General features: G+C 38.9%; 2 protein-coding genes across 2 annotated transcripts; one reads left to right on the plus strand and one right to left on the minus strand.

Moving 5' to 3' along the window:
* Positions 1-8,547: 8,547 nt before the first annotated feature.
* On the minus strand, positions 8,548-39,961 carry LOC144990248 (G-protein coupled receptor 83-like). Its single transcript, XM_078943285.1, has 4 exons — positions 39,271-39,961; positions 38,730-38,855; positions 21,582-21,715; positions 8,548-17,336 (listed from the first exon to the last, which is right to left on the minus strand). The coding sequence occupies exons 1-4, from the start codon at positions 39,697-39,699 to the stop codon at positions 16,619-16,621; spliced, it is 1,407 nt and encodes a 468-aa protein (XP_078799411.1). The 5' UTR covers positions 39,700-39,961; the 3' UTR covers positions 8,548-16,618.
* A 7,995-nt stretch (positions 39,962-47,956) lies between these two features.
* LOC101168596 (ankyrin repeat domain-containing protein 49) lies at positions 47,957-57,646 on the plus strand. Its single transcript, XM_004065751.5, has 3 exons — positions 47,957-48,152; positions 50,766-51,011; positions 56,696-57,646. The coding sequence occupies exons 2-3, from the start codon at positions 50,799-50,801 to the stop codon at positions 57,170-57,172; spliced, it is 690 nt and encodes a 229-aa protein (XP_004065799.1). The 5' UTR covers positions 47,957-48,152; positions 50,766-50,798; the 3' UTR covers positions 57,173-57,646.
* The last annotated feature ends 10,788 nt before the right edge of the window (positions 57,647-68,434 follow it).

The raw sequence follows: 68,434 nt of genomic DNA on the forward strand, positions 1-68,434 counted from the left end.
ATGACTAAATAACGTGACTAAAGCTGGACAACTGTCACTAACTAAAAGAAGTTAAACGGGATCCAGATGAGACACAGCTAGTATTAATGATACCCTTCATTAAGTGTGAAGAATAATTTATATTTGGATAGATATATTACTTTCTTGGCTGCAACAAAAGAAAAAATCAATAACGTTTTTATTTCCTACACCAATTGTGTCTGTACAATAAATGGATTATGTTCTTTCTTTCAAAGATAACAGAAGGATAATCACAAATCACCAGGGGAAAAAAACTATGAAAGTGAGCTGAAGAAAGGCTCTCTGGATGCCTTTTCCTAAAGCTGGAAGAAATGTCAAAAAAGACACGGTGTCACAGCAGTATCATTTAAAGACACTTTAAGTCTTCATACTTTTTCTCCCAAATTTAGGCTGTGGTTGACATAAATCAAACCCTTGTCATCTCTGGATTTTATTCTGTTGCCGGGTACTTTCGTTGCTTGTCTTGGAAGTTTCGAGAACGTTCTCACGTGAGACCAGTGGCAACAACACTGCCAAGTCTATAATTCTATAATCTATAATTTCCTGTGCCTATAGAGTTTAAAAGGTTTTCTGTGTTTTTTTTTACCTGTCTTTCTGTTTTTGTTTATCTGTGCCACACTGCTCAAGCCTGACCTGCACCAGTGGAGCAAACAAAAACATCATGTTGGCCTATAATTCCTAAAATGTGCCTTTACTTGCTAGGTCTTCCAAATTCACGTCATGTTCTAAAGTAACTTTTTTGCAGGATCAGAATGCATTCTGTGTCACGATCAGCAAGGCTGAGCAGACTCAGACGCTGGAACCCTAAAGGGCCACAGGAGATTGAGAAGATTTATTATTCTGGACGAGGACCAGTGGGTGAGCATGGTTGATGAATATCCAATGTCGTGATGATTCTGGCGAAGTGGCTGTGAGCAGTGGCGTGGCGTGGATTCGTGGTCGAGGCATGGAGAGGAGCAGAGACTTGAGTTGAGTTGAGTCGTGGCGTAGCTAGGAGTCGTGGCGTAGCTAGGAGTCGTGGCGTGGCTGGAGGCTCTGGATCTTTGATGTGGATCTGTCTGCTTGTGAGGAGGTAGGACCCAGGTTGACACTCGTGGCAATTTGTTTTTTTATTAGAGGGGCAACAAACTGGCGATGAATCCTGGTGAAGGATGCTCTTAAAAAGAGCAGACAGGTGATGAGGTGAGTGCCAACAGCTGGGTCCAATCTGGAAAGCAGAGCAGAGAGGGGAAGGGGGAGGAGAGACTGTACATTACTCTCACTAAAGTACCATCACCTTCAAAACTTACCATGATGCTAGTAATTCTAACCCAGTGGTGGGTAAAAGTTTTGACTTGTGAGCCATTAGATTTCTAAAATTTGATAGAAGGGCTGGACCAGGAACTGATGCATGGAGAGTTTTGGTAATCTACCTTGTGAGAGAAAGAACTAACAAGCTTTAATTGGGATTTAAAATAAATTGTAAAATATTGCATTTTAATTGCTGTTTATGGAGTTTTTACTTCAAAAATGTTATTTTTGTTTTCAATTTAGTGCCAATTGTGACAATGGGTTCAATTCAAGTTTATTTATATAGCCCAATATTACAACCACAGTCATCTCAATGGGCTTTATACCAGTAATTGTATCATAAACATAAAATCATAAAGAACATGAAGTCATAGAATTCAATAGGTAAGGAAAAACAAAAAAAAAAAAAAAAGAATTCCGGACACAAAGAAGAAACCTGAAGGAGGGATCCACGCCAGGATGGACAGGCGATGTACCAGAACTCTTAGAGAAGAATTAGCTTATCTAACCCTACAACTACATGTCTCGATGTCCCTCAGAGATAAATGCAAACTTGGAGAACTGCCACATTCATGTGGTGTTGGGATGATTGGAAAAATGACTCAGATGATGAAAATAACTCAGAAAACAAACATAAATCTCAAAAAACAACCCATCTTCCAAAATTACATGAATTCAAGATAACTGTCAACAAAGGTTGATGTATTTATAGTGCACCGTCAATGGAGAGACACAAGAAATGCAGGGAAAATTAAAAAAGACAAGAGTTGTGAGGATAATTTCTTCAAATTTGGCAGGCCAGATTAAATATCTTAACTTGACTCCCAGGTGGTAGATTGCGCGCCACTGTTCTAACCTAACTCTGAGGAACTTGAGAACCAATATAAGATATATTTTGCCAGATCATTTGGAGTAAGTTAACTGTCAGAAAGACAGATTCCTTATAAAGATCCCGACTGTCATCAAATCTTTGCATGTGTGGATGTTTAAAGATCCACACATGCAAATGTGTGGATCTTTAAACATGCTCTTATGGAGTGAGGAGCGCAAAGAAAAACCAAATTTTTATTCAGCATCAAGCACAGTTAGGATAGATCTATGTCTCTCCAGATTATGTGTCAAGTTAACATCACCACGGACCCTGAAATAAATATGATTTGACTGCTTGCATGTGCTGGTATGTATGGCTGGCTACTCTTTTTTGTTTTTTTTGAGTATATCTTTACTCTTTCAGTCCCTGTAGTGTGCACTAGAAAGGAATCCTTTCACAGTTGGACTGATTTAGGCTACTGAGCTCAAACATAAAAGGATGTAAAAAAATCCCAACGTGCTACTGATAGCATGCTAACACTCACATTAGCATTCTGAACATAGTCATCACTGCTGGCTATTTTGTAAAAAAAAAAAAAAGTTTTTTTTTTAAGTCACCCAGGAGAAGAAGCAACCATGATTCAATTGTGTTCTGATTTTGTAGAGAGCATTTTGATTTCCACTTCAAAAACCACAGCCTCAGGTGATCCATTTTGGTATGCAGCAAAGATATGTGCAAGCCTAGAGTATCTCAAATGTCTTATGATGTGATCCATTATGTGTTAATTATGGATGGCTTGGTCATCTTTTGGGTTTTGCACTACATATTTGTAATCTGTTCAGATTTAATTTTTGTTTGAGTTTCATTTTGTATTAAATTACAGCGTTCGAAATAAACGGTTATGCTGTTGTTCGAGACAACCAGATTTCACGGAGGACAACCAAAAATGAACCTGATGGTTGTCCGTGTGACAACCAGGTCTTTTATTCAAAATTTGGGAAATTTTCTAATATTTTTCAAAGTTTTTGGGAAACCCACGTCCGACCTTTTAAGATAAAACCGAGTGTACACTAACGATGTCACGTGACTTCAGAATGAACCAAGTACGCCCGAAAACATCGTAAAATGACAATATTGCACCTGCATGTCTTGTTTAAAAGATCAGGGATATTAGTCTTTACTGCTACTGCAGCGCATAATGTAAACATGGTATCACTTACACATGTGTTTATTTGAAATAGATGTTACATCATTTTATAACTTTTCATCACATATAAATATTACTTTATCTTTGGAATTCTGTACTCGTCCCAGTCCATACAAGTGTTCTAAATTTTAAAAATACTCATTAGGTTGCAGTGTTTGTTAATGTAATCAATTTTCTGATATATTACAGGGTAAGATAAAGTATTTTCATTTGACCGTAACAGTATTTGATTTACATGGCAATACTTTGTTTAACCAGATGCTTCAATATTTAGTAAAATGTTTGTTTTTAATATGTAAAGAGTTTTTTAAATGTCCATCATAAGAGGCAGTTGATATTAGATGTATAGAAGAAATAAATATGTAAGTACTGACATCTGAGTAGGTTTCATTGCTTTTGAATATTGGTATCGAAGGACAACCAAAAATGGGGAGGACAACCAAATACTACTTGCCAGGTTGTCCGGAGGACAACCATTTTTTCCCCTCATTTCTAATGCTGAATTATGAAACAATATTAGTGGAGTTGATGTTTTTCTCCGCTGCTTTCCCTTGTGTAAACATTAGAGGTATAACGATTAATTGACTTGATCAACTAATCAATTTATAATCCTAAAATCCGATCAGATTGATTCGTCTGAGCCAAACTGTTAATCAAATTGACCTTTACCCTTGTTAAATCATTTCAAAATGAAATAAATCAATTATTAGGAAATGCTTTTTGGATTAAGGTAGGTTTAATTTACTACATCAACCAAGTGCCATCAAGGTGGACATCACGCACGTGATGACATTAAAAAATAATCAAGTCATTTTTACAGTCCAGTGTGTGGAAATACTTTGAATTTTTGGAAGTCATCTGACCATACAGTGTGGTAGAATTTTCTAATAATGTTCTGTTTGTATTATTTTGATGTGTCCATTTACATGTCACAAGCAAATTAAGCAGGGGTGTAATGACCAATGAACTTGATCAATAAAGCAATTTCTATTCCTAAAATGCTACCAGATCCATCTGTCTCAGGCAAGTTGTTAAACAAATCGACCTATACCATTATAAAACCGTTTCAAAGTTAAATACATCGATCATGTCGATTTGGTTTAAGGCACAGTAGGTTTATTTTACTGTGCCATCACAGCAGACAACACACATGTGACATCAGCAAAAAATGATGAAAACATTGTTACAGTCCAATGTCTGGAAACATGTTGAATTTTCCAAAGACATGTGGCCTTACACTGTGGTATAATGTTCTAATGTTCCATAAGTTATTTTTTTTGTTTGTTTTTTTAAATAAAAAACAGTGTTCCATTTGAATTATTTGGATGTGAAAAAACTACAGTGGGCTGAACTTTAGGAAACTAAAATGTGAATGGATTTTCTCTCAATTCTTGTTTTATTTGTTTGTTCACACATTGAATTTACATTTGATTATCTTGCAAGAAAAACACAAGGAATCTGGAAAACGTCACCTGTATTGTTCAGTACCCAGGTATTTATCTCTGAGACACACTGGTTGAATTTCTGGCTGAAGACGTCCTGGATTGTTTTTTGGTCAGTGAACTGGATCGTTCAAAAGAAACCGACATCAACTACAAATCATATACTCAACCTTGAATTATATGAATCAAATCGTTGTTAAAACACTAACTAACATAGTCACCTGCATGTTTGTTGAGCCTGACGCCTCAACCTTGATTAAGCCTAGTATTTTCTGGGTGGACTGTAATGCTTTTGGGGACTTCTTACCAGCCTCTAACATGGGTTAATTTAAGATCCCAAAGCCCTATAATCAGAGAGTGTGAGTCTGGAGACATCAAGCCCTCTTTGCATCATGTTGCGTAAGATTTATTCAATGATGCAAGTTGAGCTTTTATTAAAAAAAGAAAGAAATCTTCTCCACAGAAACTAGGGTTTTGATTCATTTATCTTTAATTAGATACACCTAGACATTAGTGTCTGTGTGGAAATCAATGCACTTAATCTGCTGTGCAGGTTTCAAACCAAACCCCCTGATAGAGTGAAGCTTTGACCACAGACCACAGAGATTGCTGTGATTGATTTGGTTTAGATCTTTGCTCAGTTTTTGCCTTTGAGGGTTTTTAGGAATCCATGCAAGACAAAAATAACTCTTTAAAAATGTGTTGTTGTTGAGTGTTGTTTTACTTGTGGAATCAAAAATGTAGAAAAAAATACGCAAAAGCAGATTGCTACACTGGGTTTTGTTAAATTCATTCATAGGAGGCCATCCATGTCACACAAACAAGTTAAACGAACACAGAAGAGTGTTGAAATGTGTATTATTATTATAAATGATTAAATGTGAAGCAGTTAAAGCCTGTGTAACAATGTCTTGTTCAAAAACTCAAAAAATAAAAGAAAACAAGTAGAAGAGCTGTCAAAAGCCTGTCTTTATCCCATATGGCTTGGTGCCTTTATTTGGCCCCCTAATGTAGTTGTCTGATGACAAACTCATGCAAAAATAAATGATTTAAAAAGGCATGTTATAATAGAATGAATGAGAGTTTCAAATGTCAAAATATACTTTATAATGAACCTGATTCATCTGCTTTTCTCTGCTGACAAAAAATAGCTCATAAGGTCAACAAGATAAAAGACTACACTGCAAGAAAGAGAAAATGGAATAAAAATGTTGATATTTAAATTGCATCTTGCAGAAGCTAACTCCCATAAAGTTCCGTGAATCTGTGTCTGTGACAAGACTTGATGGAGTTTTTTTGTCCTCTTTACCCCTAATCCTTTGTGCTTTTAAAAAATGGAAATGAGCTGTCAAACTTTCTGACCAATTTCTCTGCAATGTGCTGTTATTTCACATAGATAAGACTGATAGCAGGCCAGCATTTGCTGTGAAGTCATAATGCTTTTTTTTCTTTATGTCAGAAGTCCTGCTTTGGTGTGTCTAAGCTACACATTTCTGTGTGCAGAAGTATGCGGTTGTAAAAGCCCCGGGTATTTATTGCAAAGAAGGAGTGTGTGACATCATTTGGTAGACTAGAACAAACTGTCTCTTGATTTTTTGGCAGGCCTAACACAACATTTGGTTTTAGTTATAATTTTCTGTCATTACAGTCTTGGAAAAATTGGGTAGTGCTGTACCCCAGCTATGTGTGAGTGTGGTCCACATATCAAAGATCCAGCTTTGTGAGATTTATGCCTGGCCCCAAGCTTTTTTTTTTATTTAAATAAACATTCGTCCAACATTTTATTGATTTTCAAAAATATACAGCTAAAATATCACAGTTGTAAAACAAAAAGCTCACATGTGCATTTTTTCAACATTTAGCCCTTGATGTAGTTATCACCAGTAATTGGACTTCACTGAATTACTATCTCCAACAGAGTTGGACTGCTGGTTACACATTCATCAGCCTTTTGCCCACTGTTTACCTCAAGGGGTGGGAAGTGTAAGGGGGGATTAAAAACCCACTTTGATGAAAATTGTATTTTGCATTTTTCTCATGATTTAGGACATTAAGAAAATCATCTCAAAAATGCATTTCTGTGTTTGTTTTTTATTTATGTATTTAATTCGTTATGAATTAAGAGAAGGCAAAAAAGCTGTCTAAAAAAAGAGTGTATTTGTTACATAGAAAAGACGCTGCTCTGCTTTATTCTGATGCATCCACGTGTAGACAAATAGATCCATGTAAATCTTTGTTTCCCTCGTCTGTGCTGGCATCTGGCTCTAAACTGCACAGCTCGATATCTCCAATGTTTTTTCCTTTTTTGTTTCACCACTAATGTTAGGTTGGGGGTGTAAAGAGAGATCGTGTAAAGAGAGATCTGCTATGGGTGACAGGAAGAGGAAGGGGGGCGGGGTTGCTTCATGCCAGCAGTCCCACCCACAACTCAGAAGAAAATTTCAAATGAACTACTGGTGCTACGCAGCTACTACATCCTTAGAAACAACAGGTTTTTTATTGTCATTTTTTATTTTGGCTAAAAACAGTGTAAGTATAATTAAAACACCACTGGGCATGCTTTTACAATAAATCAAAAGATGATCAGAGTGATATTTTAAGGTCTGGTTTTACAATTAATTAATTAGATTTGTTCTGTTTCTCAGAGAGCTATGGCTCACTGGCTGTAAAAAAATGAGATTACAGTTAGTCACCTTGCTTTCCCCTCAGGCCTTGCGCCTTTTTGCATTTTCTGACTAAAATGGATGTAACACTACTTAAAATTGTTCCAATATTTTATATTCTTGAAGTTGGAGCCATTGTGCAAACTTTTGGAAATAGCGGTTATTAGGATTTGTAGGAATTGATGCAAAGTGATTCACTTGACGGTGTCTGGAGGTTTGCTTTGAGAATCCTGAAGGTCAGTGGAATATTTTCGTAAAGATAAACAGTTTTGCTCCAGATTCATTGTAAGCAAAGTAGAAGGTCCTGACTAGCAAAGTAAATTCAGATTTAAATAATACGTTTGAAGGCTTTTTAAAAAAAAAATTTAAAAGGCCAAAATTAAGAGCATGAATCACAAATTTCATTGACCTTCTGCAAATAAATATGTTTTGAAAACGGACATTAATTTAATTTCCTTATAATATCATTTTCTCTCATTTTGTTTTCTTTGCAGTTAAGCCATAATATTATCAAATAATAAAATGGTCAACTTGAAATTTCAAGAGAATAATGTGAATTCTTTTAATCATAGTAGTAGGTTTAACAACCAAAAAGAAAGAAAAAGTCCAGATGACAGCCCTTAAACCTTTTACTATGATGGAATCAACCTGGATGAATGAGTATCTTCGTAGGTATAAATTATTTTAATAGTTTTGCCGAAGGCTATTTTTTTTTGTTAATACATTTTTCCTTCAAGTTGTGAAGGCTCTAACTAGTTATAGATCTGTTTTTTTTTCCGCAAAGATGAAGGCTATTCATTAGTCTGATGAGCAACAACACCAGTACAGCCTCTTTGCAGGAACACACAAAGCTGTGCAGATAAACAGCAACTTAATTAACAAACAAATAAACAAAAAGAATGAATGTCCATCCACCTATCTTCTATTTTTGCTTTCTCTATTGTAGGGCTGCAACAGCGCATTTACGGTAAGTCAACTTTAGGGCAAATGAGGGGTGTGCCTTGGACAGCTGGCCACAGGGCCCATTTTACAGGCCTTTTGTTTGCATTGGAATGTGTGACAGAATGGCCAGGGGAGAAACTCAGGAGCAGAGAGGACACAACGCAGTCCCATAATAAAGCCAAGGTTTAATATCGTGAGAGGACAAACCACAAAACCAGGTCAGGTACAAAGACGCTCAAGCACAGAGCACAGAGGAGCCACACCTGAAATAGGGACCTAATAAGGATTGCATGCAGCTGTGTCACTCACAGGAGACCTCAGAGAGGAGAAGGCCTCCAGGAGAAGCCACAGCCTGTCAGGATTTCAGACCCTTCATGACATAACCCCTCCTCCTAAGTCTGGCTACCAAAGGGACAAAGAGGTTGTCCAGGATGGTCTCGATGAAAATGGGTGACAAGGTCCCGGTCGAAGTTGTGACGGTCTGGGACACATTGACAATCCGCAGGTCCGCAACCCTCCCAGTCGACTAGGTATTAAATGCCCCGACCCACTCGCAAGCAGTGCTTTCACGGTGTAGACCGGACCACCATCCACAAAACGAGGAGCTGGTGGGGCCACTGGAGAGGGTTAAAGGGGCGAGTCTCTGGCTGGCTTTAACTTGCTGATGTGGAAAACGGGCTGGATGCGAAGGGGTGGGGCAGTTACAATCTCATGGCCACAGGATTTAGTATTCGAGTGATGGAATATGGGCCGATGTAGTGGGGAAGCAGCTTCTTGGTTCCACCCTTTAAAGGGACAGCAGCAGAGGAAAGCCACACTTTGTCTCCCACCTTGTACTCTGGAGCAGCAGTCCTCTGACGGTTAGCAACAGCCGTTAGTGTCTCATGGTTCTGCAGGAGCTCGAGTCTGTACCTGCTCCAAGTACGATGACAGCGTCTCATGAATGCAGCAAGTCCAGAGGAGGAAGCCGTCTGCTCCTGGTGAGGAAACAGAGGAGGCTGATACTCCAGAGGAGTTGCTAAGGGAGTTGTGGGAGTACTCTGCCCAGGAAACCTGAGATTACCAAGTCCTGGGGTTCTTGAGACATATGGCCTGTAGTGTCGTCTCTAGATCCTGATTTTACCGCTCTACATGGCCGTTGGTTTGAGGATGGAAACCAGAGCTTAGACTGACCGTTGATCCCAAGGAGGTTGCAGAACTCATTCCAAAAAGCAACTACGAACTGAGGACCTTGATCAGATGTGATGTTTTGGGAAAGACGAAATGGCCATGAAGACGAAACAGATGTTGTGAGAGGATCACAGCCAGTTCCTTGGCCGATGGTAGCTTAGAAACCAGCTTAGAAAATCGGTCAGTGATGGTAAGGATAACTTTTTTACCTCTAAAGTTGGGTAGTCCAGTAATAAAGTCCATAGCTACATGGGACCAAGGTCTGGACGGCACAGGTAGAGGATGTAACAAACCAGCAGGGGGGGTCCTAGGCGTCTTGACGCTGGTATAAATGCGACATTCAGCCACAAAAGCCCTTACGTCGGAAGACATGGTGGGCCACCAAAAGCGCTGAGCCACAAGGAAGCTGGTCCTGGTCACTCCTGGATGGCAAGCCAGACAGGAGGAGTGACTCCAATTTAAAACCAAGGAGCGCACAGAGGGAGGGACAAACAGACATCCAGCAGGACGTCCTGCAGGCAATGTACCCGGATCTGTAAGCCTTCACTCTGCATTCGACTGACCAGCGAGTGGTTCCTAACACTAGATGGAAAGGAACGATAGTGGTAGTAGATACTGGGGTCTCAGTGTCCTCATTTTGCTGTTGGAACTGGTGTGACAGGGCGTCAGGCTTGGTGTTCTTGTTCCCTGGACGGCAGGACAATGTGAAATTAAACCTGTCAAAAAGAGGGCCCACCTCGCTTGGTGAGGGTTTAGATGTTTAGCAGTCCGTATATATTCCAAATTTTTATGGTCAGTCCAGACCAGTAATGGCTGCTCAGCCCCCTCCAACCAGTGACGCCATTCCTCCAGAGCCAGCTTAACTGCCAGTAGCTCTCTGTTCCCAATGTCATAATTTCTCTCTGCGGTAGTGAGCTTGCAGGAGAAATATGCGCAGGGATGTACTTTGTTATAGGACAGGGATCAGGCTGAGTCAGAAAACGCCTTATCGGCCCCCTCATTCCATATAAAACATACCTTCGCCTACGTGAGATTATGGAGGGGTGCAGCAACGCCACTGAAGCCTCTGATGAAGCGCCTGTAAAAGTTGGCGAACCCAAGAAAACGCTGGAGTTGTTTACGTCCAGAAGGAACAGGCCACTCTAGAACGCCTTTGACTTTAGAGCTGTCCATCTGGACCTTCCCAGGAGACACCACATGACCAAGGAACTGAGTCTGCGTGGTGTGGAACTCTCACTTCTCTGCTTTACAGTAAAGCTGGTTCTCGAGTAGGCGCCGGAGGACGGCCGTGACGTGCTGCACATGGGTGTCAAGATCTGGAGAAAAGATCAAAATGTCATCTAGATAGACAAACACAAACTTATTAATCATGTCTTTTAATCAGACTTTGGAATACTGCTGAAGCGTTAGTGAGTCCAAAGGGCATAACCAAATACTCAAAATGACCATTTGGAGTGTTAAAGTCTGTCTTCCACTCATCCCCCTCCCGTATGCGGACCAGATGGTAAGCGCTTCTGAGGTCCTGTTTAGTGAAGATCTGGCTCCAGCTGGCGAGGACGAGGGACGTATTAGTCCAGCCTGTAAACTCTCCTGCAGATATTCCTCCATAGCCTCCCGTTCAAGTGGAGACAGAGGATAGATGTGGCCCTTGAGGGGCTGTGTTCCTGGTAAGAGGTCTATAGCACAACCATAGGGACGGTGGGGAGGCAGAGACTTCGCTCGGACCTTACAGAACACAGCATCTAGGTCATGATATACATTGGGAACATTACTGAGGTTTGGATGATAAGGAGAGTGCTGACCCCTAACTGTAGAGTGAACAGCAGCAGCAGAAAGACATTTTAATAAACAAAAGGAACTCCACGATAACATTCGTCCTGAGGACCATTCTATGTGAGGAGCATATCTACTCAACCATGGAAACCCAAATATAATTTGGGGTTTTAATTCTTCCACAACGTAGAAACTCATTAGTTCTGTGTGGTTTCCGGAAACCATCACTTTAAGGTTCACAGTGCGTGCAGAGGCCCTGCAAATGACGGAACCAGTCAAGGTGTGTATGTCCAAGACTGGAGACAAAGGCTCAACAGGATTCAAAAGTTTTTCCACCACATCTAGAGAAATTAAATCCCCATCAGATCTAGAGTCAATTAAAGTCTGAAACTCCTCCTGAAACCCAGCATGTTCTATCAAGACCTTGGTAGGTGGTCTTGAAATTGAGGAAAAAGAGGAGACACAGCTCACCAGTTCAGCCTTTCTTCTGGAGTTCCCTGGACAGTTGTGCAGACAATGCCCAGATAACCTACAACACAGACAGCGCTGCTTCTTTATGCGCCTCTTACGTTCAGCAGATGTGAGACGACCAAAATCCAGCTGTATGGGCTCCTGGGAGGAAGAGAAATCCTGACGAGGAGTACAGGTGCCAGAATGGATTGATGAATCACACACGGGATGCAGCGGGTAGAAGCCTTTGTCGCAGCGTCGCTCCTGACCCCGCTCTCTCATCCCCCGGTCAATGCGCACGGCCAGGTTGATCAGCTCCTCCAGTTCCTCTGGAACCTCCCTCGCCGCCAGCTCGTCCTTGAGTACACTGGAGAGGCCCTGAAGAAAAACATCCACCAGCGTGTGGTCCGGCCAGCGTGCGCTGGCAGCAAGCATCTGAAATTCCACAGCGTAATCAGAGACGCTGCGGGCTCCTTGCAGGAGACAGAGAAGCTCAGAAGTGGCTGCTCGGTGGGGTGTGGATCAAACACCATGAGAAGTCGGGTGGAGAATGCTCAAAACGAGCGACACTGTGCAGCTCTGCGGTCCCATTCTGCCAACCCCCATCGCTTGGCTCGACCCATAAGAAAACTCAGAGCAAAGGCAACTTTGCTCTGCTCGTAGGGAAATTCCCTTGGGTTGAAATCAAAAAGAAGGTGGCATGAAGTGAGAAACGTCCGGCAGTCCTCAGCAGTCCCATCAAAAGGCTCCAATTAGTCTTAGCCCTCCAGATCACGGGCTAAGACAGTCATCTTCTCAACGGCTGGCAGGGGTGAGTTTTCAGATCTTGATCCTTCTGCTGGGTTAGACATGACCTGAGTGCAATGTGACAGAATGGCCAGCCAGGGAAGAAACCCGGAAGCAGAGAGGACACAACGCAGTTCCACAATAGAGCTAAGGTTTAATATGTCGCGAGGACAAACCACAAAACCAGGTCAGGTACAAAGATGCTAAGGCACAGAGCACAGAAGAGCCACACCTTAAATAGGGACCTAATGAGGATTGCATGCAGCTGTGTCACTCACAGGAGACCTCAGAGAGGAGGAGGCCTCCAGGAGAAGTCAGGATTTCAGGACCTTCATGACAGAATGTGCAGCTTGAAAGAATTCGCCTACATCATTTCATTCAACAAAGCTGGACTGCAGATTTTATCTTATAACCTGCTGGGATTGCAGGTACAAAAGAAGAGCAAATTGGGTTTTTGTATATAGCTCTGTTTGTTTTTCAACTGACATTCCTTCTGTGAACCCGTTCTTACTGTTTTCTGCAGACAATGAAAGACCTGTGAGGTGCAAGCAATTTCACTGTTACACACTTAAAATAAAATGTTTGAAATGTAATTGAATTACTTCTTTCCTGTTATTTCCTGAAATAACAGACAAAACCAAAGTCTCCAAAAGCCTACCACCCTATTGAGATTCCAGTTGCTTCTGTTTTTAATTTGCAACTGTTTAAATCTATTTAAATTCATGACTGTAATAATAAAACAACTGAGTGACACATTAGATGTTAAAACAGGAAGTTTATGAGGCAAAAAAGAGCAAACATTTCCTTATATGATCACAGCTGTCATAACAGCTCGATGCATTTTATTTCTGGATTGTCAGCAATTCAAACATAGTAGTACAATCAGCATTGATGATAGCCTCTTCACAGACATATGCAGTCAGGAAACTCTGTCTGACTGTCAGGAAACATTCAATCAGTCAAACCTGACTTTTGTGGCCCTTTTTGACCACTGAAAAGTGTTTTTGCAAAGATAACTTTTTTAACCTGTACATAAAAATAAAATGGTAAAACCTAATTATCAAAATAAAAAGTGTTTAAAATTACTATATTTACATTTTAAGTTAAGAAAAAGACATTTAAAGAAAATACTAAATAAAACACAGAAACGAGATATCCTCAACACAGAAGTCATATTTGAAATATAGCTGCAATTGATGAACTTTTAAACATCTTATCTTTATTTCTGAACAACAAATGCAGGGGTTTGCGTCTGTGGTATACAAAGTCAACAAAATGTAGATACATCAAAGGGTTATGGTAATGCAGAGGATTTTTTGGAAAGAAACCAACACAAATTGTACATAGCTGTCCAGGAGTCATCAGAAATGTGAATAATATCTTTCCAATGTCTTGTTGTTTCGATTATGAAGTCTAGGCAGAAAAGAAAGGACGGATTGATAAGGAGAGAAAGGCGACACATGAGGGAGGAAGAAATGGATGAGATAGACAATAAATTTGTTCCCACATTTCTAAAAATGAAAACAGGAAATCGAGATTTGGGCATGTGTAATTTTGAACACTTAAACCCCCACAATACTTAAGGGACTTGTTTAAGCAACAGGTAAATCAGATATGTGACACGCGTTGATGCTAAACACGGGTTATTGAACGTGCATTTAGCCCGTGGCTACACCAGACAGCCAGGATTCTTATCCTTTTTTTTTTTTTTTCAATTTACTAACGCATGTCCGCCACCTACTGTAGGAAGAGGTTTGGTGTGAAATGTCAAAGGGGTGCAAATCTCAAGAATCTTGCTCCAGGCTTTTTCTCTCACAACTTTATTCCGATATATGGAAGACCTGGTGTCATATATACTGTATTAGGGTTGGGCGATGTCCCCTAAATTGGCCGTTGACGATGTTTGCTGTCAACCATCGGGATGGACGATGACATCGTCGGGGGGGGGGGGGTATTTTTGCATTTTTCGTTCTTATATAACTGCTATTCGTTATTTTGCTTTTTTCATTTTATTTCCCAACTAATGGTTAATCCGCGATGATCCAGTATAAACTGAGGGAAGTGACTTTAACAGAAAAAGTAACAAGCAAGATAGAAAGAAAGTGTAGTCCGCTCCCGCACTTAACTGGCGGAGTGGACCGGCGGAGTGCAGATTACAGCTTTGTGTTTGATGGGAAGGGGGGGGGGGGTACATGAGCGGTATGTGTGGGAGATTTAAGACTGCGATCCGTCCCGCAGCTCTAGGGGTACGAGCTATCAAACTCAGACCCGGGTCTAAAAGTGTGTCTGAGCACAGCACGGATCCTCAGCACACACAGCGGTTTGAGCATCAAAGCAGAAATGTCGCTCAGTCCTTAGAAAACATTCAAACAATCACGTGGATTTGTGTTTCCAGTCGTGTCCCGACTAAATAAAGGCTGATGTTATTCACAGCATGCAGCACCACCCAAAGCTAATGTTGTTAGCCCGTGTTAGCATACTGCTAATCCTGGCTTCGTTCAGAAAAAGCACTGACCACACGGATTAAAATTCAAATGATGAGCGAACAGGTGTTTCATAATAACCGTAACATTATTAAAAGCACGTTTAGAAGATCATCTCGTATTTTACCGAGCTGACATGTCAATGTATATAGCCGCTCGGCGCTGTTATCGTTTTGTATTGAATTGTTACATTCAATAAAGTTTGGAAAAAAAGCCGCTCGGCGGAAGTTGTATCCTCTTCCGGTTTTCAAACTGCGCATGTGCGAATACTGCACATGTGCGAATGATTTATTCCGACCGAAATTGTGACCTTAGTGAACGTTTTTATATTCTGAAAACATTTTTCTGGGCCCATGTACACGGTTGAATTCTAATCCGACCATTGATCCCATCAGGATATTTTGTACATGTAACCGCGGCTTTTGGTGTCGACGCGCAACGTGGCGGGGGCGTGGCATCACGATGGTGGTCTCTCCATCGGGATGTCAGTCACCCATCACGATGGACGATGATATCGTCCATCGGCACAACCCTATACTGTATATCCAAGTCAGAGTTCTCAATTGGTTAAATTTGACCTCGTTTAACTTGCAATTCAGTGGCGACGCGTTTTCTAACTAGAGCCCGAAAAAGGATGAAGAAACTTGCGTAGCTACGCGTGAATGAAAAAGTTTTGAATGCAGAACGTGCATTTACACACATTTAGATAGACTTATCATTAGAAGTGGCTGTGTGAAGAGCGTTTTAGAATGCCTTGTGAACATAGCTTAAGGACGCTTTAAGGGTAAAATCAGATTATGACTTCCAATGATGGATAAAATATGGATCACAATCCTCTTCATGACTTGTGTATTGGTGTCCTTAAGCATACTTGAGATGAATACCAGATAATGAAAGAAGAGCACAGCTGCAGTCTGACACATTCACATCTGCAAAGGCTGGTGAAAGTGTAATTAAACCATTTTTTCAATGCAGACACAGACTGCTTGTCATAAGCATAAAAGCCAGTTTTCAGGATCCTCTCCTGCATCATCATAATAATGATGTTGGGGGGTGGGGGGCACATTTGTGAAAAGGAGATGAAAGCTTGAAAGTGTGACTCAGATGATGAGTCAGTATCTGAAAGGCTTTATACGTTGCATTTGCTCAGCCTAAAATATTTTTAAATTAGAAAAATAAAGATATATTTTTTAAATCAATGTGAAAATGCTCAGAGAAGATATACAACCATCCAACAAACAGGTGTCAAACTTCAGGCCTCGTCATACATGTTTTCCCAATTAATCTGTCATTGTAGCTTATGATTGGCAAAACACACCTGATCCAGACAATCAGCAGCAAGTAAGGTTAGGTTTCTGCAAACCAGCGAGATGCCAGCCCTCGTGGTCTGGAGTACGACACCTCTGCTCCAACAGAGAAACACCATCAAATCAGCAAATAGTTCAGGAATATTTTTCCCCGTCATCTTGTCTTTGTCATATTTGGACCAGCCAACCATCTGTGTTGCTCACATTTTATGCTCTTCTTTTAGGACGAGTAACATTCCCAGTAGGTTGTCAAATCCTGCAAGAAGGTTTTCTTTATTTTGTGGCCACAATGGGCTCCACTGCGAGGATGTCAGTCCTGCCTGTGAGGGCCTGCCTGGCTGTGAAGAGCACACATGCGTCTTTCAGGTTGTGGGAGTGGCCGGATGAAGCGTGACTTTGCTGGCAGGAGTTCTGGCTCTGGTGGGACAAAGGTTGGCTCGGTCTGGAGGACTCTTGGTTGTCAGGCCAGGCTGCTCTGTGGCGGGGAGCACAGGCGCCCGCAGGGTGACGCTCTGGCACCAACCCTATCGCTGATCTCCGCCTCCACCTGCAGCGGTTAAGAAGGAGCCGCAGCTCCTGGCGGAACGTGGGATTCAGGCAGCAGTAGATGAAAGGGTTGTAGCAGGTGGAGCTCATGGCCAGCCAGTGAAAGCAGAAATAGAGAGCGTTGGAGGAGTGGATGGCCTGGCTCGAGAGCAGCACCACATAGCAGTTGAGAGGGAACCAGCAGATGGCAAACACAACAACAACCAGGAGCAGCATGGCCAGTGTGCGTCGCCGCTTCTTTCTCTGAGTGGCGTGCTGAGCTGTTGTCGTGTCACCAATGATGTTGTGGCGCCACAATCGTCGGGCCACCGTGGTGTAGGAGGCCGTGATGATGAGGAGAGGAAGCATGTAGAGCAGAATGAAAGTGAGAAGATCTATGTACTTCCAGTAGACGTCCGATGGCTCTGGAAAGTCTGGCACACACAAGCTACGCTCCATTTCCTTACTGGTGGAGAAGCAAAGGAAACATGAAAGGAGGGTTTAGTATGATTCCATCAAACAAAGCTGTGGATGATAAAAGAAATAGAAACTGATGAAGATATCTAAAGTAGATAATAGGGCCAATATAAATGTTGTAAGACCTATCAGTATTGTGGAGAGTACAAGTTGCATTTTTTTTTTTTTTTTGCATAGTTAGGACAGAGTTCTGGTCACTTATACCCAGGTTTGAATTATACAATTTTTAAAATATAAATATTTTAACAACCACTATAGGTGTGTGGATCAGTATTTGCTACTGACAACAACGCTCAGTAGCTCAGTCTAATGCTACATAGACACCAGGCATGTGATCCACATGCAAAAGAAGTGAACGCGGGTTCTTTAACGTGCATTTAGCATTCAGTGTTCAAACCGGACTATTGTTACGTAACACTTACAGACGCACAGTTAAAAGAGCCTTTGTGCGAAATGTCAAGGTGATGCAAATCTCTCAAATCTTGCTCCAGGCTTTTTTCTTTCACATTCAAATATATGAAAGACTTGGTATCATATAATTGCAGCCAGGTACAAACCAGAATTAACAATTTCTCCTTCATGATCAATTTTCGAACGGTTGGTACTTCTTTGTTTTGAATAACATAACAACATCACTTCCAAATCTGAGTCCCCTGTTGGCCAAAGTTCAACTGGTTTAACTTTAAACTGGCTTTTAGGGTTACATTGAGCTAAAAACGGTCATAGCTTGCACAGCAACACTTGAACACGCATTGCCAAGGGGGGTGTGAACATAGTTTCATGAAGCTGAATAAGCATCAATGTGAGTTGATGTGAAGTCTACAAATATTCAGTCTATTATTGTAGTTTTTGTGTTAATATGATTTGCCTTTCAAGATAAAATGTCTGTTCTTATTCCTGTATTTGTCAAATAAATTTCTCTCAAAAGTGTGACTTGTACTGCATTAAAACCTACATTTGATTTTTTTCTTTTCTGTATTATCCTCCTGTGGCTTGTACTTGGGAACAACATGTTGTCTCGAAAATATGGTAAATTGCATTGAATGGTTTTAATATCAAAGTAGAAACGTTATTTGGTTTAAACCATGAATGTAATCACGTAATATATCACATATTCCTGCCTGCACATTTCTCTGTATTAACGAGATTTTAATAAAGATCAAAACAGACGCTTTTTTTTTCTCTATAACTGATAACAGAAAAAGCTCTCAAGGAATCAGATCTGATGCTGATAATTTAATACCAACTCGTTTTCAGTAAGTCTATTCCGCCTGAAAATGTTGTATGTTTTAAACATTTTGTAGTATTCCTTTGTGAGTTGTATTTAAATATTTGTTTTAGAAACACTTCTTAAGTTAACCCTGAATTGAGCAGGTAGAGCAAAGGCTCCTATTTAAATAATGTTGCATAAAATCAAGAAGAATCCGCCTATACATGAACATGTTGTGTCAACTTTACCTTTCCAAGCTGCTGCACTGAACAAGCTTAAATGAAAAGCCTAATAAAAATGTCAGAGGAATTAAAATTAGATCACATAAGTAAGGAATACCTCTGAAAGAATTCATCTTCCCTCAGTTTCTGTGATTTTCTTGAGATAAAAATGAAAGAATAAACAAGTTAATTGACCTTGCATCTAATCTGAATCTTTAAATAAATCACATTGATAATTTAAAAAGCTGTCTGACAAAAAACGTGTTAATATTGTCCTCACTTTTTATAAAAGGCACGCCTAAGCGATTAAATCCAAGTAATTGTGAGAAAATAATAAATAAAGTATCTGTTTTTCATTTGTCTACAAGAGTTTTATGCAGTTGTTTGTTGATGCTGGTTAATCAAACAATTGTGATTGTACAATTCAGTGAACAAAACATAAAAACATTTTAAATATAACAAAACATAATAAAGGAGGAACGTAAATAAAAAAAAAAGATTGATAATCTAGTAAAACTAAAATGCTGCCTGGTGTCTTTTATGTCAATTTGCCTCTCATGCCAACAAAACAGAAGTTGTGATGCAATCAAATGCAAAGTCAGACATCAAAAGTTGTGCACCTTTAACCTCTGTTTAAATTAGTTTCAGCACAAACGCAGTAGGATCAAAAAAAAAAAAGGATTTCCATCACGTGATGCTTTTTCTAAACAGGAGGAACATTTTAGAGGAACACTTGGATAAGGCTTGGTTTAAAAAGTAAAAGTCTGATTGGCCAGCACATTGTACAATGTTGCCATAGTTACAGCAATCACGTGTCAATTCTGCACAGAAAAATGTGTACCTTCTTAATTTGAGCTGCTACCGTAATTCCGTGCAGCGTTTTGAAGCTATATCCCAGACAAAACAAAGCATTTACAAACAAACATGCTACTTTTGAAAGACAAAAACAATTTGCATGCAATTTTTGGATCGTGACTTACTGCATCTTTTCTGTTCTCATTATAAAAAATAAAAAAGGTCAGAATCATTTTAGTTATCAGAATCAGAATTCATATATTGTCCTTTGCACTGCTTTTACACTGACATACGATATTATTTCCAGTACAACCCAAACAAACAGTTCAGAGTTGACTGAGGCTGCAGCAAGAAATGCGCTGCCTTACTGGGTGTATGTGCGCCTTAAGGGGTTTTCACTTCACTTCCCCACTCATAAAAAAGCTGCTGAGTGGCACAGCTATAAGTTGTGTTAATGGATTTGGTCCTTTATCATTACATTATCATTACAAACTAAAATACATCTCCTTAAACAACAGCCATGTGTCACCATTAGTGAGTCTTTGTGCTTTCACCTTTTTTATGGAAGATAAAACATTTTGTCCTGGTTCAACACATTAAGTAAATGCATGAGGTAAAATGGGGCAAGAAGTAGTTTGTGTGTGTCTGTTGTGCACATTTCTTCTGTATGTACGGAGCCCCTAAAGCGACATCAAACTTAAAAAAAATTGTTCTAGTTTTTACTTGCACAAGAGAAAGAGACTCATGTTCAGCGCACCAGTTGATCAAAGCTGACGCATCCACTGTGCGGGAACAAGCACCACGACTTTAGAACTCGTTTTAGGTGACGGTCAGAAATAAAATAATGTTTACGCTGGGGAGGCAAAGCTGTGATGTCTTTATAGGTGCACTTCACAGAAGCAACCGGTTCAGGCTTTCACGGCATGCGTTAAAAAGTGATACTGCATACTTCGTCGGCCATTAACCCTTACGTAACTGAGCACAAATGACCCCTTATCTCATGCGCAGTATGTGGTTTCCTATCCACACCAGTTTGTTTCTCGTGCACAATATATACCTTCTTGTGTGCACCTGTCAATGTATTTTTTTTTTGTGCACATCAGTTTGTTTCTCATGCACACCAGACAGTTCCCTAAGTCTAGATACTTTCTCGTGCACACATGGGGCGCCATGGTTCAGTATTAGGCCGATCAACATCTGATCGGAAGATTGCAGGTTTTGATTCCCATCTTTCCCCCCCATGTGTCGAAGTGTCCTTGGGCAAGACACTGAACCCCACCTCGCCTCTGGGGGAAGGCTGGCACCAGTGTGAATGGTACAATAACTGTAAAGTGCCTTGGGCCTTTGAGGAAGGTAAAAAAGCGCTGTACAAGTATACGCCATTTACCATCATTTTGTTTCATGTGCACACCAGAGACTTTCTTGTGTACACAAATTTGTTTCTTGTGCAAATCAATGTGTTTCTTGTGTGCAAACCAGTACTAGTTTTTTACTTATTTTTTTTTTACTTCTTTGTGTTTTTAGGGACTCTGTACGTATGAGCCCACAAATTGTTAACATTGTTTTTTGTTTGTTTGTTTGTTTTTTAATTTTCAAAATAAGTCCTCAGTCCCTAGGTGGGATCCATTGGGTTGAGTACATCTAAAACATAATTACCCTAAAAGTTTTTGTTTATCCACAATAATGACAAGAAAAATGTCCTAAATCCAAACACTACTAAACAAGAAGCATCAATAAAGGCTGTCAGATTTCTTTAAAAAAAAAAAAAAGGCTTTCCTGGCTGATAACTTCCAGACCTGAAAATAAAAGGCAATTTCACTAAGTTAATTCACTGAGCTGGGAAAATAAAAGTTATAAATGAGGCCTTCAGAATAATGTCTAAACTCTTTAAATGATAAATATTCTTTTGGCAAAACAGTTGGTCAGCTTTTTTCCATCATTTCACCTGAACTAATGGTTATATTGAGAACTGTTAGTGGAATCTCGTTGTCTGTGTTTTTATTTTTACCTGTATGTGAAAGTGAGAAGTTTTTGGTAGATTGCATGTGGGAGGGAGAAGCATGAGGCCATTATCCAGATAACAGCCACCCAAAAGCCGCCTTGAACCGGAGACATGCGGGGTCTCAGAGGATGTAAAATCATCTGTAAAAACAACAACAACACAATATCATTTAAATGCAAATATGGCTTCACTGCAAACCAACAGCAACATCAGATCATTTCAACAAGGCCAGTATAAATAAGAGTGTGTAATCATGTGTGTGTGCAGATGTACATGTGTGTGTGCGCTTTAAAAGTGAATGAAGGACCTAAAGGGTAGATGCTTAAAATAAACTTCTTAGGGACCACAAGGATAGAAATGGGGGAAAAGAGAGGTTACTATCTTAATTTTCATAGAAATGAAATGATAAAACTATAACTCAGTCTTTCAACCAAATCACTGTCAGAGGTGTATATTTGTGTCTTCGCCTGCGCTGTAGGGATTATGTCATAAACAAACCCATTCCTCTTGGTTATTTAATGTTTTTTTTTTCATATTCTTTGCAGCATAGGCTGAATAGCAGCAATCTTCCAATCAGATGAAAGCAAGACTGCAATAATTAGTAACTCACATTAGAGCTGGTGGGCAAACAGGGTCTTCATTTGTTCGTAGATTTTTCACAAAAATGACATTTCCATGTTCAGGACCGGTTGTGAAAGACTTTTGATGTGTCAGATAATAAATGTATTTATGTAAAAAAAAAAAAGTTGCCATGATTTCGTAGCTGGGAAGGGCTGGGTTAACTGCAATGCCAATGAATCTGAGCTATTTTGAATGTTCAAGTCCATAAAAAAACAAAAACAAATAGGGCTTACAGCTTTGGCAGGAGGATGACCTATAAAAATGGACATCATGGATGGTAATGCAGCTGGCCAGAGCAGACAATGCACATGTACAAGTGATGTCTTTGATTTTTTTTTATGTATCTAAAGGAATAAGATTACCATCAATAATAAGGGACACTAGTAGGGAACAGCTTGTCCTGGACCACTGGTGTGCATTTGTCGTCTTATGTCTCAGATATTTCAAATGAAAAAAGGAACAAAACAAAAAAAAGAGAAGCTTTTTACAGCAAAAGCTTGAACGTTCCAGCCACAGTATACAGTGAAGCTTAAAGGAGCTGCAACCCTATGAACTTTTGATATTACAGAATATATAATTGTACAGTCTGTCCTTTACTGCTTTGGCATTCACATGTTCGCCCACACATCATGGAATGCCTGAAAATTGCTTTTCTGCATGCATGCTGCTAAACAATACCGTTTTTTCAACACAGAATGCAAATTCCCAAACAAGTTTTCTTTTGTGGAAAACAAAAATCTTTCAGAACTCTCTTTTCTCATGGAGAGTCAAAGACGCTCTGTGCAATTTTCATCAGATATTGATTTTTGTCTTGTGGTGAGCTTTCTTCTCTTTTAAAGTGCTTTATTTTGCAAAGGAACAAAAACTAAAGTTATGGGGAATTTTGTGAGAGCCGGTTTGAGGTCCAATGTGTATATAATTTTGAGCCAGAAAACACCACAATACAGCAAATTGAACTAAAACCGATGTTCCACTTAACTTTTGTCCCTCTTTCGCTTATGTCTGACATTGAGGTCTTTTCTCATTAATCCCACCCTTAGGTCTTTAAGTGAAGTAAGGAAAATTAAATAGAAAAACGTTTAAAGTTACCTTTTTTTTCACACAAAAACTTTGTCATAAATATAACAATTTAACCTTAGACAAGAGTTTGACCTTTTGTAATGTCCTGATGTTAATATTGGATTCTTTGTGATGTAGCTTCCAAAGAAATCATGAAATGGTTTTGTGTGAAAGTATGAAAATACAAAAAATCTACATTTTCTTGAATTATTCTGGTTAAGAAGAACAGCGAAGGTCATGAAAGAGCTGAATTGTGGTGAATATGTAAAGAACAAGTATGAAAAGAAGAGAGAAAGAAGGTGTTGAAAAAGTATGTCTGAGCTGTGCAGAACATCTGTGAGGTGTAAGACAGTGGCGAGAAAAGGAGAGGAATAATGGAGGTGATCAGCAATAAAGTGAGTCACAAAGATTGACATGTTGGTAGGCCGGGCATTGTAAACAATGAGAATATAAATGATAAAAAATGGGAGCTGTGATTTTAATCAACATAAATAAAATAAAATAAATAAAAGGGTTAACAAGAAAAATATATTTAACCCTTTAACTTCAGTAACGTAATTCTAGTGGATTCTGATGGAATTACAAAAAGCAGCCTGAAATGCACCACTTTTCACTAGTGAAGTTATGTAAACAACGTCAATTAGCTGATTCTTCCGAGGTGAAAAATGTTTTTTCATGTCAGCTTTAGCCGATTCATGTTAATCGCATAAACTCTTGAAATGTTACGGTATGTCAAATAGGGTGTGTTAAAAAGTAAATAGCAAGATTTGTCCAAGTCAAGTTGTCTGGTCATTAGCTTCCATTCCTTAATTTGACATAAACCAGAAGTACCAAATGTTGCAGTTCCTCAAAAGACCACTAGAGGCTCGTTGCAAAAAGGAGCAATTCTCTGGTGACTCCCATGTAAAAAGTCAAAGTTTGCACAAATGTTGGACAGGTTTTTAAACAGATTTACAGTCAAAAGTCTTTTTTTTACGTAAATTGTCTTAAATTCTATTGAAAACAACTGTTGGAGGAGGATGATTTAAAAAAAATCTAGTTATATTGTTTTTTGGTAAAGCTTAAACTTACACATATTTAGGGCAGGTGACCTAAATACTATTTTTGAACATTGTTGAGATGGACACAGTAAATGTGCCAGTCCCCATTTTGTCCCCATACAGAATTCAATGGGCACCGTAAGATATTGTCTGTCCAGTATATTTATGTGTAAAAGTACTGAGTGATAGAATTTAAATTCATCAAAGAATCTGGAAGAGACACACACTTCAGAAACCTGAGGCTTAGAGGAAGAGGAGAATTAGAAACTCAGTAAAAAAAAAGGCCATGAGTTTAGTAACTGCAAGGGTACAACGGATGGATGGAGGCAGACGGCTTGCTGAGGTGACCACTAAAGGTAGGAACTGAAAAGAAAAGGTGTGTGAAGAGTAAAAGGTTCAAATCTGTAAAGCTTTGTGAGGAAAACATCTCCAAACCTCTGACTGAGTGTTTGACTCAGAGGTGCGTCACCTTGGATGTTTTTAACCAAAACTGGACAGAGAATGTTATCAGCCAACTGAAAAATCCATCTTACTGACAGTCACAAAACAGTAGGAATTATGGATTTCTCAAAACAGTTATGAACAATAAAACAAAAGTGCTAACAGAGAGAACATATAAGGAAATACAGAATTTTGGCTGGAGCACAAAGTCTGTTATCGTCAGAGGAGGTTGATGCAGTCACATAGTTTTTGCTGCTTTTGTCAAAGTTGTGGAAAATGGAGAATAGGTCAAAGGAAACATCAGGTGTCCAGTTTAGAAAGAAAAGAAGAGAAGAGGAAGAAAAACACTCCCAAGGATAAAGGAATACAGGCCGTGTCCAAAATTAACATTCGCTAGGTGCCAAATATCACAAAATGTACTCTTTGAGTAGTGAAATTTTGAGCAACATTTGCCACATGGTTATTGAAGGTTGGCACTCATTTAGACTAGTCTTGTAAATGAACTTATTGGTGGATAGCATTTTAACTCTTCTGCCATTCTCATATACAGTCAATGCTTCAGATGCAATGTACACAATCGTTTATCTTTTTTTGTTCAGTTTTGTGTGATACTTAAGCACATTGATGTTCATTTATGGAGCCAACGGACGGAATTCCTTCATAATTGGTGTCAGGGTTGTATTCAGCTCATGAAAAAAAGAACAGAAAAATGTGGTTATTTGAAGGCCAGCCAGCCTTCACGAAGAAAACACAAACTGATACGTGTTCACTGTGAAATAATGGTGAATTCAACTATACAAATATATTTTATTTATGTGTTTAATAAAGTAAAATGAATGATATATTTTCTTCCCGTGTTTGTATGTATGCAGGCTGGGGCGGGGCTGAAATGGGGGGTGAGGGTAAGGGGGATGGTGCCGTCCAGTGTTTTGCAAAGGGCGTCAAACTAGCCAGGACGGCATCTGAGTTGTAGTATAGTCTGTCTAGCTAGTAGTACAGTGTAATGTCAGAAATAATTTTATTTTAAATCACCCCTTGGTGCTTCTTAGCCAGAGATGTGTAAATCTCGCAAACCAAAATTAAACCAGAGCTCATTGGATGACTCTTATTGTAGTTTTTTAACCATTAGACACTTAAAATCCTTGAATGTGTTCAAGAATAGAAAATCTGTTTTGTAATCTAGTGTGCCTTGATTCTGGTTGGCGCACAAAAATGTGTCAAAAGATTTTATTTTGACTTGTGATATGTACTGTCCTTCAACTGTTTGTTAATATGTGCTGAGTAAAGTTTGACTTACTTTTGTACAATTTACTACTTATTTACTTTGTAAAATTAAGACAAATTTATTTATTTTTTAACCAGAGAGTAATGGAGGGTTAAAAGATCCACATGTGGCTTTGGGACCTCATGTGGATCTTTTAAGGGGTTGCAGACCCCTGAACTAGAGTGTAACATTAGGGCACAATTCAATAGCATTACCCGCAAACGTCAGTAGTGTGTCTAACTTACATTATCCTTTCAAATACATACATTACATTTTTATAACGTCCGTTGAAGTAGCCGCATTAGCCTCAAGACACTCCTGTGCTCACCTTAAGATTCCTCTCTAAGACCCTCCCGGACAGCCCAAAAACCCGCAGCACCCCCATACGGTGCATGTAACTAACACATTACCTTTAGACTACATCTACGACATTTGAAATTCTACTGTTTGGTACCATTTTTGTGAATTTGTGCCAATACATAAAAGCTAAAATCACCTTGATGTTATTACCTGCTTTCAACATACAGTTGCAGTTGCCAGGATTAACAATTTCCGAAGCTCTGTGACATTATAAAAAGATCAAGGTAATCAACAGAATTCAAATGTCAACTATATGGATGTTTATACTTCTTCCATCTGCACAGGGGCGCACTCTCACTTTTTCGCATTACAATGAAGAACAACAATGTGACCTAAAAGAGAGAAAAAAAAGAACAAATTAAAGCTACAAGTAGCATTTAGCGGGCCCGAGCACGTGCGACCGCATGGCACGAGCGACCGCCCCGTGAGCAACGCCCTGCTCGAGCCATTCTCGTCGTTTTTTCTTGTCCATTCTGGAGCTCCAAGCTATTGTTAATACGACAGCAGCCTGGGGGGGGGGGGGGGGGGGGGGGGGGGCTGTAATCTGTTGCCTTAAGGGACAAAGACTTTTGCATATAGCATGAAAAAAATTCAAGCAATGATGATAATTGCTATCACTGTCCCTAAGGATGAGAACAATAGAACTCATTCAATTTCCACTACAATGTCTAGATGAGTGTCAGCTATGTCTGATAACTTGGCCAATTAGCTGGACCGGGATCTTGCAAAGTGCAGGTGGTTAACGTCCAGTGTGATGAGTCTGTGGACGGCAACAGTACAGCATAGCTTTTGGTTTCCACAAGAGAAGAACTCCTGACACATCTGCCCTAACAGACAATTACAAGAGGAGTTGAAATGTATAACACGGTGAAGGAGTTTTTGTGCAGAAAAAGGTACAATTAGAAAAGCTGGTAGCAGTGACTGCAGATGGGACTCCTGCTATGATCAATAGACAAACAGGTTTCATCACTCACTGTAAAGCTGACCCAGACTTTCCAAAATGTCTGCATTACTGCTGCGTCATTCACCAGCAGGCCTTATGTGCAGAAGTGATTGGCTCTGGACATATAATGACTCTTATTCTGAAAATCGTAAACAACCTCAGCTGCAAAGCAAAACAGCACAGGATTTTTAAGGTGCTATTGGAGGAGATGTCTGTTGAATATGGTGAATATGAACATTGTGAATCTGAACTTGCATTCTTGACTGACATTACTGGAAAACTAAACCACTTGATCTGCGAGCTGCAAGACAATGGCAAAACTATTTTTTTTTGACCAGCCTGCCTGAGCCAGTGTTTTTCTTGTGGGGATCTTTTCTGCCAGGGCTTGTCAGCTTGGTCAGTGGATGTTGCTGCAGTTGTCTACCTTGCTGGGACAGCTGGAGTTAAACACAGCAGCTCACGGCTCTGAAGTGGACCCCGTTGCTGTCCCAGTCTGGATGGGCACTGTGGCGATGTTCCAATGGCCAGGCTGGCTCCTGGTATAAAGAGATTCCCAAATACCATTTCCTAACCGCAGAGCCAAGGATGTGTTTACATGTTTAGGTCAAAAATGTGATGGACAGCTTCATGTTGTCTAAACATGCCACCCTGTTATTAATCCAGTTGATATGGTTCTCCATCTGTGTCTAGGTGATAGAAAAGCATTTTTTTTATATTTAGAGCTCTAAGCAAACAAACAGTTGTCTATATAAAAGAGCTTTTACAATTGTGCACTTTTAGCAGGTCTCTGAGTTCATGTGACCAATGTATGGTGGATTTTCACAGACCTTGTTTAAAACTGAAGGTGAGAGAGACTTAGAGAAATGGCTTCATTGTTCTGGAGTTCTTTGTTTCATCCACAGAAGAGTAGAATTGGTGATTGATTTTGAAAAGCTGCTGAAAAAAGTATCTTTTTCAAATTGCAATTTCTAACTTGGGTTTTACATTTTGTGTTCCATTTTTTGTGCTTTAATTGGGAAGCATTTGTTATTTGTTTGGTGTTTTTAAGGTTCTGCAAATATACACATCATTTTTTAGAGACATTTGTTATCAGTTGTGTTTGTTGATTTGTAGTTTAATTTCATTGGATGTATAGATGTCGTGTGGGGGGGAGGCTCGAGAGCAGGTAGGACCCAGGCGCAGAGACGGGAGGCAAACGGGTTCAGGGCAAGTGGGTTTATTTAACTAACAAAAAGCGCTGCAGAGCAGGATGACAAAACTAAAAACAAAAACTTACTGTGGCATGGCAAGGGACATGGACGCCAGACAAGAAGACGTGATCAACATGAGCAGAAGTTAATGGACCAGCACAGGAGGAAGGCAGAGACAAGACTTATATACAGACAGGGCAGACAAGACACAGGTGAACACGATTAGGGCAGATGGGGACCAAAGGGAGTAAAACTCAAGAAACATGACAAGACAGGAAACCTTTCAAAATAAAACAGGAAACAGAACCAAACAAGACAGAACAAGAACTAAAGCGAAAAAAAAGACAACAAACTGAAACCATGACAATAGAAAGGAAAAGAAGTTCAAACATTGATTATAAAAAAGGATATAAGAGATAAAAAAAAAAAAGAAAAAGGAAAAGAAAAAAGATAAAATATTGATTTAATTGCATTTTGAATGAATAAAAAACAATGATTAATAGAATCAGAATCAGAATCAGGAATCAGAAAAAGTTTTATTGCCAGGTTCAGTAGAGCGCACTTTACAAAACGAGGAATTTGACTTGGTGTATAGTGCAATTAAGAATAAGTTAAAAATTAAGTTAACAACAACAACACACTATATACAGTAGAGTAAGGTGAATTAAAGTGGGAGCACAGATGGGCTGGGATGGTGGGGCCTGTAAGTGGCACCGAGAGTCCTTTGGTGGGCGGGGGGGGAGGGGGGGTCACCTGGGGGAGTTGGGGTTCTGTTCAGCAGGCTGACTGCAGTGGGGAAGAAGCTGTTCTTGTGGCGCGAGGTCCTGGTCCTGATGGACCGGAGCCTCTTGCCAGAAGGGAGGGGCCGAAAGAGATTATGTCCTGGATGAGAGGGGTTGGCTACAATCCTGGCTGCCCGCCTCCAGGTCCTGGAGATGTGCAGCTCCTGGAGAGACGGGAGGTGGCAGCCGATCACCTTCTCTGCTGAGTGGATGACGCGTTGCAGCTTGGCCTTGTCTCTGGCCGTGGCCGCAGCGAACCAGACTGTGATGGAGGACGTGAGGGTGGATTCGATGATGGCGGTGTAAGAGTCTACCAGCATCTTTTCAGGGAGGTGAAACTTCTTCAGCTGCCTCAGGAAGTACATCCTCTGCTGGACCTTCTTAGTGATGGAGCTGATGTTCTGCTCCCACTTGAGGTCCTGGCTGATGATGGTTCCCAGGAAGCAGAAGGACTCCACAGAGGTCACCGGGGAGTCACAGAGGATGACAGGGGGGAGGGGGGCTGGGGCCTTCCTGAAGTCCACTGTCATCTCCACTGTCTTCAGAGCATTAAGCTCCAGGTTGTTAGCGCTGCACTATGACACCAGCCTGGCTATTTCACTCCTGTAGGCCGACTCATCTCCGTCAGAGATGAGGCCGATGAGTGTGGTGTCGTCAGCAAACTTCAGGAGTTTGACAGACAGGTGACCAGCTGTGCAGCTGTTTGTGTACAGGGAGAGTAACAGGGGTGAAAGGACACAGCCCTGGGGGGATCCGGTGCTTGTGGTCCGAGTATCTGAGACGAGCTTCCCCAGCCTCACATACTGCTGTCTGTCCGTCAGGAAGTCTGTGATCCACCTGCAGGTGGAGTCAGGCACATTCATCTTGGAGAGTTTTTAATACTAAAGATGTATGAAAGACATACCGAAAAAATATGTCTTTCAGTGTTTAACTGGCTGTCTTTGGATTATGCATGCCTGAGTAATGACCATTCTTACTCCTCATCTCTCTGTTCACTGCTTGCTAATTTACATAGCAGGGGTCCCAGCAGGAGGGGGCGGGGTTGTAACACGACTCCTTCAGCAGAGCCAGGCTGAGAGAGGCTTTGACATGTAAGATGTTAGATGTTAGAATGCCAGATGTTAGAATGACCAGTTCATTTTATATCTATGAAAATATTCAGGGAGCTATGGGACATGTTCAGCTTTAGGTCTGTGAAAATTGGTGTCGATTGTTGAAACATAAGTTACCATAAAAAAATGTTTGTTTGGAGTCTAGACATTTTTAACACAGGTTTATGGATGAAAAGGATTTTTTATAAATCATCTGTTACACTTTTAAGTCTGAAAAAAATATGGAAGGCAGCAAACACAGATCCCTACCGTTTTTAATTTTTTTGTGCTGATATTTGAAAGATAAGTTATGCAAAAAAATAGGTGTTTGCAGTTTTGCCTAAAAAGACGTTTTCGGACCTTTTTGGATGTAATGCTCTCTAAGATGTCACCTGTAACTTCAATCATTCTGAATTTTTTTAGGAAGCAGTAGCACATAAATGCCTATGAAAGTTGAATTCTTGGTGCTGATAACCTAAACAGAATTTATGCTAAAAATCTTTGTTCAGTCCAAAATTTCATTAAAAAAATCAAGTGATGAAGTTTCTCGTAGACCCTATAGTGTTACATATCAAAGCTGGAGGTTATTAAAGGCATCTAATTCTGAAATCTCAGCTTCCTGAGACAAACGGCTGATTTATAATAAATTTCTATTATTTGGGTGCACATAATCGACCACTTCCTGTTACGCAGGCACCGTCAGGGACCCTTCTGAGTATCTCCAGTTTTAATTTCATGCACATCGGACAAAGCAAAGAGAAAATACAGGGCAGAATGTGCCCAATGCAATAACTAGGTGGCGCTATAGAGCTCGTCCAAGATTGTCATATCCATGGGTTCAGAATAGAAGCTTCATCATATCCATTGAATTTCAGTGAGATTGGACAAGGAATGTGCACGTGAGAGCAACTTTTGTGTGCATGGCGAGATGCCCAACTTTGCCGCTCTGTCACGACCACACCCCCGCATTGAAAGTTATGGTTTTTTGTCAGAGTAAACTTCAATGGCTTTTCAACAGGTGGATGTCATTTTCAGGTGTGTCGGCTCATCCTACTCGGAGCAGTGATGCTCCAAGCAAAACATGTCATTTCCTCTTGCCAGCAGGTGGCGCTACACTTTTTCCAGATTTTTTCACTGCAGATGTGTTCAGAGTCAGACTACAATCATGCACATCAATTTTGGATCAGATTGGATTATGCATGGCTGAGTAATGGCCATTTTTCTTTTCATGGCGTGTTTTCGAAACGACCTCCAATTTTGACGCGCAATTACATCCATAAAAACTTAAAAGCTTTGCAATTTAACATCGGACATGTGTCTAGTTTACAAAACCAAAGTTTGGAGTCATTACTCTCAAATCTCTAGGAGGAGTTCGTTCTAGAGCGAGGCCTGCAAATGACCAAAATACAGCAAAAATGACATATTGTCATCAAAATATCAGACTTCCTGTGCGACTGACAGCTTGGTCCCAAGAGACTTTTTTGTAGGTTTCTATCCGATGAACATGCCCTGACTTTTTTGTAGGTTTCTATCCGATGAACATGCCCTGTTAAAATCAGGTTTGTACTATAAAGCATATGGAGGTGCTCGCGAAAACAAATTTTGCAGGTGGCGCTATCGAGCCATTTTTGTTTACCTATGCCGTTCTCCTATAAAATATGAAATTTTTCGCGACTCCTGATGTGTATACAAAATTTGGTGAGTTTTGGGGTATGTTAAAGGCCTCAAAAAGGCGACGGAAAAGTCGGAAGAATAATAATAATAATAATAATAATAAACCTAACAGATACAATAGGGTCCTTGCACTCCGTGCTCGGGCCCTAATTACAATAATAACCAAACCGTTCTTTGTAGCATTTGAACACTTAGGAGGGATAATAAAGCATTTATAGCTTTTTCTGATGATTGGATGTTTCATTACATGAACTAAACGTTGTTCTGATTTATGAAAGAGGGTATAAAAAACTGAAGAGACTTATGTATAGCATCTCCTACGTCAACCAATCATTCTCTTCTGACAAACGGCTTAGTAGTCTTCTCTTTTTTGGAGAGGCATTCAATAAAAAATTAGAAACTAGGAAATGGTTACTCAATGTACATAATTGATTTAGCCTGTGTCAATCTAAAACCAAATATTTTAATAAAAGACTTTAAATTTTCCCTTTTTTCAAAAAGTGTTATCAAGCACAGAAGACCAGTGATTCCCTTTTTGCTCCACTTTTATCCAAACAAAATTGAGTGTTTAAGAATAAGCATATTACCTTAAAATTTTGATGTAATTGTCTTCGCCTCAAATTAATCTTTGCAACAAATAAATTAAAGTTGTGTATTTTCAGCTTCTTTTTGTTTTTTGTTCGGTACTTGGTTTTTTACCAAAGGGGACTTCAGTTATTTTAAAAAGCCTCAAAGCCTCTTTACAGGTGAACACAATCCAGCTGGTAAAATTAGATTTTCCTTTTTTACAATTTAATTTTTTACATATTTTTTACAGTTGTACTTCAAAAGTTTTTTTTTATAATAATTGTTAATACATTTTTGAGAATAAAAATTGGCACACACATCTTGGAGCTTGAAGGAAAGACATAATTTTTACCATGATATCTTTCTTTCATTTGAATCTACAGATCTGACTAGGTTTTTTACCTTAGCTGATGCACAATTTGTGAATCTATAAGTTATTTGTGACCTAAGGTTGCTCGACATTTTTCACCATGGTCCACTAGCTTGTTCTGGTAACTTTTTTGTAAATGGCTTTAAAAGAAGAGTCAAGGTTACTTAATCCTGTGTTTACTTTTGCTGTGAAAATGAAGTGTAAGGACTTCTCCTTGACCTTTTTTTTAAATGAGTGCAGAGCAGCATTTTTCAAAGAAGACTTACCAGCATGGAAGAATATTTCAAAACATCTCTGTGCTGATTGGGAGTCAATTTTCTCAGTTTTTCTTATTTTAATGTTCGTATTATTCAGAAAAGTTTCTTTACCAATTGCATAGTATGTTAGAGAGACTAGTTCTTGTTTTTGTAATTTTTCTATATACAGTAATGTCATTTATCAAATTCAATTCAATTCAGTTTTATTTGTACAGCCCAAATTCACAACAGCAGTCGTTTCGGTGGGCTTCTTAAAGATAATTGAAAAAGTAAGACATAAAATCAAAAGGATCACGAATACATAGAATTCAATTGGAAAATACTAAATTGAATTAACTAAACAGACTAAACTGGACATCCCTGCCCTTAAACCCCCCTTCACGGTTATTCTGTGAATAAACTGTAATATTCTTATATTGCATAAATATATGTTATTTTTTTTATTGGTTTGGTCTTGGTTCACAATGAACGCTTCCTGCTTAATTTCCCTTTGTTACTTTGGTTTGATTCACTTTATGAATGAATTTGCATTTTCACTTTGTGAACTTGTTTTTTATTTTATCACAGAGGGCTTTACCATAGATACAAATGCAGCAAAGACCACGCCCGTATACAGCCCTAATAGATGAAGATGTGAACGTGGACGATTGTATTTAACCCTTCATTTTTTTAAGGGACGAATATGTTTTTTCACAGTCGAACGTGATGCATTTCTTGTCTAAAGTAAAGACGTGTTCAGTTTTAATGCACTTTATTAGCTTCATTGAATAAACGTATTAGTTTACAGACACCCAAAGCACGACTCATCTGCCTCAGCATAACAATAATGTGGCAATCTTAAAAACACACACACGCTTGGAGAGAGCTCATTTTGGAGGATGTTGAAGGACAGGAAATATATTCTGGACAGTTACATTACCTCTGTTATGAACTACTCTTTGTTATAATTGAAAGAGCAGATAGCCTCTCTTCACTTTGATATTTTTTGAAAAGTCACTTCTCCCAGTCACATGTGTGTACTGTACATTTGACGATAAATTGGCGTTTTTTATAAGTTCTATACTTTCTTCAGAACCAGGGCTTCCCAATATTTGAAAGGCTCAAAATCGACCACCCTGTTTGTTTTCCAGCTACTTTTATTCTACTTGCTACTTGTTACCCAGATCAGGTGCATGTAAATGATGAAAACCTAAAATCACTTCTTCTAGCTAATCAGTGCAAGTATGCTTGAAAACATGCAGGATGGAAGCTCTTGAGGACAGGGATTGGGGAACCACACTTTGGATTAAAGATTTAAAAAAAGGTTTCATGGTTATGTGTAACAGCTGCTTTTTAGCACAAAATCGCCATCTCTTCAAATTGTATCGCCATGTTTCGCAGGTGTACCTAAATGATTGATCCATCTTACATTTTCCTGTAATGTTGCTCACTGAGTCGATTGTGCTTAATGTGAATGTGCTTGCAGTGTTTACATAGTTGCATCTAACGCTGCTGACGCTGCAGAACAATTTATAGCCTTAGGCTCTCTTACAGTTTGCTGATCTCTCTGCATGTGTTGCTGTAAAAAAAGAGACACTAGGTTGCTCTCATCTTTAAAGGTTAAGTTGATTGCATAAAAAACCAAGATGTCACACAAAACCGACAAAATGCTAAAGGTGCATGGCCTCCAGGGGACACCACATTATACAACTAGGTAATACTTGTTAACAAAATATTAAAACTAACAGGGATTCAAATGCTACCCTCATTGAATATTCCCTCTTTTTCTGTGTGTGTGTGTGTGTGGGGGGGGGGGGTATTGATCTGACCCTACCGAGCATATTAAACATTTCTACTATACCAAAAACGCCTGGAGCAAAGGGGAGAAGAGGGAGGAGGAGGTGGATGAAATCATGAGATAGAAAGAGGTAAAGAAAAGTCAATATTAAAATGAGGCATACAGTTACTCTTGAGTTGATGATGTTATGAATTAAATTGACATGAATGTGTTTTATGGAGAAGCATTATTTGAAACTGTAACACAGGATGAGATTAGAAATGAGCAAGTAGTTTTCAAAATGTATTAAAGCCTTTTAAAAACAAACACAAAAGTCTGTGAATATGTATTTTGTTTGTGATGATTCAAAGCCTTAAAATAGCACAACTTGACCTTCTTCACAGGAATCTTCACTTATATGGTTCAATTTCACAATAAAGCCTAAATACCTAACTCACTATGATCAAACCAAGTTAAATTCAATTTATTACTGTTATTACGGCTTGTCTTCATTGCAAGTCTCTGTTTTTAGTTAACATGGTCACTTTATGAATGATCACTTTAGTGAGAACAGAACTGGCGGAGGTTTGTCATATTCGTTCATGCATTCATCTTCTAAACCCATTTTGTCCCTTTTGGGGTCACGGGGCTGCCGGAGCCGATCCGGGCCACTCATGGGGACATCCTGGACCAGTCATCAGTCTGTCGCAGGGGACACATGTCACACACCCACGCCCGCCGACATTCACACCTATAGGGACTATTTAGAGTAACCAATTAACTTATGAAGCATGTTTTGGGACGGTGGGAGGAAGCCAGAGTCCCAGGAGAAAACTCAGGCATGCACGGGGAGAACATGCAAACTCCACACAGAAAGGTCCCCTGTTGATGTTCTGGTTCAGGTCCTTCTTCTCGTGAGGCAAGAGCACTAAGCACTGCACCAACACGCATAAAGGATGTCTCAAAATGATCAACGGTCAAACACATTATTCTAGTTATTACAGGAAAAAGTTTTGAGGTTAAACCTGGGGGTCATATGGATTCGTATTTCACATCCAGCAAAGCAAACTTATTGATTTAGTAATATATTGATTTTTTTTCTTTTTCGCTTGTCAAGAATGACAAGTGAAAAAACATTACCAAGAAAAGGGCTTAGACCCCTAGATGGAGACGTAGACTTGGAGTTGAGTTGCACCTATACTCGCATGCAAGCTTATCTTGAGACTTTTAGGACTTGTGCTGAAATTTCTCCATTCTTATTTTATGACTTCAGGTCTAATAATAAATTATGTCTTTTATTGCTTTTTGCATTGAGTATGCAGAAACACCAACTGCATGTTTTTGTTTTAACAGTAACACCAGAAACCTGACTTGAATTCAATGCAAAGACTTCAGACTTGACTTGAATTTACAAACAGGGATTTGTGTGCATCTCTGAAGAGAAAAATGTCATCATCAGAAGAGTGCAGAACACTTACTAGAGCATTCGGTTCAAAGACCACTTTATAGACGACAGCAACCAGACTAACTAAATTTTAGAGCGGGGGCAAAGCTCTTAGACACAGCAGTTATATAGTTTGGATGGACTAAACTTCTTAAGTCAATACCAACACATTTATCAGATTTTTTTTTCCAGATTTCCCAAATAAAAGGAAATGGCCACTTTCATCTCAGAGCACTAAATGCCGCTTTGTGGAGAAGAACTTTGAATTGGCTCTTCTCAGATTAAATGCTTTTTATCCCAACATACTCACTTTATTTCTGTTAGGGATCTTTTATCTAAAAATCGATCAAAAAGTACATCTGACCAACTGAAGAAACATGAGTCTGCTGAGGAGCTACAAGAAAGCAAAGATACATAGTTCTTTTCTTAAAGAAAAACGTGGGCTTCTTAATTATGGTAAACTGAAATACATTGGCAAAAAAATATGGTGAATGCCTTATCCTACGAGGCAACAGACACACCGGGCATTTCACGCTAAACAGGCATTATTGGACACAAAAATCTCAGACGTTTTATCTTTGATAAGACGTCCCTCTTCCCGCCCACTTCCTCCAGCTCCTCTGGAAGGACCGCAAGGTGTTACCTGGCCAGCCGAGACACGTAGTCTCTCCAGCATGTCCTGGGTCTTCCCCTGAGCCTCGGCCCAGTGGGACATGCCCGGAACACCTCTCAGGGAGGGGTCCAGGAGGCACCCGGACCAGATGCCCGAGCCACCTCAGGCTCCTCTCGATGGGGGTTTCGTTTCAAACTGGGTTTCTTTAGGTTTCTTTTTGTGGGAAATGAACATTATTCAAAAGCTCAAAATTTGATTTTGCATGGCATAGGCCCTTAAAAAAACTGTTTTCAATATAACACACATTTTAATAGGTTATTATTGTTATTAACATCCGAAGACATACTTTAACCATAAAAGTGCTTTAGCAGAAGTAGACGCATTTTACCACATGCGGGGACTGATTGGGTAGCTGCTACATATCAGGTTAATGGCGTATATATGAATAGTGCTTTTCTGTCTTCCTTGAAGGCCCAAAGCACTTTACAGTCTCAGTCCCATTCACCCATTCACACTCTGATGGCCGCTCCCCTGCCGAACACTGGTGCCAACCTTCAACCAGAGGCAAGGTGGGGTTCAGTGTCTTGCCCAAGGATACTCTGACGTATGGGTAGCAACAGCGCATTTAACAAGCCATTTAGCATGAGTTCACTATGGACAGAAAAAGAGGAGTAACTTCTTCTTCTGTTTTTTACTATCACATGTTCTGAACCACCTGGGCTTGGTGCAAAATGATGCAAATCTTGCTCCAGGCTTTTTATTTCACAGCTCTGTTATGATTTATGAAATAATTGGTCTTCAACCACATTCAAACCGACAAGTAAAAAATAAATAAATAAAGACAGCCACTTTCAATGAAAAGTCTATGTAAACACCCATAAATCTGTTTTTGGGCTTCCGTGTTCAAAACCCTTGCCCTCATGCGTCGCCAAGCATGCTTTTAATTCTCGGGCTCTTTGTATACATTGGGCATTCATTAAATGCGTGCTGAAACTTCAACCACCTGCACTTCCGACTGCTTGAACCTCAAACAGCAGAACTTTGACCAATCAGGAAGTCGGATCTGGTAGTGACGTATGGATAGTGTCCGTTTCAAAACACGGAATCATTTGCCAATCATTTAAAAAGTTATCATGAAGGAAAAATTAATTATTGCGGTGTGTGCTCAGCTGGAATTCTATGACACCAAATCTTTCCTATATTGAAATAGAGCTGTGAAAGAAAGAGCAAGAATCAAGAGATCAGCACCACTTCAACATTTCACATCAAGCCTCGTCCAACTGTAGGTGGCAGACGTGCGCTAGTAAACAGTAGAAAAACAACAAAAAAACCTCCCTGCCTCTTCCTGCTTGCACAAGCTGAATGCACGTCCACGCACAACATGCCCAGAGTGAATGTAGTAACATATCATTCTGCTGGGCACAAACCACAGTTATTAACTTCTCCTTCATGAAATGCAAATTTACAGTGGTTTTCAATGGAAGTGGTCACTTGAACGCGCGTTGCAGAGGGCGGTGCAAACATAGCTTACAGGCCTGTTTTCTCTTTTCTGATGCTCCCTCCTTACGTCCTCTGAATCTTAAAGAAGGTACAGAGGAGGTGAGGAGAGAAGTGTTTGTCACAAAAACCCAAAGATGGAGGGGAAACTCCCGCCTCCTCCACTTCTCCTTTGACTGACAGACCTGTCTCCGGTCCAGCGCGATGGCAGTGAGGGTGAGGGTGGAGACGTGCAGGGAGCAGTACTGCACAAAGCGACTGATGTGACACATCGCCCGTCCAAACACCCAAGTGCTGTGTACAAAGCGGACCTGACAAAAACACAAAGAACACAAAAACGTGTTTCTGCATCTGTCACACTTTCTGCATCTTTCACAGATTTAAAATGATATCATGATGAGTCTAACAGAAAAAAAATCTTCTGATTAAAATAAAGCTATATTTGGTATTTTGTCTCTCTCGTTGCCTTTTAGATGAAAGGATCTTAATGGATTTGGAAATTAAGAAGCATTCAAAGAGGACAGGACTTTTAATGACTCCACTGGTGCCACCTAGTGGTCAATTTGCGCACAAAAACTAAAATCAATTTCCCAGAAATTGCAAGAAAAGTGATACAAATCTTTAGTTTAAACAGCAAACACGTATCTCAAACACACATTTCTTGCAGTTTAGGACACATTTAACGATTTAAACTCTGATTTAAAGTTGGAATAAAGTTGCTCTCACCAGCGTGAAGGGGGTGTTGAGCACCGTGATGAAGATGTCAGCCACAGCCAGGTTCAGAATGAACAGGCTGGTGGAGGACTGCGTGCTTTTGTTCTTCACCACCACATGACACACCAGTGTGTTCCCGAACAGCGAGATCACGATGATCAGGGAGTACGCGGCCACGAGCAGCACCTTCACGCCGCTGTCCTGTGACTGTTTCCCGCTGCTCTTTCTGTCGGCCAGCGAGCGCCAGTCCTCCAGCATCCCTTCATCAAAGTCCAGGAGGAAGAAGACAGAAGTTCGGTTCCCCGGCTGACCGGACGCGTTCAGCAGCAGGTCGTCCGTGAACGGAAGGGTGCTGTCCTCTAAAAGTGAGGAGTCGTTCAATCCCGCCGTCCAGTCAGGATTAGTAATCCAGATGAGGAGGCAGAAACACGCTGCTCTCATGTTGGCGCCGCTCTTCTGCCTTCTTTTCTCTGGTCGGAGAAGTTCGGAGGTGGTGCTGATGCTGAAGCATGAGAGTGAGGAGATGCTGAAGCATGAGCAACAAGTGTTGGGATGCGGCGGCAGCCTCTTATTAGGGAGCAGACGCGGGCACGCGCAAGGGCGGATATGGGATTTTATTACACAAATTGATCACAATCTGACTATTGGGGAAAGCAAATTTCACTGCATCCTTTTCTGACCAGTATTCTTCAAAACCAAATGTATCTTCATTCTCGAATATCTGGCACGTGTCAAATATTTAGGACAGAACAAACAAAAATTACACATTTTCCCCTCATCTGTGTGTTGTTTTTGTGCGCACAAAATTGCAAATTTGCCCAAAAAGAAGAAAAGGCTAGTGTTTTGAGATTCTCTGTGAGTTTTTGTACAGGATTTCTGCCTATTTGAGCTAAAAAAATTAATGAAAAACTAACAAAATGGTTAAGCTACTTATCTCATAAAGTGCTATTTTTATTATTTTTTTTAATGTCTTTGTCTTTACCTACAAAGCCTGCACTCTTTCTTAGTAAAGTACAGGCTGAAAGGCTTGTAAGATGCATTACTGCTGTTGATTTTCTTTTTTTTCTTTTTTTTTTGGTAAATTCTCACTTTTTTTGTGCACTCCTGCTGCAACAATCAAATTTCCTACGTTGGGATCAATAAATATTTTATCTTATTTTAAAACAAGCTCTCTTTTTTTACATTAATACGGTTTGCAGGGAGAAGTTGAGGGAGCTTATGCACAAAGATTACCTTTTTTATTTTTTTTTGCTCTAATTTTCTCCCTGCTGCCACTGATTGGCACTTGTTAACATGTTTGTTTTCAGGGCAAAGTAGCCTTTGTAAATTCGAACACTGTGCTCCCATGTGGGGGTTCTGCAAGCAGGCGGCACAATCTCAGTCTTGCTTTCAATTAAAAACGCGGGCATGTTTTAGTCAACAGGCTTTATTCATGAAAGGCACTCTGTTGCTGAGCGATTGCCACACCTCCTATTATTTTCAATAACTCTTTGCTCTCTGTAGTGGGTATGATAAGCTTTGCACTTGTTTGACACACATCAAGGATTCCTTCAGCAGTTCGTGTACCTTTGTTGCAGGGCTTTTCCCTCTTGATCATTTCCCTCAGGCCTTATCATTTCAACATGTTTTACATTAGTGTCAATTATGTGTCAATTTTTCTTTGTTCAGTGGCTTGCTGCGTCTTACATCACTGTTTCTTTTTTCTTATTTGGTCAAAATATTTGCTCATTCCACCCCAAGGTCTCCTCACTTTTCTGTCCAGTATTTACGCTAAATACCTTTTTAGCAATCTTCATCAAACACCTCAGCGACGTATTCCCTCTGAACTTTTCAATCATTAACTCTTTTCACTCGTCCCTTTCTCTTCATCTTCTGTAATGTCACTAATTTGACCAAAAGTAGCCTGGCGCTGCTTATTTCCAGCTTCTTTCTCTTTCATATTGCAGAAGGGACACATGCATTCACTTTTCTCCCTCTTTCTCTTTCTCCGTCTTGTATCACCTGCTATTCCTTCCTCCTGAAATGTAGCCATCATTGTCACTTTCATCCTGTTCTGTGTAGTTCATGAACCTCTTCTGCTCTCCTCTCTACGAGGCTGCGCTTTTCCAAAAATCACATCTGTTTCCTTCTCTGTCAAGCCCACTTACATGTGCTTCATTCACTGCTATCACAACCCTCTGCACACCTTCATTTGGTTTAGCCTGTATTTCTTTTTTGCTTTCGAGGTCAATGAAGTAATCTCTTTTTTTGTGAGCCTTTTTATTTTCTGCATCTGACAAAAATATTCTACTCCACCTCAGGTGCCTCATTTTCACTGGGATACCAACAGTTTCTCATTTCGAGCTGTCATTAATGCCCATAGACTGTATTTCATCTAGATGTTCATGGGGAGAAAAAAAATGGCTTTTTTGATTAAAGCATCCCTATTTATCTCCATGGGTACACAACCCAAACAGTAACGTCGCGAGTGACAAGATGCTTGATTTCTCTCAGCTGCAGTAAATGTCAGCAGAGAAACCTGAAACCCCAAAGAATTATAATCAAGAAAACATTTAGAGATTGCTGTAAGAGTTTTTTTCTATTACAAAGCATTTGTACAATTGTTGCACACCTGTCTGTGTGATCAAAACGAAAACAAAAATACCTGCTTCTCATAGTTTAGTTTAGTTGTTTTTTCCACTTTAAGGTTTATGTTTTGTGATGTTCTGTCATTGCCTGATGTTGGTTGGGATAGGCTCCAGCATCCCTGCCAACCTGAAAGAGATTAGGCAGATTTGAAGGATAGACTGATAGATGGATGGATTCGATCAAGTATGTATTTTTTCTCTAATAGTTTATCTCCTCATTATTCAACCTAGACATAACACAGAAGATCTTAGCAGGCGCTGCACACACCCCACAGCAAGAATGCCCCTGGCAACAACTGTCATAAACAAATTGATTTTAAGTTCAGAATTAACGAATGTTTCATATGTGTTGATCTGAATGCATAAGTATGTGTGTGCGAATGGTAGTTGTATTGTGTACACATCGACATGTTTGTATGTGAACATGTTTTGGACCAACAGGTATGTTTGTAACATTTGAGTGTGTGTGGACAGGCCCCGCCCCTTTTAGATTTATTAGACATCTACACCTAACAGTAATAAACTTCCAGCAACTTTTTGCTTGATGATACTTTGTGATTTTACCCCCCCCCCCCCCCCCCAATAATCACTCTCATAGCCCCCCCTTTCTCTCTTACATCACTTCCTCTTGTTCCCTCCTCTTCTTTTCTGTCTGGTCCAACAAAAAACTGTTACAAATATAATAATATAAATAAAGTTTAGTCTAAATTACATAAGGGGTTTATTCAAATATACACCTTGTGTATCAGAAGATTCATAACTCCATGTTGTAACAGTAAATTAAGTCCAACACAAGAGGCCTTCAATCTGCTTGCTCAGCTGTTGGACAGGATCAGTTAAATTTCAAAAAAAGAATTGAAAAACCATTTGCATTTAGTTGTCAATGCATGTAGATCCACATTAGTCAGTGTTAAATGCTCTTGTTCATTGTCTTACAGTTTTTTCAGTTGCTTTAGTACAATTCTCAGATCAGAATGAAATTCCCAAAACTATTTGTTCAATCTTCACATCATGATGTCACTTGTGCACATCATATAAGCAGTTTCTCACTTCTTTGAACAAGTTGCAATTGCTTTAGTACATCCATGCAAATGATTATGTACAATTCTCTGCTCTTTGCTACATTATCAATCGTTTATGTCATGTTGATCAAAATGTATTATATAGTTCACTGTGCAATAGTCTTACTCCTCAAAACACCTAGTCATTAGTTCATCGTATAAGTCATTAACTGCAAAATGGTTGACCAAGTTGTCGTAATGTGACAAACATATTTCGCTGCATTGCAAGAGAGAATTTTCGCTCTGATGTGGATGAGAATTTGTGTCCTAACACACAGGAACGACAAGAGGTGTAGGAAGACCACACCAATTCCTACTGCACTGCCTGTCCTGTTGGACAGAATATTGTCCTATCTTTTTTTCCCTTTGTGTTACTGTTTGCAGTGGGTTTTTTCTATGTTGGTATGACATGGTCTGTCAACAAATTACAATATGAACAATAAAACTGTCTTGTTCGTAGACAATGACACAAGGACTTGACATTCTAATGGCACTGACATGTTCAATGACATAAAGACTTAGTTTTGAGAGATGAACTAAAGATTTTGAGCAAGTTACAGGCTTTTGCAAGAAATCCATAGTGTTCTGCTGTTTGTACAAATTGTTTTGAGAAATGCACACGTATTTGCAAACTTCAATTTTGATCTGAGAATTGTACTAAAGTGACTGAGAAAAACTGTAACATGCTATGTTCAGGTTCTATATTTATCAGTTTTAGTTTATTATTTGTTTTGATCCTGTTTAAATTCATTTATTACACTTACCAAGTCTATTTGGGTTTTACATCACCTTCATTGCCAAAAAGACTCAAACAATTTTGATTTCTTTTTCTATCTCATTAAATTTTGTATTAATAGTGTAATGAAAGGTTTTTTTCATCATTTAAAAAAGTAAGTCTCAGCTAATTTTATTCATATCTGCTCTTAGTAAATCGTATGTCTGTACATTTTAAATCCTAAGTAATTGTAAGTAATTGAAGAAGGAAAAATTACCTGCCAGGGGATCCCTGGGGTCATGACATTTAGGTCTATAAAACCCTCATCAGTAATATTTCACTTTTATTGTGATGGAAATAATGCAAGGGTAGTCTTTATAACTATAGAATGCTTTAAAAACAAAAAATAATCTGTGAATTTTTGTTCATCTGTAGTATTTCAGTCAAGCACAAACAGAATCACACAAATACAATCGAGCATGTTTGCTCACGCTTGAGCTTCACTTCTGCACATTGAGCTCAGAATCATCCCAATGGTTGCTTTTCGTGACATTTCAGTGCTTCTCCCTGGGAGACTACCGTTGGAGAGACCAGACGTACAGCAATCTCTCAGGTAACTTTAAGATAATTACTCAGCATCTGCAATAATCTTGCTCCTACACTGCAAGCCAAAAGGGACTTTTTGGGTTGTACAGCACTTTATCTACAACAAAAGGCAAATAATGCAGAAAACATTAGGAGTTTGTCTTCAGGAATTGAGCAACATCATCACAGCTGAGTGGATGCAACCTTTGCTATTGCTATGGAGATGGAGTCCAATGATGATCTATTTATAATTTTACCACAACTGTTTTAGAATGTGAGTCCATAAAAATCACACAGAGGCATTGGGTCCTTCTGGTAAACCCCTGAGAAAGCACAACTGTCCTGAAAGTGCTTCTCATGGTTTTGACAGTCTACTGAAAAGGGAAGAAAAAGCTCCATGTTTTTCAGAGAGGGGCAAGTTTCACAGCTGCTGGTCACAACATTTTATCAGTGCCATGTAAAATGCAGCGATTTGCCTGTTTAATGGATTTTTTTCTTTTAAAAAGCAGTTTTCTTACAGGAAATGACAGTTTAAATTTTGGAATCCTTCTTATTCTGTGGATTATCAAATCCAGGTTGTTCACAGTCTACTTAGTGCACAAAAAATAGTCATTAGACAACACAGAACTGCAGAAAATACAGCCAAAGATTCAAAATTTAAGAGGAAAATCAAGAAGTAAGACAACATAAATTTAAAAATGAAAATCTTACAATGATGAAATGTAAATATAAATCTTCACTAGAACATTAAAAATTAAAATTAAAAGTAAAAATTGTGCAGCCTAATGGTAGAGTGTCCACCCTTGTGACTGGGAGGTTGTGGGTGCAAATCCACTCTCAGGTTACAATCAAATGTAACCCAATATCCTTGCTTGAATTTTAAAGAAAAATATAATTTGTTTGCTCACAAAAACCCATCTGTACCTTCAAAATCTCTCTCTTTGGTAACATAATGCATTTTTGCATTTGGAACCTTCAGAAACCGGGTTATTATCATGCTATTTCATACAATTGTTTACAGATGTTCTCTCAAACACCAGCTGGGTTCTTTCTGTACACAATTTGTATGTTCTCCCTGTGCACATGTCTTTTTCCAGGTACTCCAGATCTCTCCAACAGTCTGAAAACTTGCTTCGTAGGTTGATTGGTGACTATTCAATGAGTGTGAGTGTGTAGGTTCCAGAAACCTCAACAACCTTGCACTTGACCAACAGGGGATATAAATTGGAGATTCCAGTTGGCTCGTCTGTGCCCCTATACTTGGCCGTGGACCTCGCCTCCTGATCGTCTCAAGCCCCCAGCTGTCCCCCCAGTCCAGTTCCATTTGGATGAATCCCATCTGTTACAGTATTCTAACATGTAGTTGTAGCGTTAGATAAGTTAATTCTTCTCTAAAAGTCCTGGTACAGTCTGTCCTGGGAGAAGTCTCATCCTTCATGCGGACAACCCTGAGGTTTCTTCTTTTTTTCCCTCTGGAATCTGTTTTTTTAGAAGTTTTTCCTTACTGAGAAGGGGGGTCTAAAGGCGGAGATGTCCAGTTCAACCGAGTCTGTTTAGTTTAACAATCAGGTATTGTATTTTATGACTGATTTTATGTTTTGTACAATCTGTGAAGCCCGTTAAGACAACTCTGTTGTCATATTGGGTTATATAAATAAAACTTACGGTAATTGAACTGAACTGAACATCCTTTTATGGAGCACTAAGGGAGTCCACATATGAACAGATATAAGTAATTGCTTCACTTGGTCAGACATCATAGTTTTATTAGATAAAACGCAAAGAGGATCTAAACACTGAATTAAACCTTTTGACTGTTTGTAAAATGTAAAAATGACTGTCATGCTGATAAGGATTTTGGCTTTTACTCTGACATCTTTTTGCAAATATGACGAGGATCTACAGAGCTTACAGGGGCTACGTGGATATTAATGAAGGAATAGTGTTAAATTCTCAGTACTAGGGATCCTGAAGAATGATGAATGATGCAATGACCTAAGAGTACTTTTAAAATTCATTGTATGTATGAAAATGACAAATAAAGTGTCTGATCTTGATTAGAATTCTTCTGATGTAGGCATGAAATAAAGTCGTGCCAAAAAAAGAATTCAAATGAAACTATCTCCTCGACCCTGAAAGGCAAGAAGAGAACCTGTCTAAAATAAATGAATCTGTGAAGAGAGTGGTGTGTGTAGGGATAGAAGCACAATTGAGAGGCAGCTACTAAGATTTTCATTGAACATCATATTTTCTTCACTTTCTCTATGCATGTCGGCACTATTTCCTGCCTGTTTGAGTCTCTTTTTTCAGCCAGGACTCTGTCTGAAGTTTGGGTCGAGTGACTGTAAGAGGAACTGAATAATAGTGCTGTAAAGCTGAAGGGGGAAACTATTTGCAGTAATGTTCTCTTGTCAGGAGAAACTCTCCCAAGAATCATTAAATGTGAATGACAAAAGAACTGACTGAAGTGAAAGGTTTTAAGAAGGGGCCGCTGTGGTACAGAGGTAGTGCAGTGTGAATGTGTGTGTGAATGGAACTGTGACTGTAAAACGCTTTGGACCTTCAAGGAAGGTTGTAAATCGCTACATAAGTACACGCCATTTACATGTCACCAGCAAATTAAGCAGGGGTTTAACCACTAGACTATTCCTACAATGCAACCAGATCCATCTATCTGAGGCAAGTTGTTAATCGAATTGACCTATACCATTTCAAATTTGTTTCTAAATTTTATAAATCGATTTATGAGTCAATTTGGATTAAGGCACTGTAGGTTTATTTTACTGTTACGTAAAAATGACCACGTGCCAACACAGCAAACAACACATGTGATGACAGCAAAAAATGACCAAGCCATCATTCCAGTCCAATGTGTTTAAAAATCTGAATTTAGCAAAGACATGTGATCAGTGCGGTAGAATACTCAAATAATGTTCTATTTGTTTCTATGTGTAAAAACAACAGTGGGCTAAACTATTTGAAACTGTGAATCAATTCTTGTTTAATTGTGCACATAATTAATTTGCACTTAATTAATTTCCAAGAAATAGAAGGAGTCTGGAAAATTTAATCTGCACTCTTCCGTACCCAGGTATTTATCTCTGAGCCACACTTTGAATTTTTGACTAAAGATGTTCTGGATTGATTTTAAGTCAGTAAATTGTTAAAAATGAATCAATGTTGACTATGAATCATGTCAGTAACCACAAGTAATGATAACATTATGATTTGAATCCAATCGTTATTAAAATAAATAGTTGCATTCCTAAAATTAAGCAGAAAACACTGCACCACAAATAGTCAGACTTTAAGTTTTTATTTATTTATTTTGTATATTTATTTCAAGTGAATGCATTTCAGGAGAGTAAGCAAAATACAATCAATACAATACATAATAAAATACGACAAATTATTGTATTATAGGTTAAATAAACAATTTCTCTTTGTTCAGTTGTTAAATAACGCCAAGTTCATCTAATGTCGCGATGTTGTGACTTTGAAACCTTTATAAATCACCTGTAATGTAACAAAGATGCAAAACTCATCAAATTGCTCATCAATTACACCAGTTACAAACGTAGCCATCATGAACGCTGCTACAATGTTTTCAGTGAAGAAGTAAGTCGTAAGATGGACTTATGGGTAATGGTGTATATTCAGTGCGATTTCACAACGGTGAATAGCTTAATAAACTACATATCCCACAATGCTTTGCTTGTTTTACGCTTCCGACTGAGGGTCCGGGGGATGTTAAGGGTTTTTGTGTCCAAAAATGGCACGTTATAGTTTGATATAGCCGATCAAATGGAAATTACCTTAAATTTAGGATTGTATTAATGTTACCGTATATATGCAAAGCGGCGGTCTCAGCGGTTTGAAGTGTGCACTTGCCAAAAGGGTTTCTGGGTACGTCTTAACCTTTGTTTTTTACAGAAGTCATCCAGTTACTTTGTCTTCAGTAGTTTTAAGGGTTCTAATTGCTTTTTCATTATTTTATATTTTTTTGTTTTTTCAGACATAGTTTCCACTTTTCATATACATCGATTAGCCTTTTTAAGACTCTGAAAATATCAAGTTATTTTAACTTTTTAAGCTAATGCTATTATCCATTCATCGATTCGAGAATGAAAGACTCGTGTTTACTCTTAGCTTCCTTTTGGGGTGGATGATAAAACGTTTGAATCTCTATCTTTGCTTAGAAAATGGACAATGTGAGAATTTTGCACTTTAGTGTAGTTCCAGAAGGTAAAAGCTAACGGCATATTTATGAATATAATAATAGAATGATCAGGTATTTCCTCCTGCCTTACAGAATCATGGCATTTCGGAAATGATTCTTTACTTGGTAAAAGTCAATTTTGACTTTGTTCAAAGTTTCACCTAATAGCTGAATTATAGCATTTAGGTGTAACATCCCTTCAACTATAAAGAGAATCTGGTCCTTTTGAAACACATTTACACATTTAGCTACTGTTTTCAGTTTCACTCAAAAAAACTTCTAGTTTGTTTGTTTCAACAATGTTTAGCCATGTGACCCATGTGTGTGCCAAACAAGTGACTGTCAAGCCTGGGATTTGAACCTCTAAACAACCAATTGGCAGAAAAATGCTCGATTCACAGAAGAAACTATAGCTGTGTATATTAATGTTTGCCAAACATCTTGAACAAATGATCTGAAATTGATCAACAAGTTTGCAATACTTTTTTACAATTGAACTCAGTTCAATTACTGATTATTTTTTTTAAAGTTTAAGCGATTTTTTTAGTTTATTTATTTACATAGGAATAATTTAAATTAATCAAATGTGGTGCGCTTTATTTAAATAAATATATAGATATTCTCCTTAAAAAATACAATAAAAGGCTTTAGAGGAGAATCAAAACCTCCAGCTTGATGGGTTGATTGTTAGGTTTTCTGAATTTTAATTTAATTCATTCAAGATAGAGTTGTAACATTGATCTAAATAAAATGAATGTCCAAACCTCTAAATGTTTTGGTTTTTGTAGAATGCTCTGCAGCCAACTATAAATCCTGAACAGTATTGATGACAATCAATACTTGATTCTCTAGATGACAGGATAACAATAACAATTTCCCTCCAAATATTTCGACCTTTTTGTTGTTGTTTTCTTATGTCGGTTTAACAGGTTCAACTTTGAGAATGAAACAGACACCAATTAAAGAAAATAGATTCAAAAATAACCGCTCTTTGAAAGAACACAAAAGTAAATTGCTTTACGTTGTCATTCACACCTCGTAATGATCTGTGGTGGTCTGTTAGATATAAACTAGTCATAAGAAAACTTGGGTACATTTAAAATTAAATGCAATTTGCATAAAATAAAAAAATTAGGGGGGTTATAGTTTTAAAAAGAACTTTTTAAATACAAGTCAGTCTGACATCAAGATCCAAGTGAGAATGGCAGATCAGTCAAATGCAACCTGAGGGATTTTATCTCTAACTGAAGGTTTCAAATTCACAGGAGACCCAGTTTGTTACTCATTGTTACTCAAGACACCCAACAGTTGCATTTTTCTAGGGTGAATGCCTTCAACTCCACTTGGGAGCAACTGGAGTAGCTAATTTAAAGTTGACATGTACATGCCAAACTCTACTGTTCTTACTAGAGGAGAGTAATTCACGTTGATGTAAACAAAGTCACTGCACACATAGACCATTTCAAGTCCCACTACGATCATCTTTTGATCTATTTTAATAGTGTTCCCGGTGGTTTTGAATAATGATTATGCTGCTTTTACCCCAAAAAAGAAAAATTCGGTGTCGTTTTCCTGGACAAAGTTTCTGCAGAGCGGCAGTAGTTCATTGGAAATTCACCTCTGAGGAGTGGGTGGGACTGTTGTCACGGAGCAACCCCCTTCTCAAATACTCAAAAATGCAATTCTAAGTGCCAATTTCTTGACATATTTTCTCACTTATAAGAAAAAAAAGGCCACAAGAACATGTTAAAAACACAATTTGCATCCTAATGGATCTTTAAATGCATCAAAAACTCTCATCAATGGTGAGTCTGGCAGCCACACAGTTCATTATTTTTCAATTAGCCAACAACACTCACTGAAAAAGGCAAGTGGACCCCTAAAGCTTGTTTGTCATTCATGTCCAGATCCCCCCTCAGGAGAGTTGAGATGAAAATTCAGAGTTGACAAAAGGAGAGCAGAGCAAATATTTTCTGCAACAAACTGTCAGCTGGTGGAAAGAGTTATGCAGATATCAGAACATCGTGCCTACAAGGCCAGTTACAATCCATGTTGTTAGTGTGAGCATGCTGAAATCCTCTGAGTGAAGGTAGAATCTGTCCCACATGTCTCATCCTAAATGTGAAATATCTGGATTATTAACAAATATGAATAGGAATGTATTTGAATAAAAATCATAGTTCTAAAAATGAACTGCACTGACACAGTTGGAGTTAACAAACTCCTCTGCTCCTCCTTAATTAATAGTATTTGACGTGTTTCGGTCTTTCCATTTGCTGAAACTTGTCGCTGTTTTTCAGTGTGTTAAAATTCTGAGTGGACAACAGCCAGAGATGGACTTTCCAGAAGACTTTAACCAGCTGGAACTTCTCGACACTCACGGTCACCTGATTCCTCGAGGAGGCAGCGGCCTGTGGACCGAGAGCAAGGATGAGGAGAAGGAGACGGACGAGGAGGACCACAGCGAGGAGTGGTATTTAGCAAAAGAGGACGAGCTCGGAGACAGACCGGCCGAGCTGGTCCTGTGGGCCGCAGAGAACAATCGGGTGAGTTAAACCGAGGCGGTGCTGAAAGGGGGTCCAAAGATTTGGAATAATTATAGTAATCATTTAAAAGCGGCCAGCTGCTTCCATTCATATCATTTCTAGCACATCTGGGGGAAAAACTATAAAAAAAGAATAAAACCACAAAAATTAGGTTTCGGCAGGTTTTACTGTATTGTTCTGAGTATAAGTCACATTTTTTCAATATAGTTTGGCCAAGAGGTGCGATTTGAATGGCATTTTTTTAATTTAATATTCATTTTTTGGCTGCTGGGACTTATACCCCAGAGCAACTTATAGCTTACACATTCACACCTGACGTCAGAGACACCTATTAACCTATGAAGCATGTTTCTGGACACATGCATGGAGAGAACATGCCAAGTCCACACAGAACGGTCCCAGCTGAGCCTACTGTGACAAAAAACAGCCCAATTAACATGACCACCATTTGACAGACTGTAACATTTTCAGCACCTGAGGGCACAGGACATGCTAAATATGATGAGAAGATCCCAATTTGTTCAGTTTGTCCTCAAGTTTGCACATCTTACATGAAGTCTAAAAAAGAAAAAAGCATTATAAATAAATGTAACTGAAAGAAAACAACACTTTTAAGGTGTTTAGGCTCTAAGAAATGATAAACGGCTTGCCAACAAAAGTAACATAATCAGTAGATGACAAAAAAACAAAAATGAAGAAGACACAAAGCATTTTTGCTTTGGGGATGAAGGTCAGAAGGATCTGGATTGGATCTTCGTAGATCGAGGAGCTTTTTATGGAGGAAGTTTGTTGGAGTTGTTCAGAACATGTATGAAAGCTGTGAGACAGGAGTTCAAGGTGGAGGTGGAGGACTGTTTAACCCCTTTCACTCCTGTTTTTGCTGTTATGTAGATGTTAAATCAAGGTCTTGTTACAGCAGAAGTGGTTTGATGCATATTTGAGGAGTTAAGTATTAAGGGTCAGCAGTCCAGAGCAACGCAAAATGTGGGATAGATGAAGAGGCGTGTGCATGCCATGACTAAAGAGTGTCGGCAAGAATTAAAAGGAAAGGTGTAGAAGACAGAGTAGCCATGTTGTTGGCTCTGAGAGAGAGCCAGGAAGCAGAGATGAAGGTGTTTTTCTTTTCTTTTATGGAGGTGACAAAGATGGGTAGAAAAGTATTAAGAATGAATACTTACGTCAGATGTGTCGCAGATAAATGCAGGGAAGCAGACTGAGATGGTTTGGACATGTTCAGAGGAGGGACACAGATTATGTTGGAGCCTCCAAGAAAAAGACCTTTAGGAAGATCAAAGAGGAGGTTCACGTGGTCGGTGTGAGTGAGAAGGATTCAGAGGATAGATGGAGGCAGATGATTGGCTGTGGCCACCGCTATAGGCAGCAACTGAAAGACAAAGACTATAGCTGTGTCCAGAATCCTTCACTACTTAGTGGACTATAGCACCATTTTGTAGTGCTGTCTGAATCTACAATTCCAAAATCGAGTGTCCTAGAAATTTCCCAGAAGTCTGTGCTAAAAAGCAGAGTGCATCGATGCTCCCTAGATTGGCGGATATAGACCACAATGCATTGCATTTGAACAATTATTGTCAAGACAAATGTATTTAAATGTATTGTTTTATTAAAATATCAACGTTTTTATCTTCAGAAGAGAGTGGATTTATAAATGTTTGTCGCAAAGCGCTCATATCAATCAGATTTTCACTTTGTGAAATCAATGATGTCATATTGGCCATTCTAAAAAATAAAGAAAGTAGTGAGCATGGTATCCGAATAGCTTTTACGATCCAGAGCACTGCATAGTCCTGCACCATATAGTTTTTTTAGTAGTCAGGGATTAGGGTGGGAATTTGGACATGGTCTATGTTGCCAGGATGCAGATCAGGTGAATTCAAACAAAGCATACTCAGTACAGAACAAACAAAGTAGGAAAAGAGTTTCCTGCAATCCCAAACATAAGATTAAATGTCAAATTGGTCCTTTAGAAACCTGCCCCCAGTGGTCATTTGGGAAACTGCTGCCTTTGATACTTCTGTGTCGCCTTTAAATTGGCTATATCATGCAAGTCGTAGGTCTTTCAGGGTAAACTATATCCATATGTATGATCATATGTAACCTTTGGCACACTAAAGGAGGATTTTTTTCCTAAAAAAATTGAGTTATTTCTCAAGCTCATTTTCCCACCCGGAAGTGAAACGACTCGATATCCGAGGCTCCGCCTTTCGCTCTTTGTGTGTGCCACCCGTTTCATGATGCCATGAAATAGAATTGGCCCCGGCAGCGTGTCTGCATTTCTCTCACAAAATCAAACAGCATCCAAACCATTGTGCGTATAAAAGGAAAGCGTTTCGGCGATCACCGCTAGCTCCTCAGAGAAAGTCTGTGTGTGTTTTCCTGGTGCTGGCACCACAGACTCTTCCTGGAAGGGGCTGTTCTCACTTTGTGATGTCACAATGTGAGAACTCGCTCGTATTTACGGATTGGGAGGGGCTGGAGCTCAGGGTTTTTTGAGGAATACTCAGAGCTGCGTGAATGGATACCGCTTTGGGGTTGTTATTTTGTGAGCAGTTAACATTATAATACACTTAAAAGCTCCAAAAAGTTTATTTTGTGGATTTTGTGAAATAGTGTTTAGTTTTGCTACAACTTCCTTTGTTTTCATTGAAATCCTGCCAAAAATGTACCAGTAGGCAGATTTACACACATTTTTCTCCAAGCTGTTTTAAGCTGAACACTTAATGTTAAAAAAGAATGAAAAGATAATTCGGGCTCAACCTGTATAACTGAGAACAGTAATGAGATCAATTCTCCGTAGTCTGAAGTGCAGCTTCAGAGCTTGCTTCAACTTTTAATGAAAACAGCTCTGCTTTCTCTCAGGGGTGTTTTGAATAATGTAACATGTAATTGCTTTGTTTTTCCTCGTGTTCCAAAGTCATGTACAGCATTTAGCATTCACGCTTGTCAGATGAACCTTCATACATACTTGCTCTGTGAGTCATATCTTATGTGCCTTTTAACAGTCGGCCAAATAATATTTTTAGTTGTTTTGATTAAAGCAAGGCGATGAGTTCTGGGAGGACAGGAACACATCATTTCTATGGCAGACACTGAGTGAAGGCCAATGCTGAATACAAGTTTGACTTTCTTTTTTTCTTCTTCAAAATCTTCCTCGCAAACATACAGTCGATGCAAAAAGAAGGTTAGTTGTTGCAGCATTTCAGCAAGTTGAAGAGAAATATTCAAAGATTCTTAAGCTTTCAAATTCCGTTTTTTGAGTCCACTTTTAAGTTTCCATGCAAGGCTTTGGCTCTAATTCAGACTAAGACGTTTTTTCTGTTTTTCTTTATATTCATTTCGTGAGAGTTTTGCAAAGTGGAGGTGGTCACATGACATTAAAGCAAACACATTTGCCTCCTCCCGCTGTAATGCATGTCTGCACCTGTTGCCATGCTGCTCTTTGCTGCAGCAACATCCACTTGTTCAAATTAGCAGCCTCACACTCGTGTGTTTGTCCTCTTCTTCCATACTCTTCTCTTATCTGTACATTGGGTTTTGCAGAGGCTGGGCAGAAATGACATTTTAGCAAAGGTTGCTGTAAAAAAGGAAGAAAAAAAACCCAATTACATTGACAGAGCATTTCTGTTAATCCAGAATGAGCCTGAGAGGAATTGACTTCAGAAAAATCAGCATAAATGAAAGCAGTTTAAATAGAATAAAAGCTGTGCGACGGGGAGGTAATGAAAAACGCGGCATGTCGACGCCTCATGCATCCCAAATACATTTTTCATGGGCACAAGGCCTGAAAAGAAATGCCCTGTGGATTTAAATCAATCAATACAAAAAAAGTATAAAGTGATTTAGCTGAATTTACTTACAGCACATTGTAGTAACTGCTGCCATGTTGCTGTTTTCCCCAGAGGATTATTTACCCTCCTGGGAATGCAGATTATCTTTAATCCCTGCCTAAATGAATTCATTCCCATCACAGAAGGACACGGTCAATAAAATCTAAATCTGTATTTCTGCTGTGGCTGCACATGGTTTTATCCACACTTTTTTCTGTCAGTCAAGGTTTTTTCAAATTTAAAGTGTTTTTTTTTTTCTTTTCCCTTTGTTCAGAATTTCAGATTCACACATTTTGAAATAACTATCATGGTTGGACTTTTTTCCCTGAAGCCTTTTAGACAATCATTGGGGTATATTTTTGGGAGTGGTCAGATGTGCAACAGTTACCCCAGCTGCCTCATAGGTAAACTTTGCCCATGAACACAAGGATAAATCAATCGCCTGTGCAAGGAGTCATAATGAAACTAAACAGCAAACACAAGAAAATGGCTTTATAGGCAAAAATTTTAAACCCCACATTTTAAGTTTTCTTTTTTTTTAGTCATTAGAGACAAATGTTGAATCTTTTTTCTAGTGTTGCTCAAGATTTTTGGACTTGATTTTTTTGGATGAGCTGCAGCAGGGGTTGCTATAGACCCCTCCCACATTAGTGTTTTTGAGCCCAAAGGTTGCAGAGAATGCTTTATAAAAGCATCAAGCTCTGCGAAAAGAAAATGAGTTCATACTGATGCATTAACTTATTAAAAAAATCAACATTTTATACGTTTCTTGTCTTTGCCGGCTGAACATCTTTCCTGAATGATAAAAGACCCGTTTAGTCAGGAAATAAGATAACACAGAATAATTCATTTTGTTTGTTTTTTATCAAACCTCGTCTGCTGTTATCAATACACACAATAAATCATTTCATTTTACAATTAACTTGTAGTTTTATTGCTTCTTTTATCAGTTAATGTGTAATTTATCATCTTAGTTCAGCTTTTTATTTGTGAGACAAAAAAACCCCAAAAGGATCACAAAAGGTGATCCAAACACAGAGAGATGAAAGGGAGTAGCGGTTCTGCAGCTTGATCTAAAGCCCCATTCCTTTAAAAATTGGGATTTGGGTGTTTTGAACATGTTCTTGTGGCATAATACTGATGAAAATTAGGCTAAAATTTGCATTTCTGAGGATGTCTTTATTCAAATCTGTGTAAATCAGGGGTAGAGGAAAAAAATGCAATTTTTTAAACGTCTTTGTATGAATGTAAAACTACCATGTGTATTGTTTTGTTCATTATTCTGGCTTTGATTACTTGAAATAAAACAAGTCAAATAAAAATAAAGAGTGCATTTGTGATGTGGAATATATGCTGGGCGGGCCACAATTTCCCTGCTCTGGGCTGTCGGCAACAGCAGATTTCTAATGAACTACTACCTCTGTGCAGAATTATGTCTGAGATAATGACCCAGGTTTTTGATTTTTGCTAAAAACAGCCTAATCATAATTTAAGGACAACCGGGGAACTAGGGGTGTAACGATGAATCGATTTGTATTCCTTCGATCCAACCAGAGTTATTTGTCTGAGGCAAGTTGTCAATCGAATCAAACTGGCGTAAACCATTATAAATCATTTCAAAATGCGATCAATCGATTATCAATATTGCAAGATACCAAGTGCATCACAGCAGACAACACACACGTGATAGCTGCAAAAAATGGGAATCGTTTCACCCCTACTGGGAATGCTTTTGAAAGAGCTCAAAAGATGATGGGAGTGGGTCTAAAATGTGAATTCCTTCAGAACAGAAAGGAAATCATGGGTTACTGTTGCTAATTATCTCACACTTCCTTACAGCTGCCAACGTTGCTGCGTCTGCTGGCGGCTGATCCTCTGCTGGTGCACTGCCGCGACGAGGACAACTACACGCCCCTGCACCGTGCGGCGTACAACGGTCACGTCGAAGCAGCGTGCGCCTTACTCTCCCACGGCTCCGACATCAACCCTCGAACCATAGACGGCTGGACTCCCCTGCACAGCGCCTGCCGCTGGGGCCGCGCCGCTGTGGCGAGCTGTCTTCTGCAGAGCGGCGCAGACATCAACGCTCAGACGAACGGCGGCCTTACCCCCTTACACCTGGCTGCTTCCTCATTCAAACCATCCTTCGCTCAAACGTTGGAGCTCCTCCTCTCAAAGCGCCACCTGAAGCCCAGGCTCCTCAGCAGCAGCGGGGAAACGGCCGCAGAAGTGGCCCGGCGCAGCGGCCCACATTATTTTCTGTTTGAGATGGTAGAAGACTGCATCAGTGTGATACCACCTGCAGTGCCAACTTAAATATTTGCAGGTCTCATGGTATGATAGCATGAGATGTGTTCTACCTTATAAAAAATAAACTGGTATGATCAAAGATGAATGTGGCTAAAATACTCTAGATTTTGAACTGTTTTATTAAACTATTGGTATTTCAAAAGCATCTTGAAATTGACTCTATTAACTGCTCAAATCGGTGTGAAAATAGAAAATGAGGCAAAGAATCTTGGTTAAGTTCTGGTTCAGTTATTTCAAATAATGAAAAAGTCTTCCTTTAAAGTTTAAAGTCTCACTCCAATCATCTTTTGATCTTTTTTAAAAGCCTTCTCAGTGGTCTTTTAATTATGATCATGCTGGTTTTAGCCATAAGAAAAAAAAAACTGCCCATTTGTGGCCCACGGAGTGTAGTTTGTGAGTCACGACAACACATTTTTTTGAAACAGCATTTTTCCATCTGCTCCTGATTCACAATGATTTAAATAAAGAAATGCACAGAAATGCTGTTTTAAAGTGTTTTATATACCAGTATCTTCTATATGTATTCTATATCCCCTTGCATCAGAAAAATGCTACAAGAACGAGTTAAAAACACCAACATTTTCATTAAAGTGGGTCTTTAAAAGACTTTATAAATACTTTTTTAATGAACCACCTTTTTCCTAATAACCATGACACAGTCCCCATTAAAGTCTGAATGTTTTTTTTTTTTTTTTACAAATCCATTAAAAACATTTACCATAAACATTATTACTGCTTTTACACATATAATGTGAAACCCTCAAATCAGAGAGGAGTCGTATTGACACAAATTTACAAGCTTTAACATGCTTCGGACACAACCGTTTCTGCTTGGATATCTGCTGGTGAGTAATAAAAAATAGAAAATATTCAATTCAAATAAGCGATCACTGAAAACAGCAAGAAAGCACTAAAATTTTAGGGAAAAATTGTCCCATTAAATAGTTCTAAATATCTGCAGTTTGGTTCAGATTTTATTTGCCTTCATCACTGTCCTCCACTAATTTAAGAAGTGGTCTGGTTTCAGGCTTTGGAGCACACAGTTAAGTTACACTTAATTCTTGTGGACACTCATTCATGATGGTTTCCAACCAGGATCTAAAGATCATGAGGAAATAAAGCATCAAAAGGATTTTAATTTGGAAATTTAATTCTTCTTCCACTTTCGGCTTCTCCCATCAGGGGTCGCCACAGCGAACAAGTCGCATGGTAAATTTGGCAATGTTTTACGCCGGATGCCCTTCCTGACGCAACCTTCTCAAACCGGGCTTGGAACCGGCAGAGGTAGAGAAGGGAACAGGGAGCAGCCCGGAGTCGAACTCTGGTTTCACGGACGGAAGGCGCCGCAAACCAGCACGAGCTAAACCGCAATAATTTGGAAATTTAATTATGCTTTGTTAATTTTGTCAACTTCATTGCAAGGTAGACGTGTCTACAGCTCAACTCTTATGGACTTTAAAGGTAACCAATTTACCTTCAAAGGAAAATGAATGTGTGCCATCCTTTCAAATTGAATGATTATCAGAAGTTTTCTCAAAAGAATTTGCAAGATCCTTTAAAGTGGTGCAGTGGTATTGCATTGTCAGCGTATAATGTGCAGGTTTGTCAAAAAGTAGAAAAGGAAAAAAAGAAGTTGGGTTATCAATTTTCTAAATGCAGCTTTTTCTGAATTCAAGTAGAAACAACCCTTAAAACGAGAAAGACAGAAAATTGCTGTTACAAAATCAACCCTCCCTATCTGGGTCAGTTAAACAGAAAATTATACACAACTTTTCACTTGTTAAACCACTGACAGAAAATGTTTTAACATTCTTCTTTGTACCTGTCTAACAGCTCAGCTCATCCATTAGCAACTCATTGCTCTCGCTTGTGTAATTTCTCAACCATTTACTGCCAGATTGTGATGTCAGCCCAGATGACACCATCTCATTTACCCTCTTTACTCATTTTTAGAGCATTTTTGGTTTGTTATGCATTTCATCATTATTTTTCATCTTATCTGACAGTTTTAGTTTGTCATCATTCTAAAACCCATACATTTTCTGTACTCAATTGCTTATGGAGTCATTGGGTTGCTAGAGCCCATCCAAGCCACTCACAGGCAAAGTTGAGGTACACCCTCATTACCAGCCCATTGCAGAGCAACACAGAGACACACAGTCACACCTCAGGGACAATTTACAGTCTTCAATTGATTTACAAAAATTTACAAGATTGTTTTTTGGACCGTGGTGGGAAGCTGGAGTGTCTGAAGAAAACCCACACCTGTACAGGAAGAACACGCAAACTCCACACATGCAAACTGCTGGGATTTGAACCGCTAATCACTACATCGCCCTGCTATCCTAGATTCTAAAAAAACCTTTCCCAATAATGCTGTTTTTATGTAAACCTGGGATTGAAAATCCTCGCACCGTGTACAGGTCGCTTTATGTTTTTCTAAGAAGAGGATCCAGTGCTGTCTGCCTGTTTTCATAGGCACAGTGAGGCAAATACGTATTTAGGCAAGCAGCTTGGTGAAAAAAGATCCACTGTTGGATTAAATTATTAGTAAATGAAAGAAGCTAAACATGACTGTCAATCTCCCCTTGGACTGGGGCTCCATGCAAGATCTCATCTCCTGGGGTCTCAATGATCCTAAGAAAGGCGTGGATTCAGCCCAAAACTTTAGGGGAGGAGCTGGTCAATAACCTGAAAAGATCTGGGACCACTGTTTCCAAGGTTACTGTTGGTAATACACTAAGACATCAGGGCAAGGAAGGTTCCCCTGTTTAAACCACCACATGTCCAGGCCGGTCTAAAGTTTGCCAAAGACCATTTGGATGATACAGAGAGGAGTCATGGAAGAAAGAGGAATGTTTAGAGGAAGAAGAATGATGAGTAGCATCTCATCTTTATCTATCTATCTATCTATCTATCTATCTATCTATCTATCTATCTATCTATCTATCTATCTATCTATCTATCTATCTATCTATCTATCTATCTATCTATCTATCTATCTATCTATCTATCTATCTATCTATCTATCTATCTATCTATCTATCTATCTATCTATCTATCTATCTATCTATCTATCTATCCACCCACCCACCCACCCACCCATCCATCCATCCATCCATCCATCCATCTATCTATCTATCTATCTATCTATCTAATTTTCTGTATTACTCATTTCCTTAGTGTTTTCCGAAAAACATTATAAAATCCGTTAAAAGCAAGCAAGAATGATTTTGCCCAAAAATAAGATATAAAAAAATAAGAATCTTACATCTAGCTTTAAAAGTAGCCAGTTACATGATAAGATGGGAAATAATGATATAATTTTAGTTTAATGCTGGTCAAGATTTTGCTTCAAATTATCCAATAAGTAAAAGCTCCAACTGTCTAAACGTTGGAACCAAACTTGGACCAAAAGGCTCAAATTTGTATGTCCAACACAATCTCTGGGAGCATCAGAACTTAAGGCGGGTGAAGGAAGAGAGCCCAAACTGTTTGATACGTACATTACAGACCAAAAGTTTGGACACACCTGCTCTTAAATGAGAAGGTGTGTCCAAACTTTTGGTCTGTATTGTAGATCTCTCTGTTATGCTTCGCCTTTGATTTGCCAGATGAAAGAAAGGTCAACCTCCCTTCAACCTGATAATTTTTTAGCATTTTCAGGCTAATTGAAATGATAATTAGATTAGAATGTGATCAAGCTGGAGAAAAAGAAATCTTACAAACTTAGTATCAAACCACAGCTGACTAAATCCAAATCACTACCTGGAAAAATAAAATGCGATGCAAATTGTGTTCCCTTTTGTGTTCTCCTTGGAGCTTTTATCTATCAAAGAAACTATAAAATCAAGCTTTTTTCCCCTTAATGTGAAAAGGAAGACCAGAGCAGTTAAGTTTATTATAAAATCCATTATGTTGCTTCAACATTTGAGTTTAAGTGTTAAATTATTACAGAATCTATCACACATGCTAGTTTACTGGAGGTGAAAAGTGCACCAAAAAATTATGAATTATAATTACACTTGCATCCATCCAAACATGATATTCTTCACATTAGCACATCATTTGAATAAAAACCAGGTTCACAATGAAGCAATGTTTTAAATAATGAATTTGTAACAGGAATATTTCTCTTTGCAGATTCCATTGTGTTTTCTAAGCACAACAAATGGGGTGATGCTTTATTTTCCAGCAACTCCTGTTTAGAGCTGCAAGATGGTGTAGTGGTTAGTGAGAAGGCCATGGCTCAAATCCCAGCTGGGACCATTCTGTGTAGAATTTGCATGTCCTCCTCATGGATGCATGGATGCACAGGTCTCTTCAGGCACTCCAGCTTATTTCCACAGTCCAAATACTGCATAGGTTGAGTAGTGACTCTGAATTAGCAGTGCATGTGTGTCTGTGGCCCTGCAGTAGATTGGTGACCTGTTCAGGGTGTACCCTGTTTTCACCCAACACTAACTGGTTGGGCTCCAGTAGACCCATAACCCCAAACAGGTTTCAGTGGATTCTTGGGTTGGATTGAAAAAAATTCTCTTAATACAGAGAAAAACACCGATCTGAAGTTTTGGCACAATTGGAGTGCGGAAGATCTACCTCCCGTCCATGTATGCTGGCTTGTTACATCACTCCACACTGCATTATATATTACTCACTTTGTACCATCACATTTTTACCTTTAAACTTTGCATTCTAGAAGGTTCATTGGCCCTCCTCCGCCATCTTCTCCACCTAGAGTGATGCGTTTCCATCATCCGGTCCTTCACTACCATCAGCACCCAGGCGTTGGGTTTAGTTCATCTATAGTCCGCGTTCATTCCAAGGATGAACGACATCTTCAGTCCAGAGCCTAACAGCCAAAGACTGCGGACATATTTCATGCAATTTTTTCTATATCACAAAAAAATCATTATCCTTATTCCTAACATCTCCACTTATTGAAATTTTGTTAACATGTCCAATATTAGACCATCCATGTAGCTAAAATGCAAACGCTAAAAATAAAGATGTCGTTTACACCCCAGACTGTCCAGGAAAGAGTGTGGAAAAAACAAACACATATTTTATGTCAGCTGATGAAAAGGAAATTCTGCTGAATCAATCAGTCAATAAATCAATTCATCAATGCATTCCATCAAAAATGTGAGACATAATAAACACATAAACACAAGTTAAAACAATAAAAAGCTATGACACAGATTAAAAGGAGCAGTATATAAAAATGTACTTCATTTCAAACATGTTTTTCATAAACATGTTTTCCCAAAAATTGACTTGTATCCCCAAAGTAGGTTAGGAAAACATATTGGATTATGGAATACTAGCCTGGCTTCCTCCACTGGATCCAATTCACTGAAGATTAAAAAAATAGTTCTGACATTTCTTGTGGCTGAAACACTTTTCTCACAGCTTTAACTTGTTTTTTCCTTGTTTTGTAGGGAGTTGTAAGTAGCTTTGGATAAAAGCATTTGCTAAAGTTATTACATTTTCAAAGGGTCATGTAAAATTTAAGAAAGAAACCATTATTTGATCATATTGACTTTGAAGAGGCTGCATCAATATGAAACTTTAATTGGTGATTTAGTGTCCTTTTTGTTTGATTTATGATCTTCACAAGACTTTTCACTGCTGTTGCCTTTTTTTTCCAGTTACAACATCTAATGTCTGAAGTCTTTGGTATTTGCAAATCCTATATTTCTTAAGCTGGTTTACCTGCAGAAATAAAAAATACTCATATTGCTTATTATTAAAAGACAACGGAAATGTGATTCAAATTGTCTGGAATAAATAAACTATAACTAACCTTTTTAATTTGGAAAATATTTAGCAGTTTTGCAAGGGATACTGACTATTTTTTCCCTACTTTTTGTAAAGTAAAATGTCTCATATCATCATGCTTAGTCCACATTTTCTTTAATCTAAAATCAATAAAAGAGATGCTTGTAAATATAGAAAAATACAGAGAAATTGAATGAGTAAAAAGTCTATGGGGAAAAAACTTAAAGGACTCTGAAAAGGACAAGTTGCTTTGCCAATTCCCTGCTGAATGCTCCTGCATCTGGTCCTCTAAATGAGGCAGCATATTAGTGAACAGCCAGGGGACCTGCTCTGTGTGGGAGATGCTGCAGTGACCACAACCCTAGGTTTGCTTGAGCTCACATCTAGCCTCAGCGCCATTTGATAAAAAAAATAAGAAACTTTTCCAAGATCTCTCTGACACAAACCTTGAAAAGTTCAGAGTAACCTGACTAAAATAAAAGACATCAACCTGAAAGGTTAATGGGAGTCCTTGAGCTGAGACCTGCTTTTCTTTAGGAAGATTTGTTGTTCCATTTCCCCACTAAAAGAAGTCATTAAGATGGGCATAGATCTGATTGAATTTCCAGTCATTTCTTGTTAAACGCATGTCTACTACATGTAATTTCAGAGGTATAACAGGCATCCTTGTTTGCCCACACAGCCCCCTCCTCCAGACTGATTCACAAAGAAGTGACTCAGTCCTTTCATGAAAAATCTGCAACGGTTTAGGTGTAATGGTGATCCTGATCGACATGACACTTAAAGTGGGCCGCTGCCTCTTGTCACCCACACAAATGAAATAAAATTAATAAAAACATTTCTATTGCTCAAACACACCAAAATTTACTTGAACCCTTTTTAACCCCACAAAATCATTAATCTACTACATCCTCTAAAGAATAACTGATTACAAATTGGCTGTTTCTAAATTAGTTGAGATTTTTTTTTATAGTATTGAGGTTTATAACCCTTGTGCTATCCTAGGCACTGTAACATTGGGAGTTGGGTCATCTAGACCCACTAGACAGTGCGCTGAACCTTTTTTCTTCAATGATTTGTGATCTTCACTGGTGTCCATGGATTACATGAAATCTTTCCCCCTCTATCCACCTTTGTCATGGTAGGGAGAACACGTCAATGGAAGGGCGGGGTCATAGGATAGCACAAGGGTTAAATAATGAAAAGTGTGAACTGAGTGGGTTTGTACCCAACAGAGGGAAAACTTGTTATGTTGTAGTCATGTTTGCTATTATTTCATTGATCTGATGTATTGCCAGCCCTTCTTTGATTTAACCCTTGTGCTATCCTTGGCACTTTAACATTGGGAGTCGGGTCATCTAGACCCACTAGACAGTGCGCTGAACCTTTTTTCTTCAATGATTTGTGATTTTCACTGGTGTCTATGGATTAAATGAAATCTTTCCACCTTTATCCACCTTTGTCATGGTAGGGAGAACACGTCAATGCAAGGGTGGGGTCATCTAAGACAGCACTGTCTGTCCAGTGCACTTCTGTGTCAAGGTTTACACCAATACATCAGTGGCCTTCCACTGGAAATAAGGTACAACGTATTACTGCAACTCTTAAAAGACATAGTCATCTCCTTTATCTTTGCTACTGCCAATAATTGTTCCTACATTATGTCACCATGGACACTAAGCCTGCACTGTTTTGAAACTAACTGCAGCTCTAATCACTAATTAGCTCTATTCAAGTCACCAGGTTCCACGTCAGTCAACAGGGTAACTGGGACCGAACCCACCTGCCCACCCTCTGGACTCCCCACAGTTCTTTCTAAGCCTTTTTCTAATTGATCATTAGTAAGAGCTTATTTCACTTGTGGCACATTTGTTTCAGGTGAAATCAGTTCACTAATAATGTTATGTGCTTCCAGTGTTCTTGCAGGTTTCAGAGGTCCCGGCTGCATTAAATTACCTTGTTACTATGAACCCAAGTCAGTGTCACTCTGGGATTCAAACCTTCAACCTCTTGATCTACAGCTGTAAAAACCACTTCATAAAACTGAAATACTTCTTTAGGTTATCCTCTTAGTTAAAAAACTAAATAAATTTCCCTTTTACACCTCTAATTTTAAGCATTTTTGCTTTGGATTTTTGTTATGCAAACTTTGGCCTTCCTATTTTTTGGACTTGAGTCCGTCCTGCTACAGGGTTCCTCCTGATTGCAAACATCACATCTACCTATAAATTTATAGAATCTAAAAGAAAAAAAAAAAGAAAAAAACACTTCTCAAAATTACTTCACTACCAAAAGAGTCTCTGAGTACAGAAGTTATTTTTTATTTATTTTGAATTTATTCTTTTTGTTTAACTGATATGTGGAGTTTGCATTCTTCAGATCAGATCAGATGAAGTTCAACATTTTGACCCCCTGAACAAAAATACTATTCTCTATTCCATTATTTCTGACCACTTTGTTTTTAAACATATCTTTACCCCTTAAATAAAAAAATAATTACCAACTTTGATTTCAAACAATCTCATTATTTTGGCGGCCAGAGGACACATTGATTTTAACTTTAAACATCAATAGTCCAGTACTGAGACCAACTAAATCAAAAAATGAAATTCCCTCTGAAGGGATGTGCCGAAAGGTGAACACAACCTAGTATGTTGTTGTCTGACAACTTTCAATATTTTAAATGAAAAAAGTTCTAAATTATATATAAAATACCCCAAATATGCCAATATGTTAGCAGCGCGTTAAATATATCTGACCATGCTCCACCTCACACAAGCTTGGCGTCCCTCAGGGTTCTGTTCTTGAACTTCTTTTAACCCTGGTTATTTATCATTTCTTCTTCAAAATTCATTTAATACCTTTACCTACTATCGCGTGTCTTCATCTTTATTTTTCTTAGCATTCTTACTTTTATTTTTTAGCTTTTAATGTGTTACACATCTTTCACTGTTCTCATGCTCACAAAAAGGCTGTATTTTTTTCTATATAAATAAAATTGGTTTGTCATTTTTTTGACAAATGTGTCTGAGTTTATAAAAAGGAAGAAAGAAAAAGTTATAATAATAATAAATGTAACTTTTGAAAGAGGACTTCTATGGAAAGGATCTTGCTGCTAACGCTCCATATTCCCACAACAGCAGCTTTTTAAACACGTCTTTAGTTTTGATAATCCCTAAAACGTGCTGTAGAATAATCCAGAACACCCTAATTACTGTGTTTAGCAGCTTGACTTGCATTAACCTTCATCAAAGCTCATGAATGTGCTAAATTAAGGAAGTGATTAGGTATGACGAGGAGATGATGAAAAAGTCAAAGAAAATAACTGAAATAATAAAACTAGAAAAGTGAAAGTTTTTCCCCCCCATAGAAATCTAAATCAGATCCTGCTGTGTTTATCAAAATTGTAATCAAAATGTATTACAATTATTATGTTTGTATTTGTTTAGATGATTGCAGTTCATGACTCGGGAAAAACACCTTCCAACCTACTTTATAGGAACATACCTTTAATGTCAATAAGGTTCTCATTAAGGTTCCGTCTTCCTTTGCTCCTCCATTGTATGAGGTCCTGCAGGGTTCAGTCCTCTGGCCTCTGCTACTCTACCTGTCCTTACTCCCCCTGGGTTCCATTCTTAGAAAGCACAACTGTGCTTTTCATTGCAATGTGGATGACACCCAGATATATGTGCCATTGACCCAGAAAGATGCCTACTCAATCAGCTCTTTACCTGAGTGCTTGGAGGAATTAAGAGCCTGGTTGGTCAGTTCATTGAAGGCTTTTAAATCCAACTTGAGAACCCACTTTTTCTCTCTGGCTTTTAACTCAGTATGAGCTGTTGATTGTATTGATTTTTAATACTTTTGTATTATGTTGTTTATTTTAAATTTTGGTTTTGTTTTATCCTTCATTGTTAATCACTTTGGTCAGCCTCTGTTGTTTTTAAAAGTAAATAAAGTTGACTTGACTTTAAAATAATGTTATTCATATCAATTATCCTTAATTTTCATACTTCTTTTAATTCTCATATTTTATATTTTGATTTAGTTGGTTTTATGTCAGAATGAAATAGGTTATAAAAATTTTAGAAAAACAATTTAGAAAAAGGGTAACGTTTTTTAAATAACTGGATAAAAATTTCTTTTTACATTTCAGTTTATAAAGAAAACAAAACCTCACACATTTTACAAAGCAGAGTGGCACATTATGTATGTGGAAGGCAGGAAAAGGAATATTTTAAATGAGAGTTCTTACTTCTTTTTGCCGTATTTGATGTAAAAAAACACCCTTTTCATGGATTTGCATACGTTTTTAGAAATAAGTGATAATAAATGAAACTCTCTTTGGCTAAAACTGTTGTATAAAAACAAAATTTGTGTTTCTTTTTCTGTTCTTTCTTTTGTCTTTTTGTCCTCTTTTTTAACAATATCTAATTAGCAATGAATAGTTAATTAGTCAGTGTTTACTGACAAACTTTAAGAAATAGGTGTTATGTAGAATTGTAGCTTTTCCATTTTCCTACCATTAAAAAAAATCACATTTGCATGTTCTCCCCGTGCATGCGTGGGTTTTCTCCGGGGTCTCCGGCTTCCTCCCACCGTCCAAAAACATGCTTCATAGGTTAAATGGCAACTCTAAAATTGTCCCTAGGTGTGAGTGTGAGAGTGAATGGGTGTGTGTTTGTGGACATTCTACCCTGCGACAGACTGGCGACCAGTCCAGGTTGTCCCCTGCCTTCGCCCACAAGTGGCCGGGATAGGCTCCAGCAGCCCCGTGACCCCGAAAGGGACAAACGGTTACGAAAATGAATGAATGAATGAATGAATGAATGTTTAGATTTCAGGATTTCTAATTTAACTTGTCAAGGAAGATAAGCCCCTTTCCTTTTAGTCAGAGCCTGGTGTTTTACAGACTGCCCTTTAGGCTCAGCATTATCCTGCATGTTTTCTGAGTTGCTCTAATGAAAGAAACCTGTCATGGCTCATCTTTTACTCCTAGAGAGGCTTGATGACAGTCAGTAAAGTAAAATATCTCATAAAAATATCTGTTAAAGTGCCTAGGATAGCACAAGGGTTACCATTGGGAGTTGGGTCATCTAGACCCACTAGACAGAGTACTGAACCTTTTTTCTTCAATGATTTGGGATCTTCACTGGTGTCCATGGATTACATGAAATCTTTCCACCTTTATCCACCTTTGTCATGGTAGGGAGAACACGCCAATTCAAGGGTGGGGTCATCTAAGATAGCACAAGGGTTAAGAAGGGATCCAGAAATCATTCAGGGTTATTTGTTTTAGAGTTGGAGTTTGTGGAACACCACCATGCAGTTTGGGATTCACACTCACACAAGTCCTTCTTGAATTAAAACAATCTGCATGCACAGAGGCTGTGATGAGCATTGAGAAGATTACTGCTGGCCCTTTTGTGGCTTGATGGCTTGAAATTGAGACCAAATCTTCACATCCCTGCAGCCTGATGATCTGTT

This window comes from Oryzias latipes (assembly GCF_053564925.1).
Source record: "Oryzias latipes strain Hd-rR chromosome 1 unlocalized genomic scaffold, Olatipes_Hd-rR_3.1 chr1_Y".
Lineage (NCBI taxonomy): Eukaryota > Metazoa > Chordata > Actinopteri > Beloniformes > Adrianichthyidae > Oryzias > Oryzias latipes.

What these genes read in the sequence shown, in the direction of transcription:
- LOC144990248 (XM_078943285.1), bottom strand. Translation starts at nt 39,699, where the DNA reads ATGAGAGCAGCGTGTTTCTGCCTCCTCATCTGGATTACTAATCCTGAC. An exon ending in TCGCGCTGGACCGGAGACAG is followed by an intron (nt 21,716 to 38,729) that starts GTCTGTCAGTCA and finishes TTGTTTTTACAG; the next exon opens with ATGATTTTACATCCTCTGAG. An exon ending in CTTCTCACTTTCACATACAG is followed by an intron (nt 17,337 to 21,581) that starts GTAAAAATAAAA and finishes CTTCTCCACCAG; the next exon opens with TAAGGAAATGGAGCGTAGCT.
- LOC101168596 (XM_004065751.5), top strand. Translation starts at nt 50,799, where the DNA reads ATGGACTTTCCAGAAGACTTTAACCAGCTGGAACTTCTCGACACTCAC. An exon ending in GGGCCGCAGAGAACAATCGG is followed by an intron (nt 51,012 to 56,695) that starts GTGAGTTAAACC and finishes ACTTCCTTACAG; the next exon opens with CTGCCAACGTTGCTGCGTCT.